General features: G+C 41.1%; 4 protein-coding genes across 6 annotated transcripts in view; 3 read left to right on the top strand and 1 right to left on the bottom strand.

Moving 5' to 3' along the window:
• The window catches only part of lsg1 (large 60S subunit nuclear export GTPase 1), a 6,948-nt gene extending 5,865 nt beyond the window's left edge, over positions 1–1,083 (top strand). Inside the window, exon 14 of the mRNA XM_086263312.1 lies at positions 493–1,083. Coding sequence (XP_086119438.1) covers positions 493–672 — 180 coding nt within the window. The 3' untranslated portion in view covers positions 673–1,083. The remainder of the gene's footprint in view (positions 1–492) is intronic.
• Positions 1,084–2,645: 1,562 nt separating this feature from the next.
• tmem44 (transmembrane protein 44) lies at positions 2,646–9,778 on the top strand. Of its 2 annotated transcripts, none has more exons than XM_086264646.1 (10): positions 2,646–2,959; positions 3,039–3,165; positions 3,252–3,342; positions 3,598–3,779; positions 3,907–3,993; positions 4,073–4,243; positions 4,951–5,112; positions 5,415–5,483; positions 5,609–5,734; positions 9,537–9,778. In XM_086264646.1, exons 1-10 carry the CDS (start codon positions 2,775–2,777, stop codon positions 9,729–9,731), a joined length of 1,395 nt encoding a protein of 464 aa, XP_086120772.1. In that variant the 5' UTR covers positions 2,646–2,774; the 3' UTR covers positions 9,732–9,778. The 2 variants fall into 2 exon arrangements, with proteins under 2 accessions (XP_086120772.1, XP_086120771.1); XM_086264645.1 differs by having other exon boundaries at positions 5,606–5,734.
• Positions 9,779–19,051: 9,273 nt separating this feature from the next.
• atp13a3 (ATPase 13A3) lies at positions 19,052–68,418 on the top strand. 2 transcript variants are annotated; one of them, XM_086263309.1, is made up of 34 exons: positions 19,052–19,256; positions 25,537–25,617; positions 41,801–41,887; positions 42,250–42,423; positions 46,398–46,640; positions 46,832–46,902; positions 47,148–47,231; positions 47,431–47,500; positions 47,949–48,083; positions 48,834–48,906; positions 49,718–49,849; positions 49,975–50,157; positions 52,097–52,254; positions 52,584–52,772; positions 52,926–52,987; positions 54,222–54,372; positions 54,826–54,945; positions 55,157–55,174; positions 55,399–55,552; positions 55,922–56,042; positions 56,226–56,350; positions 56,803–56,963; positions 57,398–57,526; positions 57,615–57,694; positions 57,930–57,972; positions 58,064–58,173; positions 58,757–58,853; positions 58,940–59,012; positions 59,105–59,282; positions 60,055–60,233; positions 60,366–60,454; positions 60,691–60,771; positions 61,508–61,600; positions 62,605–68,418. In XM_086263309.1, exons 3-34 carry the CDS (start codon positions 41,837–41,839, stop codon positions 62,800–62,802), a joined length of 3,825 nt encoding a protein of 1,274 aa, XP_086119435.1. In that variant the 5' UTR covers positions 19,052–19,256; positions 25,537–25,617; positions 41,801–41,836; the 3' UTR covers positions 62,803–68,418. The 2 variants fall into 2 exon arrangements, with proteins under 2 accessions (XP_086119435.1, XP_086119436.1); XM_086263310.1 differs by lacking the exon at positions 61,508–61,600.
• Positions 33,407–38,566, bottom strand: LOC147313629 (uncharacterized). Its single transcript, XM_086263311.1, has 2 exons — positions 38,447–38,566; positions 33,407–38,332 (listed from the first exon to the last, which is right to left on the bottom strand). Exon 2 carries the CDS (start codon positions 38,002–38,004, stop codon positions 37,216–37,218), a length of 789 nt encoding a protein of 262 aa, XP_086119437.1. The 5' UTR covers positions 38,005–38,332; positions 38,447–38,566; the 3' UTR covers positions 33,407–37,215.
• Positions 68,419–71,306: the final 2,888 nt, after the last annotated feature.

Raw genomic sequence — 71,306 nt, 5'->3', positions numbered from 1 at the left:
GGGTTCAGTACCACATACGAAAGTGACCCAGATCGGATTTGAAAATATCGGATTTGAGCCTTTCACACTGTCACACCATGATCAGATATGGGTTGCATAGGGTCAAAAAAATCGGATTTGATGCGCTTTCGCCTGTAGTGTGAACGTAGCCTTAGTGGTATTATAACAATGTGGAAGCCACTGGGAATGACAGCAGCTCAGTGGTAATCTCACAAATCCACTTCTGGAAGAATGGTCAAAAATTCCCATAAACACACCTAAACCTTTTTGGAAAATCTTCCCACAAGAGTTGAAGCCGTTATAGCTGCAAGGGTTGGATGGACATCATATCAAACTCTATGGATTAAAAATGGGATGTCAGTCAAGTTCACATGAGTGTGAAGGCAGACGAGTGAACACTTTTGGTAATATAAAGTGTGTCTGTAGCAGAGGAGCAGTTTATTATGAAGTTAAATGATTTTTTCTTTTTGTTGATGATGAACCTCTGTTTAGGAGAACGTGCGGGCACTCTCCAAAGGAATTCAGTCTGTGATGGGCTACAAACCAGGCAGTGGACCTGTGGGTCCAGGCAAAGCTGAATCAGAGATGGCAGTGGGCAAACCCTGGAAAAAACACGGCAACAGGAACAAGAAGGAGAAAGTGCGGCGGATTACTAAGCATCTGGATGCCTGATTATGATCAGAAAATCTAAGTTAATTTGAGCAACTTAGATCTGTGAACTGTACTTTAGGAAAAACCCTGAAGCACGGTTCATGTGTGATTCCAAGGGAATCAATTCTGAGTGCTTTGTAAAGATGAAGGCCCCCTTTAATCCTGTGAGTGTGGAAAAGTCAGGCCGTCATGACATTAACTAATGAGGTGCATAATCTGTCGGCTCTGGTTTTAACAAAATGGTGCAGTGCACTCCGTCAGGCTGATCACCAGTTAAAGAGCAACCAATCGATTCAACATCCAAAATTGTATTGAAGGAGGACACATAAAGTCTCTATGAATCAGTTAAAATACTGTATGTTGACTTTTATACATTTAAAGCAATGCTCTTTGTAACTTAACCGGGTTACGTAGAATAAACACGTGCTTTCATGTTGGTGTGACACTTTTTTGTCATATTTCCATAACAATATATTACTTAATGCTTCAGTGTAAATACAATATTTTGTATTTGTAATAGAAGACTATGAAATAGCAAGTTTTGTAATCTGAATAAGTTAAACTACCCGAACTCCTTCATGGGATGCATTTTAATTTCTCCTTGCACTTTGGGCTGATTGGGACCTGATGAATGTAAAAACAAAGAATGATGTGATTTTTATTTTTTTGTGTCAGATTTTTGTTTCTGAGAAAAATGAGATCCACTCATGAGGACATTGGCTTTAAATTTCAATGAAACAGAGGCAGTATATCATCCTCGTAAGTGGATATCAGGCCCTTGTAGAGCAAAATTTGGTATTTTGGTCTAGACAACCCAAAATGTAAAATGGACTGGTTCTTATATAGCGCTTTTCTCCTGGAGTACTCAAAGCACTCTATACAACACGCCACATTAACCCCATACACACCCATTCACACGAGCACTATTATCTATACAGGGAGTGCTTTGTAACTATCATTCATACACATTCATACTCCGATGGATGCATCGTAGAGCAAGTAGGGGTTAGTATCTTGCCCAAGGATATTTGGCATGCAAACTGGGGGAGCCAGCTGCCTGAGCTATAGCCACCCCTATAATATATATAATGTGATGTCCACATATGTGGACGCCAGGTCCTAGGAGGTTAAAGAAGTACATGAGGGTTGTAGGTGTCTAAGAATCTGAGAGCATTTCTAATTCTTACTGAGTATTTATCAACCAGATAATAAATTTGGAGTTGATTTTCTTACCATCACAGAATAGCTACAAGCTACAAAATGTTGTAAACCTGGGAACAAGTGGGAACTCCCATGAGTGTCAAATTAATAATATACAATAAATAATCGCAAACACCCCTGACCTGTGGCAGTGATTTCTGATGTTTCTGTTTTTTTATGTCTAATGTCTTTGCTTATATTGGTAGATAGACTGAAACCAGCCTGATTTATGAAGGGTTTATGTCTAAAGCAAAGACATTAGCTGTTTTTCGAGTATTTTTATGACTCTGTTATTGTAGCTAATCTGTGTTCTAAATTATAATCGATCCAATCCTTTTTGACCACTTTAAATGTATTGAAAGAACAGCTGTATGTGATATTTGGTGAGATTTCTGCTGAGACTTGGATAAATAAAGGATATATATAAAAGTCAATTTGCCAAAAACTGACTGCAGCTTCTACATTTGTGACAGGAACGTGCTTTGTGGCTCAAAATCACTTGTTATCATTCATGAGAGATATGCTTGACAGATCATAGCCCAACAACTCATTGACAACAATTTGTAGTCGTTTTTTGGCAAGCGGTCACTGTGATCAAGCGTAAGATTCCTGAAACGGACTAAGGTACACGCAATGCTCCTGATCGTAGCTACAAATGAACGCGCCTCTTTAAATAAATGGATGATGATTTATTTTTTGGCATCTCTAAACACAGAAAGAGCGTAAAATCCACATTTTCACTTGTGCCTTTGAACGTATTTCCATATATGACAGGTGGCACAGGTAAGCCCCTCCCTGCCGCGTGCGGGCCGTTTGGAGAGCTGCCGCTGTGCTTTTGATGAGCAAGAAGTCAAATGTGCACTAGGAGCATGGCTCAGTTTCTGATCGGTTCTGCGGATTGTCGCTGAGCATTTGCGCTTAAAATGAAGAAAAGTGCGCACATCGCGGATGGTCAAGTCGGGGAACGATCAGACTATTTCCTGACTAGTTTGGTTGATTTTTGCGTGGATTCAGTTAACACCTGTTTGTCCCGTGACGCAGACACACTTTGCGTCCCTGTTGGTCTCACCTTTCTTTCTGCGCTGCTTTTGCTGCTATCATGTCTCCTGTAAGTAGATTATCATTAATCACCCACCGGCCCCATTCATTTAATACATATCTAACATTGACCTGTGGTAACTGTGAAGGTTCGTGTATCAGAGGTGCAAAATTCGGGGAGAAAATCCGGGAGAAACCGCGGTTTTCTTCTACTGCTTCATCGGTAACCTGTGCAGTACAACTGGAGCCATCCTGTCCAGGCAGCTGCATATACAGGTAACACAGTTCTACGTGTAACCAAGTATTTTCACTCTATTTATGCATTAAAATACCGTAACTCCTTATCGCTGCCCTCTCTGCAGATTTTAATGGGTGCTTTTGCTGCCGCTGTGGATTTTGTGAACTGTATTTTGTGGTGCTTTCCAGTGTTCCTGTGTTGGAATTCGAAAGCAGGTATGATTAAGAAAATTCCTTATCTTAATAATGCAAACCTTATCATTCCCAAACAATTTAGCAATTGTGCATTATTCAAAGTGCAGCAGCAAGGTAGCACAGGTGTTTAAATATTGTCATCCAGCCGACCAAACCCTTTTGGCAAAACAGTAGGTACAATTATCAGAGAGGCGCTACAGATAACCATACAAATGAACAGGGGACCTATTGAAATGCTTTCTAACTGTAACCGTCCTCTCTGGTGTTCTCTCTCAGAAAAAAGGCTGAGGATGATGAAGAGGAGGAGGAGACAGCATCTCCTAGCAGTGTGTGTCTTGATGGTAGTTGCAGGAGGTTTTCTGAAGTCCAGGGTCTCCCATACTTCAGCACTGCAGCCCGTCAAAGGGAGGACGCTGCTGCATGTTGTCCTTCAAGTCTCCAGCTGGAGTTCTTCAATGGTGTGGTTACACAAACAGACACATGTGTATGAGTGCTGTCACCTGGGTTGTTTTGTTGTTTTTGAATTGCCATTTTGCAGCTACTCTAAATGTCCTTCTGCTGCATCGTAAAACCGTCTGTCTGTAGGACAACACTGAAATCGTGGGTTACCTACTGGGGCTGCTGTCTTTTGTCATAGCCTGTACCTCCAGGATCCCCAAACTCTGCAGAGTAGTAAGTGACAAACCATTCACTTAAAATCATGTTACTGTTCTAATAAAGTTCCTAGTGTTATTTGTATTCTTCCTTTTAGTGCAATGGACATAAAGTGACCCACACTGCCATTTTCTCTGGACTGTTGTGCTCACTGGCTGGTGCCCTCTACACTGCAGCCATACTCCTCTGTGACACTCAGTTTAGATTTCTTATGAGAGCGATGCCATGGCTTCTGTCATCAGCAGGCTGTGTGACTCTAGACCTTCTTGTATCCTTACACAGTAAGTGTGACCACGCATCACTCAAACTGTGTAGAGATTCACAACTCACTTTGCTAGTATGGGGTCGGGCCTCATTTTGCCTTCAGAGCTTTGTGTCATAGATTCGACAAGGTGCTGGAAACATTCCTCAGACGTTTGAGTCCATATTGATGTGATTGCATCACACAGTTACTGCAGAGTTGTCAGCCCTACATCCATGATGTGAAGCTTTTGTTCCACCACATTCCAAAGCTACTGTGCATTCAGAGATCCTCTTCTGCTTGCCTAGACTGTGACAACTGACTGTTATTTGAGTCACTGTTTATTTCTCTGACCATTCTCTGTAAACCAGAATGTTTGGGAAACTCCTGGTAGATCAGCAGTTTCTGAAATACTCAGACCACCCCATCTGGCACCAACCATGCCACATTCAAAGTGACTTAAATCGCCTTCCTTTCCCATCCTGATGCTCAGTCTGAACTTCAGCAGGTCATTTTGACCATGTGTAAATGCATGAAGTTGCTGCTGTGATTGGTTGATTAGATACTTCCAATAACAAGTGGCTGAACATGTGTACCTAACAAAATTGATGGTGAGTGTGGATTCTCACTAAAACCGGGGCTACTGTCCATTACATCTAGATCTAGGTGATTTGCTTGAGTCTGTGCCAGTCATGCTGTGGTGTGGTTTGTTGACCTTTAACCTGTCATGTCAGATTGTAATTACTCATTGGTGCAAGAGAGGCTCCAGCAAGAAGGCTATGAGACTTTTTGCAGATACAGAGCGCCTTTTAGGTGGTTCACGGCGCCCTGCAAAGAATAACACTGCCATGAAGAGACAGACAAAAGAGCAAATTCCTTCATCAGCACAAACAAAAGTAAGCTTGTTTTGTTTAATCATACCACTTTTTTGTTATTGTGTGTGCAAGGCTGCTTCTCGGATTTCTCAGAGTGAATTTAATAGCTTGTTTTCAATCAGACTTCCATAATAAACATGCTTTTTACTGTAATACTGATAATATTGGATTTTTACTTACTGCTTTCTTGTGTGGATTAAGTTATTTGGAAGTAGCACTATGCAGGCATCGTTCTGCAACAAACACTATTAGCATTGTTCTTCTAATAGTGTTTGTTTACTAAAGCCTTGGTGTGACTATAATAGTATTCTTTTTCTTCAAAGATAAAAAATCTCCAGAAGATGAGAGAGGTGGGCCAATACATGGATGTCAACTGTCAACCTGCGAGAAAAGTAAGCAAAGAATCTGTTGTGACACTACATTTTTACAACAGCAGTTTGATAGGAACTCTTCACTGCACACCGTTATTCTTCAAATACTAGATGTGCTTTCATTTTTGAAAATGCCCCTCGAGAAGGTGACGTCACCCAGGGGAGACGTGGGAAGCGAGCCTCCCAGCAGGAGGGTTGGGGCGATCAGAGCCGACGGCTTCTGCTCCACAGACACATCCTGTGACTCCTCGCCGGTCAGCTCGGATCTGGAGGTGACTTGGACTACTTGGATACAATCACTTAAATTAAGAAATGAATCAAATTTATCACTAAATAAACATTTCTCCCCCTCTCTCTAAAGCTATGATATATTTTCAAAAAGCTGGTAATCTTAATACATCAAATGTCAGTTCTCACCGTGTAAAGCAGGGGTGGGCAACTCCGGGCCTTGAGGGCTGGTGTCCCTGCAGGTTTTAGATGTGTCCTTGAACCAACACTGCTGATTTAAATGGCTAAATTAGCTCCTGCAGTTCTTCAGAGGCCTGGTAATGAACTAATCATGTGATTCAGGTGTGTTGACCCAAGGTGAGATCTAAAACCTGCAGGACACCAGCCCTCGGGGCCTGGAATTGCCCACCCCTGGTGTAAAGGATAGCTATAATATGTAGTTATTCCAAAGTGCCACTAGGTGGTGACAGCATGTTTGTATGCTGGATAGTGTGCATGGCTGTTATAAAAACATGAATGAACATAACCCTTTGTGTAACGCCACCTTACATGAAATGCTGTGATGACCTGATTCTGTTAGTATGAGTCTTTTTATGAGTTTAAGCTATTGAGTCATTTGCACAACAGCAGTGGTGAAGTTCCTAAAGAGGTAATGACTTCATGACTCATTATCATAAGACAGGGGGTCTGGAGTCAGCTTGTGGAAATGGTGAATAAGAATGGCACTGACAAAACTGCCTATGTTTTAGTGCCACTTTAGGATTGAGATCCTTTATTATAAAGGAATGGTATTGACTGTCTGCGTATGAAAATATGAAAATGCAGTAAGAAGAATTCATAAGTAGACGTAATAGTGCAACTATGCTTAGTGCTTTGCACATGTGACTTTGGGGGAAGTAAGTCAGAAGACAGCCCTCAGACGTTCTTATAAGGAGACAATAGTCAGCATGTTCTTATTGGACAGACAAGTTGAAGTCTATGGAGAGATGTGCATGTGGTTTTCTGAGTGCAAGCTCAGTGTTTTGTATTTTAGTTTTCTGCAGTGTATAGCTGAGCCAGTATCAAATCTTCACTAGTCTTATTTTAGAGAACAGTTCATATTTATATAGTTTTCTCTTTTTTGAAAAACACAGTCTGAGTTTGCAAGAGGATTCAAATTCCAAGTGTTTTTTTTTCTTTGTCAGGCCTTTATGCTCATAAAAACTCCCTTACTAGAAAGCCAGGCTATGGAGGATGTCATTTAATCAGAAACAAAGGCAAATGGTGCAAGCACAAACAATCGCAGGTTGATACTGTTCACCAAACAGGAAAAAACAAAAGACATGAATGCCCTTTTAGCACAGTTGGTTTGTTCGAGAAGTAAAGGCGAGTTGGAAAAGTGTAAGTTTATGCTGAATGTGACAAAGTATAACTTTGTTTGGCTGTGAACACTCAGCTTAATCTTCACAAAGACAACAGGAGGCAATTTAAAGTTTAGCCGGGCCGTTTCTGTCTGATGCACTTGGAATTTACTGATGCTCTTTACTCGATCTTACAAAGAATGATTCTTTCCAAGATGACTTTGTGTCTAATGTTTAATCCTGATTACAAAGAGCTCCAGAGGAGTTCAGTGAATCTTTTACTTTTTATTTGGTTACCTAACTTCCTAACAGCCTTAAAGCAAACTGGGAACTAAAACAAAGATTACAGAGCATTTTTTGAAGTATTTAAATGAGTGGCTTTTCCTACTTTACATGTGATCCTGATAATTGGACAGTCGCCTCAGCCGGCAGCTTGAAACCTCCATTGTGCTGTGTTTCACGCACATTACTGCTGAGTTCTGGTTCTTGGCTGAGCTGAGGCTTAGGGCTACAGTGATGGGTGGAATTGTTTGAGATTTGCCATGTGGTCCAATTGTTCTGCTGTAAAGGATCTTTGATTAAAGACCAACAGTGGGCTGGGTCTGTCTGCCTAGGAAGTGGTGCAAAATGGTTGCCTTGTCTATAGGGGGCCAGTACCCTCTGCTATTTTGGGAGATGTTTATAGTCTGTTGTTTGACTCTCGCTGGCCAGGAATGTCACTGTGTGAACAATACAAGACCTGTGTTGTAGGTGTCGAGTTGACGCTCTCATGGGGCATGATCCAACACGACCACCATTGATGAGCCCCCCTAGAAAACTAAGGAACACTTAGTGTAGAGCAGGGCGATATGGCCAAAAATATTTATCACGATATATATTTGAAAATTTGCGATAACGATATAACCGACGATATAATTGATGCGAGACAAAATACAACTCCACAACATTACTAGTGCAAAAAGACAACCTTCCATTTATTTTCACTTAAACAAGAAGCTGGTTTTTATGTACATTAAAGCTTTATAAAAATGTAACAGTGCAAATGCAAATTCCTTGCTGAAAGTTTAACCAAAAGGCATTTCCAGTAGAAATGGGCTGACATATCCTGAGCATAACCATGTATAATATCCACTGAAGTTAAAAAGAGGTGCTTTGCAACATTAAACTGCAGTGTGCAGTACGTATTTTTCGGACCATAAGGTGCACGGGATTATAAGGCACATTAAGCGAAACAAAGCAGTCAGATAAATCAAACTTTATTAAACTCATTCTTCTTGCTTCCTCCACTTCTGTACCATTGATTCATTAATGTTGAATTCTCTGGCAGCTGCTCTATTCCCATGTTGTTGCAGTATATTAATGACTAACCTCGTATTGTGGATGGATTATCTCAGTTGTTCTCCTGACTGAAGTTTGGTCCGTTTACAGCATCCTGCCATGCGATTGCATTTGTCTCTAACCATGAAGAACCTTCACATTAACTTTTATAAGTGGAAAAGTGTTAGTGTTCGTCCTCCAGCTTCACTGTTTATGTTATGCTAACATAGCTGTGTCGCTAGCGATCACGTAGCACATCATTATATACCAGCTAGCCCAACTTCAGTAACCCTACAAACGTCACTGCTGTTTAGTTTCCTGTCTTCATTTATGCTGGAAGTGACAGCAGAGCTGTACGTTTGATTTTTTTTTCAGAAATCTCTCAGTCAGAACATGCTATATAATGCTTAGGTAACTAGCGAAACTAGCGAGCTAACTTCCGCTAGCTTCCTGCTAACTTCTAACTCCGTTAAATGTAATAACTTTTGTTTTCATGGATGCCTGGAAGTTAAACTTTATAGTTACACCTGGTAAAGCAGCAATGCTGATCGTTTTATTAAAGATGAAAGAATTTAGACAGTTTTTAACTCTAAGTGATGCTGCAGTGTTCGTTTGACTTGAAGATTACGGAGCTTAGGACCCAGATTACTCCCAGATTTAAGAGCATCTTAGTCCGACAAATACGACAATAACGATGGCCGCTTGCATGTTCTGCAAAAAAAAAAGTGCTTTGTTGTGTATTTGACGGACAAACACCAAACCAGTTCCACATCACTGAAGTTGCACCATTTTTACAAACCAATTCTGGTTCATCTGTTTCACTCAACGACCGGCCATGTGCGTATGAAAACAAAGGCACTGCGCATGCGCGTTTTACTCCCATTCTATCGCGATATTTCATTTTCCTATTGTTGCCTAACATTATACCGGTATTATCGTGAACGGTATAATATGGCCCAGCCCTAACTTAGTGTATGGTACACTTCTGAGCTGCCTCCCAATTCATCAATACATACTTTGTTTGTATTTTAAATCAACATTAGGGTGCATTAATATATCATATGTGCCATGTGATTATCGCCAAATGCTTTTATAGCATAGCAGACACATTAGTCTCAGAATATTAGCTGTTTATATGACTTTGATATAATTCTTTGTACGATTACTTTGACATGTTCTTATTTTCTAGTGGGATTTTGAAGCAGCAAATACACACTGGAGCAAAGCAAGAGCAAAACAACAGGAGGGTGACGAGTTTCCCCTGCAAGAGTGGCCGACAAACCCCGAACCGTTTAACATCTGCGCCCGTTCCCCGTCTGGACTCGCACAGAAAGCTCTATCTGGTACGGAAGAGTGTGGCTCTGTTGTAAGCTTAGCTAAGTGAAGTTCACACATGCTGAGTGCAGTAATTTGTGAATAAAAAATAAATAAAAGTGCAAAAATAAATCTGTCATCTGTCTTGTTTTACAACAAAAATTACTGATTGTTTTTGGTTTAGTTATTTCGAGTACCTTTTTTTGTTTCTAATACTGTAGGGAAGCACAAACGTCAAGCTCCTGAAGACGTTCGGCCTTTTAGAAAGGTTTACAGAAAAGACCTTCCCTAATAAAACACTATTACTCCCCTGCTGCCATTCAAGGTTACTGGGTCATATCCTGTATTTTGCTTGTCGACCTGGGTTATCGGGGCTGGACTGGGAAAAGAGCCGGCAGAGCAGATAAGAACCAGACTAGACGCCCGGAGCTTGTCTGTCCTCTCCATCATTCAGCAGACCTCCGTCCATCTGCCTGCTGTGAAGCTTTATGAAATAAAAGTTACTAGAGGCATTTTTAACTAAAGGGACTTCCTAAGGCCTGATTATGGAACAATTACATTTTTACTCCTCCCTGTTACATTTCCTCAAGTGACAGGTCTCAGACTAATGACTGGGAAACAACTAATGAGATGTAACAAAGCAATTGCTGATATCAGCAGTGGATATTAATGTCCTCAACAACTGGCTCTGTCTGTGGAAATGGCTGGGAAATGTTTATTGAATTTTATTTGATCTGACAGTGTTGATGTTCAGGCCATGTGATTTATCTACTTTGTTGTTTGTTTTTTAATAATAATGAAGGTAATAATATTGTAATAATAATAATATTGTAAACGACCCTATTGCTCAGCTATACTGATGCTAGTATTCATGATTACACAAGTGCTAAATATGCTAATGCTAAATATACACTCACTGGCTGACTTATTAGGTACACTTTGCTTGTGCTTTTGCTTTAATTCTTTGTGGCATAGATTCAACAAGGTGCTGAAAACATTGATCAGACATTTTGATCCATGTGATGACATCATACAGTTGCTGCACATTTGTCAGCTGTACATCAATGATGAGTCTCCCACTCCACCACATCCCAAAAGTGGATTAACTGTGGAGGCCACTTGAGGACAGCATATTTTATGTCACGTTTTAAGAAACCAGCTTGGCAGGATCTGAGCTTTTTGGCATGGTGCCTTATCCAGCTGGAAGCATCCACTAGAAGATTGGTACAGTTGATCACAAAGGGATGAGTATGGTAAGCAACAGTATTCAGGTAGGCTGTGATGTTTAAACAATGCTCAGTTGGTATTAATTGTCCCAAAATGTGCCACACCATTACTCCCAGCCCACCAGCCTGAACCACTGATGTAAGGTACATTTTTCCACTCTTCTATTGCCCATGACAATTCTAGACTCAGTTTCCTCATGCTAGCTGACAGGAGGAGAACCTGGTGTGGTCCTCTGCTGCTGTAGCTCATCTACTTAAAGGTTCAGCGATACCTTGGTTTTAACAAGTGGTTACTTGAGGTAAAGTTGCCTTACTTTCAGCTTGAAACACCCTGGCCACTCTCCTCTTGCTTCTGGCATAAACAAGTCATTTTCATCTGCAGAGCTGGCTATTTTCATGTCAGTCCCTTCTGAGGCCAAAAGAAAACAACCCGTGTGTCCCATATAAAAAGGTGGAATTTTGTTTGCAAAAGTGATGAAGAGCCTGGATTAGCACATCTGAAGCTGCAGTGGGGAGAGGATCTTTCTGTTTTTCTTGGCCCTTTGTCAGCGACCACTCCACTGCAGAGCATGCAAGGCACTGAGTGATTCGATCCTGCAGAACATTTTGTTCTTTGAGAGGTAAAATAATTTCTTTCTCATCACATAAAAAGAAAAAAGAAAACAAAAATATTCAGGAATTAGAAAAAAACATCAAATCACTAGAAGAAGCCTACGCGTCCCACCAAGATCAGGAAACATTGAACAAAATACGCAAAACTAAACTAGAATTAAATGAGATAATTGATAAAAAAACAAAATTCTTAGTACAAAGACTACGCCTACAAAATTATGAACATGGTAATAAATCCGGTCAATTTCTAGCAAACCAGCTAAAAATAAATAAAGAAAAAAGAACTATATGTGCTGTTCAAGATTCATCTGGGAACACAATATATGAACTGATACAAATAAACAACATTTTCAGGGATTTCTATAAAATGTTGTATTCACCACAAATAAACCCATCTAAAAAAGAAATTGATCAGTTTTTGGACAACATAACTCTTCCAAAATTATTGGACACTCAAGCAATGGCACTGGATTCACCACTGACACCAGGTGAACTCCAGGAAGCCCTGATAAGTATGCCCAATAATAAGGCTCCAGGTCCAGACGGCTTTCCTGCAGAATTCTACAAAGAATTCTGGTCGATTCTAGCACCAGTTTTCTACAGAACGTTGTTGGAAATTAAAGAAAAGGGCAGACTTCCATCAAATATGAATTCTGCAAACATTAATCTCCTGCTAAAACCAGGCAAAGACCCTGTATATCCCTCAAGCTATCGTCCAATATCCCTTATAAATGTAGACCTTAAAATAATCTGCAAAGCTCTCTCAAAGAGACTGGAGAAAATAACCCCCCTCTTAATTCATCCTGACCAAACTGGTTTCATAAAAGGTAGGCACTCATCAACAAATACACGTAGATTACTTAATTTGATAGACTACTCATACAGTAAAAACCTAGAAACTACAATATTCTCTTTAGACGCAGAAAAAGCATTTGACAGAGTTAACTGGAAATTTCTATTTGCAACTTTACACAAATTTGGTTTTGGATCCTCTTTCATAAACTGGTTAAAATATTATATAATTCCCCAACAGCTTGTGTTAGAACAAATGACCAGACATCCTCCAGCTTCTGTCTCTTGAGGGGCACCAGGCAGGGATGCCCACTCTCCCCTTCACTGTTTGCAATTTTTATTGAACCACTAGCAGCAGCAATTAGACAGAATTCAGTAATTAAGGGCATAAAATGCAAGAACGTGGAACATAAAATCAGCCTTTATGCGGATGATGTGTTACTCTTTCTCCAAAATTCACAAACCAATATCTCTGGGGTGATTGAATTGATAAACTCTTTTGCAAGAATATCAGATTACTCAATTAACTGGTCAAAATCTACAGTCCTACCGATTAATTGCTCCTTCCATAATTCCTCTTCTACACCACTGCAATCGGGAAATATAAAATATTTAGGTATTAATGTTTCTCCCAAGCTTGCAGATCTAACTAAATTAAACCATATCCCACTTTTAAAGAAGGTAGAAGATGATCTGGCTAGATGGAAATGTCTACCCATATCACTCATAGGAAGGGTTGCCGCTATAAAAATGATGGTCTTACCAAAAATAAATTATTTATTCTCAATGATCCCAACTAAACCGCCACAAGATTGGTTCAGATCTCTAGATTCATGTATGTCCAAATTCCTTTGGAAAAATAAACCCCCACGTATAAGCTTAAAAACACTACAAAAGACCAAGGATAAAGGAGGACTAGAACTACCTAACTTTCAGCACTACTTCTTAGCCAACAGGCTTCAGTTTATCTCAGGATGGCTAAAACATACCCTCTTAGATGAACCTTGGCTAGATGTAGAACAAGCACTCTGCAATAATCTAGAGATCTCAGACCTACCATTTATCAGCTCAAACATCCAATGACATGAATGCTTTAAAAGCATCAACATCAGCTCTTCTCTGACAGCATGGTGGGAGTTTCTAAAATTGACGGCGTCTTCATTAATCCCATGCAAACGTACACCTATCTGGAACAACCCTGACATATTACAAAACAATAATATGATAAACTTTTCAGATTGGAGTGGTAAAGGAATCAAATATTTAGAACATATACTAGAAGGAACAGAATTTATTTCATTTGACGGACTAGCTACACAATATGGGATCAACAAGAAAAGATTTTTAGAATATCAACAAATTAAATCCATAGTAAAAAAGAAATTTAAACCGGGTCAAGTTGAACTACAAACACCACCAAGTGTGGTTCAATTTCTTACTCTTAAAACCCCCAAATTACTATCCAAAATATACAGAATGCTTTCTAAAACAGACGAATCAATATCACTTCCTATTGCAAAATGGGAAGCGGATTTATCAGTTAACTTAGACCTAAACTTCTGGTCTCAGATTTGCTTAAAAACCTTTCATCTAATTAGAAATCCCAGTCTTCAATTAATTCAATACAAAATATTACATAGAGTGCACTATACAGGTCATCGGATGTTCAAGATGGGCTTTACGTCTACCAACAACTGCTCACACTGCCAAACCAATTCACCGGACAATTATATCCACGCTCTTTGGTTCTGTCCACCAGTTCAGAAGTTTTGGCGCGAGATATGTGAAGACTTATCGAAGTGTCTGAAATGTAACATTCCAACTTCCCCCTTAGTGTGTTTGTTGGGCAGCTTAGATAATGTCACTTCAGAAAAGAATATCGCCCATATGGTTTTCACTGCCCTATGCATAGCCAAGAAAACAGTCCTCATGAACTGGAAAAATAAAAATAATCTTAATTCTAACCAGTATAGAAATTATCTATTAGATTACATCAGTCTTGATACAGCCTCTGCCACCACATCAGATCAATTGCTCTGGGCTCCTTTGATCAGCTCCATCACCTAGTGGGGGTGGGGGGTCATAGTTTGGTCCCGCCTTCACTGTTGTGATTGGTGTGGGGGTAGGGACAGGCTTAGGGCGTCGGGGGGTTCCCCGGAGGCATCTTCCTTGGGGGGCTCAACCCGGGGTAGCGGTCATGTCCGGTTAGTGGCTCTGTTGGCTCTCAGGTGACTGTTTCCTCGTGGCCGCGTGCAGCGGGGCTAGGGGAGGGTCTGTGCTGACGGACGTGGGTTACTGACCTGGTAGCCTGGCTGCCCCTGGGTGGGTCCGGGATGGGCGTGAGGTTCTGGGGGCGCTCCGTCTCTGGGCTGGGACCCGGACCGGGCCTCGGGGGCTTGGGTCCTGGTTGGTGTGTTGCCGGGGTTGTGGGCGGGTGGGTGCATGGGGGCCCAGCCCTGGAGCAGGGTGCCGCCGGTGCATCGAGCCACCTGGGGGGCTCTTCAACTGGTGGGGGAGATTGTCACAGCTTTCCTCTCCTCAGGAGCTCCCTCTGCAGGAGGGGGAGATACAGGAGAGGTGGAGGAAGATCTCAGTCTGGGTGTTTATTGTCTTATGTAGTCTGGAAGATGAGTGGATGGTGGGGTGGGTGCAGTTTTCACTGTGGTGGGGTTGGGTGGACTGTCCCGGGCTCTGTGGGGCCAGGAGGCGCTGCTGCACTGGGCCCCGGTCTGGATGGGCCTGGGCCCCCTTTCCCTGGCGGGTCGCGGAGTATGGGGGTGCCTACTGGGGTCAGCAGGGGAGCTGACCCCCTCCCCATCTCCAGCTGCCTCCCTCTTCCCGCTCCACCACAACCACCCACACATGCAGGACCTTGGAGTAGGAGTATGTCACCAGGGTGCAGAGGAGGCTACCCCCCCCCCCCCCCCCCCCCGCCCTCTGTCCCCTTCTGGCTGCCTCTGCCTCAATTTTATCCCACAACTTAGACATTCACATTACTCACACTCTCATTACACATACATATAGGATCTTGGGGGTGGGCACGATACACGGAATCCAAAGTACCATCAGGGTGTACACCTCACCCCTGGCGTCGTTGCCCACCTCTCAATTTTGAATACACGTAGACATTGAGGGCTAGCAGGAGGGACTATGCGCTTACCTGCTGCTCTCTGGCAGGTAGCTCCATGCCCCCCTGGGTTTTAAATGCACCTTAGAACACACATGCATCAACACTACATATGAGCGGGTGGAGGGAGGTTTGGAGTCTTCTCTCACCCCCATTCTCTGCGACCTGCTGGAGCGGGGGGGCTAGGAGGAGGAGTTGGCCGTCCGACTGCGGTCTGGAGTGTGGGGCCTTCCTGCTGCTGCGGAGTCGGGGCGGTCTGCCTCCCCCCACCGCAGGGAAAAGGGTAACACCACCTGGGTCTGGGTGCAGTTCCCCCCTCCAGGGGCAAGGGTACCTAGACCCGGTTTGTAGAGTACGCTTGGGGAGTGTGATCGTGTGTACAGCGTCTCTTTATGTCTGTCTCCACGTTGGTTGAGTGTGGAGTAAGTGCATATGAGAGCATGAGGGTGGGAATGGATGTTTGTATCTGTGTGTGCCTGTATGTCTGTGTCTATATGTCAGGTTGGGTGTCAGGCGCCACCTCTCTGGGGACATCTCAGGCCCTCCAAGGTTTGGAGGCCTATCTCCCCCTACCACCACTTCCCCTGCCAGTGGCGGACTCCCTCAGACATCGGTGCGTTGGTGGTTCTTTGTGTCCGGGGATGGGCGTCCAGGTAAACACCGGCTCACTCCTTGGCGGCCGCTTATCGGGGCCTGGAGCCTGGGGCTCGCTCGGGCCACTTCGGAGGTGGGGTGCCCCCGGCCTCTCGGCCTGGGGCTCGGTCACTCAGGCACGGCTGGCTGCCGGCGGAGCTCACGGGCGCGTCACTGCAACCCCCCCTGGCTTCTGCTCCGCGGCTGCTGAGTGAGCCCTCATCTGGGACTCTCCTCAGCTCTTTCTGGGACAGTGGCGCGGCTGCCCCTCTGTTGGTCTTCCTTGGTCTCTTGTGTTCTGGGGGCCTCTGGATGTCTGGAGTTTTGATCTCCTCCATACCTGCTTCATGCCCTGGAGGACGGGGCTGTGGCCCCCCCACACCCTCTAGCAGATCATTACATGAAGGAACCTTTTAAAAAAACAAAAAACAAGCGCGTCCATGCTCACAGGTGTACACAAGGGTGATCACACCCACAAACTACACCCTTTTTGGCTCCTACCTCAAAGCACACTGTGTTCTGTTGATCTTATGTGCTGCACAATAATGTTTAATATTTGGTATTTACTGTCATATTCCCATATATCATTGTGATGTTGTTTATTCTATTACTCTTGTTCTCTTCTGCTTGTTTTCTTTTTTCTTTCTCAGCAGGTGATCCAGGTGATTGATATATGCATTTTTTTTTCTCTCTGCCCGTTCTGTTGGTTTTTGTCTTTTGCCCTTCTCCCCGTCCCTCTTCTCAGCTGTTTCTTTCCCTCTTTCTTTCTCCCCTTCTTTCTCCCAGTCAAGTCTGTCCCGTATTCAGTAAGTGAAGATAAAATAAACAATAAAAGGTCAATCAAATGGACCATTACGGCAAGGCTGGGATGGTCAATTTGGTAAAGTAAATCCGTTAGGCATCTTTGTTTGCCTTTAGACAACAATTCTGATGGCAAAAGAGCCAAACGGGACAGGCAAAAAAAAAAAAAAAAAGAACATTTTTTTTACCTTGAAATTTGGCTAGCAAAGGGGGGAGGTGAATTGCACAGGAGTGACACAATAGTTGAAGTGCACAAGTGAGGAATAAATCAGAAACTAAATCTTCACTCATGAATACATGGTTGTTACTGAATAAAGGATTATATAATCGTGGGTTGCTGAATTTCTTTGTCAAAGGAGCAACTGATTTGGTATGTGTTTTACAAATGGGGTATATGAACTTAAGTTGTGTGTTCACTGCTTTTGGCAGGAGAAAGAATTATCTAGTTTTTATGAAGCTTGGCTGAATTAGGGATTAAATATGTCAAGTTTGGATATCTTAATTTCTTTTGATCAGTTCTTTGTAAGCCCCCAAGATTTATGAAGTTGCAAAAAGCAGAAAGCATTCAACATGTGCTCAATAAACACAGTGAAATAACTATATTTGTGGCTCTCACCTGGTTTAGTGTGCGCTACTATTCATGACAATATCATGGTGAAGTTTAGTGCTAGACTAAAGTGTTAATGCTATCTTATTTTAATAAACAACACTGCCACACTGTCATATGCGAAAAACTAGGGTGGCACTAGGGGTGGCACATGCCACCCCACGCCACCCCACACTGTCATATGCAAAACTAGGGTGGCACATGTCACCCCACGCCACCCCACACTGTCATATGCAAAACTAGGGTGGCACTTGCCACCCCATGCCACCCCTTTAGATCCGCCCCTGATCCACAGAGCCTTTATACTCTCTTCTTACTCAAAACTGACCAAAGCAAAAATACTTTAAACAATGAAAGCTGGAATAAGCAAACCTGCTCTGAAAACTATGTAGAACGTAAAACAAACAAGCAAAAAAATACAACGAAAAAGGACGATGAACAGCTGACAGAGCAGATATTTGATACCCCGAATCTCGGGAAACTCTAAAACTCTTACTCTATTTAGCAATAAAGCGTTTGATGGTGTTGGGATTCAGAGATTCTTTTATTGCTACCATATAATTTGCCTTATGAAGAATGTATTAATAAAATGTTTCACAGTATCATTTATCAGTAATATCTCTTACCGGGTTTATATTGCATTGAATATGTCTGTCATCACATTGACCTTTCTATTTTTACAGGTTGAGTTCATTTTATACACAATGCATAAATGTGCTTGGTTAAGAGTTGATGTTCCATTCTAGAAGGTTTTAAGCTTCACTGGTGAGAGTGTCCAGATGATACATGTTGAGAGAAGATGAGAACATAGCAGGTTAATTGCATGCATGCTTACAATACACATATTAATCTAGTAGCAGGTTTGAGTGAAGGCCTAAGCGTCTTCTACTTCAGTTTGAGACTGGCTGCAAAAGTACTCTACTTAGGGATTAATGACGAGGGTCCATTATTAGCTCTCAGAAATGCTAAGACCTGAAGTTATTACCTTGAAAGGCAAGTAATGTAGAAAGGAGAAGTTATATGTCGGTGTAAGGTTATATGTACGTGATGAACCCTTGTCTGCACGAATTGAACTTTTGCCCGTCTGTCACCATGTATTTTTGAACTGTATTGACGTAGGTGTGATATTTTGTCCTATAAAACCAGAACCCAATGTATTCTTGTCAGAGCAACCCATTCCGTATGCTGACGGTTGGTTGTTCTCCTGTGATAATAAAACTCATCGTTTGATTGCACTTTTCCGGAGCCTCCGTCGTTTGTTGTCTGGTCTAAAGTTGATCGATCTCGCAACAATGGCTTTCGTCATCGCTTCTTCTTGAGAAACTCTAAAACATTTTCGTAAATAACCAATAAAAAAATCTGTACTTCCTCCTTACACTGATATTGTGCGTACACTGTGCTGTGTTAGAGGCATCACTGACTCCTTGCTAGCCCAGCATTATTTTATTTATTTATTTATTGCGTTCAAGGCTATAGCATGAGGCAGCGTTCCCTTTGCAGCTGTTATAATATTTTCTCTAAGGGAAAAGTGCTCGTCGCTTACTTACGTGACGTCACGCGAAAAGATGGACGTCACTTCCTGCAGTCAGACAGCCAGTTCAGGCCAGTTCATCGTTGCTGTAGTACTCGGTCTATCCCATTGAGCTGTCAACACACTGCAAGCCTCCTCTGCCGCGACAACATTTTTCTAATCAACTTAGCCCGTTTTCTCCGTCAGCGACGTTTTTCATCAGATAACAGCTACTTTCTTCTCAATATGACTCGAAGGTGATCTTCAGCGTGTCCAGGTGGTTCTGGGTGAGTGTCTTATAATGAAATATCTGTGCGGTTTTGCCTTCATCGCTGTCACCACCATCATCATCATCACCCATGTGTCTTTCGTTATCAAGCGCGGCTAAATGCTAAAAGCGGTATGGTTCTAGCTGATGCGTGTGGAGACGTCAGCCTCATCCTTCTAGCAGCACGGGTGGAGAATCACCACGGTTGCCTCTGAGATACAGTTTTCCTTTTGGCAGCGATTAAATTGGGAAAACAGCTCAACAGTGGAGGATACCTGGACGTTGTTTTTAAGCTAGTCAGGCTAACAATGCAACTTGGCTAATGTTAGCCAGCTAGCAAACATTCAATCATGTCTTCTTATCTGCCCAGACCCACCTAAGTGGATACCTGGGATTGTAGCCAGGATTGTTCCCCCGGAGTAATTTTTCCATTTTTAATACAGATCAGTTTTGCGGGACAGCATCCGGTCATATCCTTTATGATACTGACAGTACGTAGTGACAGAAAATCAAGAATTTTCACCCTTCAAGTTGTAAACATGTGCATGCCAGTTGCGCAGTTGTGATGAGCCTTTTGATCTGCAGAAGGCTTTTTTTCTTATCCAGTTATCATTTCGTTGGCATAAAAAGTAAATCTGAAGACGCTTTAAACTGTTGGGCGTACAGTTTAATCTAACACACCTGCTACATTTCATCCTCGAGTAATTTGTAGGATTGGAAAAGTTAATACACCTGCAATAACTACAGCGTATGAAAACATGCTAATAAAATAACTTTGACTAATGTTTGATAGCATTTAATCACAGGTCTTGTGAAAGGCTTCTCGTGGTAGCTGCATTGAGTTATATATATATATATATATATATATATATATATTTATAAATATTTGTAAATATTTGATGTCTTTTCACTTTAACAGAGCCAGTGTTATCTTCAGTATCACTACAGTTAGTGACAATATGAACGTTGAGTTGAGTGGAGTAATATCCATTCCTCTAGATCTTCTTTCACGTGAGACCTTGAGCAATATGGGATTCAGATGTAAGATGAATTGCATTTATTCATAAAATTTGACACTATTGGTCTGTAAATAAGATAGGTCTGTTCAGCACTTAAAACTATTTTTTGTTTTAAACTGGATAAAGAAGAATTGAAGAACTAAGAAGCTAACTTGCCCTTTTACCCTTGGACTTGGCTCTTCTCTGTGAGGGAGCTTGAGGTCTTGTCGAGCTGAGCACTTGAAAGCGGTTTAAATTAAGAAGTTTGGTGCCAGTATTCCACTGTCCTTTGAGCCAGTGCCTGTAGGGCTTTTACAGGTGAGCTTGAACACATCAACCTGTGATGGAAGGCCTGCCAGTGTTAATTCAGAGCAGAGATGTCAAATATCCTGACATGGTAAAAGTCCTCTCAGCAGCCCAGCGCTGTTTGATGTGGGAGCCTCGGAGCAGTGTGATAGAGAAACGCAGCTTTCTACTGCTGGTATCACAGTTTGCCTTCAGTAAGACCAGAACACTCAAGTTCTCAGCAAAAGTGAGAATGCTTTCAATGAAAATAGGAACAACTGCAAAATTTAACAGACCAGTGCAAACCTGAGATTGCAGTGTCATGTTGATTAAGACTTTTTAAGGCTTTAGGTAGCAAAGTGAGGTCATAAAAACACCGAAAACATCTTGACAAACATGCGCTGTACGACCTTAGAGCATTGTTTATCAGGTGTTATTAGGCTTATATGGCAGAGCTTATTTGCAGATCGTGACTGTTGCTTGCTCTTATCAGCACCCGTCGGGCTCTTTCAGCATAATCAATTGTTACAAGTGATATGAGTGGAATCTAGATACAGTCTAGTAGAGTAGGTCTTCTACTAAGTTATAAGTTGCTCTTTGATGCATCTATTGGAGTATGAATGTGTGTGAATGTTAGATAAAAAGCACTTGTTGACTGAGTTGAGTAAACCATAGATAAAAGTGCTTGTATGAATCGGTGTGAATGGGTAATGAGGGAAGTTATATAAAGCACTTTGATTACTCAGAGTAGAATAGCTCTATAAAAGAACCAGTCTGTTTATTCAAGAGGCATCTTCTAATGATAATTAGATCATTGGTTATATTAAAAGAATATATAAACTTTTTTTTTAACTTTCCTTATACCGGGTTAAAATACGTAATGCATGTTAACAGCACAGTTGTACCACTAATCCACCTTGCAGTAGCGGAGCCACGCACTTATATTGACACAGGGGAAGTTTTGGGTTTCCTAAACTGATGTTTCATAATAAGAAACAACTGCTGAAGTCGAGCTTTACTACCATTACATGGATGAAATGCTGAATGACACTTGGCTCCTTTGCTGCTGACACACTGTAGCTTTAAAAATGACCTGTAATTCTACCTTTTACTCTGTTAGCTTGTAGCATGTAATCAGAGTACCTACCGAATATACCAGACGTTGGCAGTCCAGCCCTGTGACTTGGCAGACTGTGGCTACTGTTTGGGTTATTTTCCTCACTCGTTTCTCATATGAGGATAGGAAAGTGTAAAAAAGCTGTCTTGGTGTTACGACCGTGTTGAAAAAGTTAATACCTAATTGAAATTGTGTACTAGTACACACCTCTGTAAAGTGAAAAGCACAGTTTCAAACAATTTTCCTGTTAATCCAAGATCATGCGGTCAGACTTGAACTTTAGCATACTTTTGATCTTGAGGATTAAAGTTTTTCCCAGGCTTTTCCCTCTAGTATTTTCTTTCCATAGGAAAGGAAACCAAGCTCTCTGTCTTCTTTTCTTTTTTGTCTTTCACCGTCTGGAGTCATCCCTTGAAGTCCGTTTTCACCTGACACAGATGACGATGGCACATCATTTCAGCAGCTCTCTTCACAGTTTTGTGTTTTTGTTATATTTGTTTCTGCAGTAAGGTGCAAGAGTATATGATGTAAGGTGATCTCACCTTTAACTACCTTTAAACTAAGCCAGTTTTCCTAGTTTGTCTTGAGACCAGTTTTTCAAGCTCCTCGGCTGGACGTTTCTTCGAATAACATGGAGAAGTTGTAACAGTTCCTCTGTGAGTTTTAGGTTCTGTGACTTAGGTAATTCCTGACAGAATTCATGATGTTGAGATAAACAGATACCATCTTTTGCAGGACTTTTTTTCATGTATTTTTTAAAACAACTTAAGCTGTGTGTTTCTGGTTGATGTCTTGCAGCTGAATAAATTTGACATGGCTTTCTGGTGTGATTGCTGCGATTATAACCATAACTAATGTTTGGATTTCTTCAGATTCCTTACACAGCTATCATTATTAATTCTGTTGTTCATACATGGGGAGACTCCTGATCTTTCTTTAATCGCATTAAAATTGAATATGAGCACGGCAGGTATGAGATAGAAGAGTTACTGTTAACATTTTGCAACTAGTGATCAGAGTTGGTGTTACTGTGTCGTGGTTATACTGATGCCTTTATACGTGCCGATGAACACACTGAAATCATTTCAAGATTTGTATTGAATAAATGAAGCATTTAACCACTCAAATCCTTCTTATTTTCGATAAGTTTTAGCTTCAGCACTTCAGACAAATTGGATTCCCGTTCTTAATTGCATGTCGGCCCACGTTTGAGAGTCCGAGTTTCTTTTTAAAGGTCGGGTTTAAAGATTTGAAGATTGGAATGCTCAACACAGCCTCAGCCTTGCAGTTCTTTCTTATTTTCTGTTTGTGTAGGTTTAGGGTTCATGTGGTTTGTGGTTGTGCGTTATAATCGTTATGCCATTGTGATGCTCCCCCAGATTGACAAAATATATCGGATGACAACTTTGTCTATCGTTTTATGTTATACTCTATTGTTTATTTCATGCTGCAGGAAATGCACTGTTTACTGCAATAGTTTTTTTGTTGCTTTAGGTGACAGTTTGCAACAGTCACCGTGGCATCCCAGAGAGACCAGCCAAAACAAGTTGAGGCGCTTGTTCCTAAATTTGGGGCTACCTCTGTAACAAAGTCTGACACCGACTTTGTCAGATGTAAAAAAATAAATAAATAGTACTTCCCATGTGACGATTACATAAATTATTCACTGAATTTACAGAAAAAGTGTTTAGATTGTTTGTTTGTTTTTATCCCAATAACAATATATATCACAAACTGATTAACTATAACCAACAAGTCAACACTTTACATCATTGTTTTTTTTTTTTCATATCTGTGTATGTACCTAAACCCAAAGGATGCAGTAGATGCTCTATGTGCATGAATGGAACATACATTTTAGGTAAAACAAGCAAGTTAAAATTGTATTCAGTTATTTATAAACTTATGTTATGTGGTGGAGAACTTTGAAGGCTGTCTCAGGAACTCTTTTTAGTCTACACAGGCGAGGAAGGGCAGGTAGTTAAAAGATTTTATTTATTTATTTTTTTAAAGTGAACCCAGAAGCTATAATGATAAACAACATGACTGGCTCATGATGGGAAACATAGTTTGGCTTTAATACCCAATGAGTAGGAGGGGAAGTGATAAAGAAAGCGCATTGAGTTCAGAGTATGATGGCAACAAAACACTTTTTCCTCCAAATGCTTCCATGAATTATAGACTTATGTCATTAGGTCATGGCTCATTGTTCACTTTTTCCTTTTTGTCTTGTGTGTTGTAGAACAGGACAGAAAGGGAAAGGAGTATATGTCTACTCTCATTATTTATTTGTCTCTTTGCTAAGATAAAAATCTACAAAGTGCCCGAGCATTATGTGCAAGCAGTATTTTTAATTAAATCCCACATGCTAAGTGAATCTTTGACCGCTAATCATTTGTTATTGTTAAAAAAAGAAAAGAATGGAGAACAAGAACGGTTCTCTGGACGCTTCTTGTATGCCGTGTAAATTTTATGTAAGTGGATATACTTGCATCAAAGAATTTTGATGACATATTTTAGTGTTTTCTAACAATTTTTGTAGTTGGTACAGTAACTAAAAAATATTTCACAGAATAAAAATCCAGAAACATTGGTAGCCCACTTTGGTAGAATTTGTTTCCATACTGGCCATATGTAATGTTCCACTTGCTGACTTTAATGATTGTTTGTATATTAAAGCCATAAACTCCGCAATCAAATACATGCTGACAATATTGTGGTTATATAAGGCACTGGGCTGTGTAAAAGCTGTACAGGATCATAGATGCTTTAGGACTCAAATAGGTGTTCATGATTGAGCCTCTGAGGTTTTATAAATTTATATTAAGTGGATTTTTTTTTTCATCTTACAGAGTTTTTGCAGGAACTCGGATGATTGCAATGTTTTCTCTTGTTTGGGGAAAAAAGATCAACAGCTGCTTAATGTTTTATTTTTTCCCCAAGCAAACATTGCTTATTAATGGCAGATTGATTAGTCTAAGGCCACATTGTTGTCTCTTATTTGATTAGATAAGAGACAACAATGTGGCCTTAGGCTGGGCTCAGGCGATCTATAAATATCTGTGAAGTCATGTTGGCTCCTGGAGGCCTCACACAAGGTCCTCAGTGTTCCAGTGTGAATACTAGTTCCTCCTGTCACTCTTGTATTCAAAGCAGGAGGCATACCTTATCTGCTGAGCAATTGGCTGGTGTAATTCTAAACTTTGGAGTGAAGTGGAAACAATTTCTTATCATCTTGGCACCTGAAGTACTGAGATTCTGAAGTCCCTGGGAAGATGTAAAACTGGAACCTGTTTCATCCTCAACATTTAGTTTGGAGGCCACAACATGCTTGTATATTCTCAGTAATGAATAAATAACAAAACCAAATGAACAGTTTGTCACACAGTAAATCTTTTAATAATTTCAGGTGTAAAATAGGTCAAAAGCTTTTATTAAGATAGGTACAACATCGTAATGAATAACTTAAGTTTTGAAACCCAACAGATCCATCTTATATGAACAGACTTCTTATTCCACAGTGGTGCCAGTTTAGGTTTTGGACTAAACTCACATTTAACCCATTTTTATTTATTTATTTATTTATTTAATTCTTTAGATACTTAACTTTAAAAAAAAAAAAGAAGAAGAATTGAAGTGTTGTTGGAAAAGGTGGCAATAGGACCAAATCAAATGATCAACTACAATCAAATTCTGAAGCAATCTTTCTGTATCTTGATGAAGTGACAATTAAGGAGAAACTCTGAACAGTTTTGGCTATTTGGTAATATTGGTTTGTAAATGTGTATCCTCAGTTAACCTTCAACCTACCTAAGACTCAGAATATTTGGAAATCAATTGTAATGTAGATTGTGTGATGTAATTTTTAATGTTTTTTTCTCTTGGATTTTTCCATCCAGGGTTCCAGGTTAGTGTGGTTAGAGAGCAAGCTAACTGTGGGGAAGAGGACCGCCTGGGGCATTTTGTCCCTGGCTCTCAAGGTAGGTGCACAGAAACCTTCAAAAAACATAATTTTGTTAAAAGACTTGTGATATACTCACTCAGTTATGTTGCTGAAATCTGCCGAGGCATGCTTTAATATTAGTCAGTTGAACATTCACGTTAAGCAGTAATTTAGTTATGTTCAACTGTTTGTGGTTTTCAATATCTAATTTATCCACATATCTGAAAAAAATCTTCATTTTAATTACCAGACAAGCAAAGTGTTAATAATTTCCCCTAGGGATCAATAAAGTATTCTGATTCTGATTAATCCCCAAGGGGTCAATTGCACAGCAAATATGATGGCCAGCTTCTGTTTTACTTCATGAATTAAGTAAAAGGAAGGCAACAACGAATACTATATTTTTCTTCTCTCTGTTATGATGCAAAATGTTCTATTGTTACGGCATTTTAGCAAACTTTTAACCATACCCAATTTTCTTATTATGTTGCAATATTTCCATACACCTTATTTATTTACTTTGTAACCATTCCTAACCTGGCAGATAGGAAAAAAAATTTGACTCGACTTTTTCTTAGCTTCAGTTAAGTTGTCACATAGTGGTACTTGAATCATAAATGGGGTCATAAGTCTGGTAAGGTTTCAACTGCTGTTGTCTGTTTGGAACCTGTAATTAGAGGTCACCACCCTCTGTTATCTGGATAGACTACGTAACAGTCTTGGTTTCAGTAACCACATAAACTTGATACTCTGTAATCCTTTTTAGCTGCAATTTATATTTGGATGTTGTGTCATGTAGGGCTGCTCGATTATGGCAAAAATGATAATCACGATTATTTTCACTGAAATTGAGATATCGATTATTTGACGATATTTATTTAACCCTTTAAGACCTACCATAGAACCAAGTCCGCCAGAGCTTATATTATTTTTTTTACATGTTGTAGTGCCATTTTTGGGAGCATTTCAATTTGCTATACATCAATACAACTGTTATAGCCCATATTTTAATAATATGTATGCATTAAGTCCATAGTAATTACATTAATTGCAAAAAAGTGCAATAAACTACAAAAAAATTGAAAATCGTTTTTTTTTTTTTTGTTTGTTTTTTTTTTTTTACATATATTTCTACTTGGGGAAATTTAAGAGGCTTATCCCTCAAAACTTTAAATACAAAAAAGTTGCAAAAAATAGTTTCCCACCACAGGAAATTTATTTTGAGTGTCTTCATAGTTTTATTTTGGAGATACAGCAATTTTTATATACTGCAGGAAAAACAAAAAACAATCCTATGATGCAAATTTGCAAAGAAAACAGCATGTGCATCAAAATAAACTATTTCCAGCAGTGCAATTCGAGTTCCAAGCATCCCAGAAACTATTCAGAAAAGTATAGAGTCAAACATGACTTATAAAATCACCAGTATAGGCTTTTAAGGCCTACAAGTAAAAAACTACATTTTCCACGAAAATGACGTCACTTCCGGTTTCGGACAGGAAATGGCGGACATGCGATAGTTCGCGTTGACGTCTTTTTCAATGTGGGAAGTGTTACGAACAGCTGATAGGAACGGCAAAGCGTGTTTCTGGAATATTATGTTTTTGTTCCTGCAAGCGCTTTATATGCAATTTTTGCAAAGCTTTATGTGGAAGGAAACCGTGACCGAGGACAAGCTGATGGCATAAGATGTAATTACAACTCCTCCGGTTTCATATGCAAAACAAATTATTGCGCTAGCTTACACGGTTCCGGTTCTACAGGGATTTAAAGGGTTAACAATAACAATGTATTGAATAAAGACTTTAAAAAATAATATAAAATAGTGTGCAAATACTGGTAATAGTGCAAATGTTTGCAATATAAAAAATAAATGAAAAATGTAAACATCTACTTTTAGTGAACTTTGCAGTGTTGCTCTGTGGTGCAGCTATGCTATGACACCGTAGCAAAGTTTACACACTATGTCTACTTGATCCACGTCTGACTCCGCGAACCCATAATGTTTCCACACCACTGAAGTTTTTTTTTTTTTTTTTTTACCTCTCTTTTCAACCAACGGCAGTCACTCTCCTCTCCAAATAACTTCTGCATAGCTTTCCGAGCTTCCCTCGGGTCCTCTTAATTGTTGTGACGCGTGTTCGAAATGCAGAGAGGTGCGCTCGATTTGCCACACGGAGCAGCGCGAGAGTAAAGCACGAGGGAGGGGCTAATAATCGGCTCAGTCATTTTTAATGATCGTTGAAAGCCCAGATCGTAATCGTGATTAAAATTCGATTAATTGAGCAGCCCTAGTGTCATGTTATGTCATTGAGGTCATTTTTAACATAGTACTCTATTTTAAAATGTGTCATTTATTTGTCATTCTTCTGTTTGGGGTACAAAACAGTACCTGATTATATTTAGTCATTGATCTAAGGCTTTTGATACTCTTTATCGTGACTGTCTTATGAGGCATCTTTTTTTGGTTTTGGTGGCAAATTGTCTCAGCTGTGTTATACAAGCTGTGGGGTCTGATGGCTTACAGTCCAGCCTCATTAGTGTCAACAGAGGTGTGCCACAGGGTTCTATTGTAGTACCACTTTAATACAAAATAGTTAATGACTCAGGTGTAACCTTTAACGGTCCAAAGCATATAACACCACTCTCTGTTACCAGAGTTTTATGTACAAAAATCTTTGATTAACCTTAAATTGTTGTCAAGCTAAATGCATTAAATAGTTTTAATACATTCCATTTCCATAAATAGTTTTATGGAAAGATTGCCAAGCATGCTTTCTGCCTATAAATCCTCCTTGATGCTAACTATTGTCGCATTAATTTCTTTTTTCCATTTATTTCAAACTTTGTCTTGGCAAATTTTCTGGGTGTCTCATGAGTATTTTTTTTCCCCACTGTATACATCTTCACCTACACCAGATCCCAAGACTGTTTGGTCCTTGAAGAGAAGGATGTTAATACTGAAATGGGAAAAATGGCTTGTAATTATTAAGCTGTATGTGGGAGAATCTGTACAAGCTTTTAAAATAAGATGAAATGATTCCCGTTAATAAATTTAAATCCATTTGGTCCATGGTAATCACTGGAACTAATTACCTGAGCTTTTTCAAGTCAAGTCGGCTTTATTGTCACTTCAACCATATACAGTTAGTACACAGTGAAGCGAAACAACGTTCCTCCAGGACCAAGGTGGTACATGCAACATAAATTTACAACATAAATTAACAGAAAACACTAAACTAGCTAACTAAGAGGCCTAGTTAGCTGGCTAGCAGAGACAAGACAGACTGACCTAACATAAATGACAACATAAATTAACAAAATCTAACTATCTAAAGAAGACTTTTTTTTTTTTGTTAACAGACAGCAGACAACAAAGTGCACGTGCAAATGTGCGAACAAGAGCAACAAAGTGACAGTGTGAGAAAAAAACACAACGTAACATAATAATAAGGTTTTGTGATGATGAGTTGAGGTAGTGGAGGAACAGTAAACATTCCTTAGTGTAGCAGCAAAAATTAGGAAGTAAAGAAGTTAGTGCAAAAAGTCCAGTAATAATATCGTGCAAAAGAGCATTTACAGGTTGGTGTGTACGATAGATTGGTGGTGTAGGTCAGTGTGTTTGCGCTTGTGTTGATTAGTCAGTCCAGTCTCAATGTTTTGAGTAGTTGAGTTAAGCTGAGTGATTTGTGTGTGTGTGTGTGTGTGTGTGTGTGTGTGTGTGTGTGTGTTTATCAGTCCAGTCCCTTTAGCTTAAATGTTTCTGTAATGCAATCGGGTTGTGCTTGTGCCTTCCCAATGCATTTCTGGACAGTCATGTGGGTGCTTGTGTCCATGATGTACTTGGGTTGGCATTTCCAGTTATAGCAGAAATTTAGGAGGGAATGTTCTTGTTGTTATGCAGCCACCGCTGAGCGCTGGCTAGGGGGGCTGCTATTGAAAAATACAAGGAAGGGCTTGGTCCTAAGCAAAATATCCCGCAGTATGCCAGAGAAAAAGTCCACCCGGGTGCAGCAGGCAAGATAAGATCTGAGTGTGCGAGGCAGTGATATAGGATAATTGGGTTATACAGGGCGTTGGATGCAGTAGAAGGGTGGCCCTATTGGCACTCTGTCCTGACATATCATACCAGAACTCTCCAGTGATAATTGCTGTCAGAGAGGGTATCCTAACCATTTGCCTGACTTAATACCTCGTTGGATTTGCTTATCTTTGTGTGTACTGATGTATTTTGCTATTTAATATTCAGGCTTGTAACCTGAGTCTAACTTCAGTTAACTTTGACTCCTGTCTATACTGACCTGTATAAGGCTAGCACAGTGGAAGGTAAAGGTCAAGCAGTCCTTGGTTTTTCTTGACTTGTTTTTCTTGACTTTCAGAGCTACACCTTCAGTTACTCCACACCCCACCAGTGGTGCCTGATGTAATCAGAGAAGCTGGATTCTCTGATTTCTCCGATTTCTTTTTTACTTTCTCTTGTCTTTTGTGGAATGTAGAAATGGTCAAATGCGGCACTGTTTTAATGTCTGGGCCTTACTTCTTGAAACATTAATTTGCATCTTTGTGTGCCATGTTTCCCCAAGTAGCCCCATTTAGCCCCTCTGGAGTGAACCTGATCAACTGTCTGTAATATTACTTTTTTTTTTTTTTTTTGGCCTGTCCCGTTTGGCTCTTTTGCCATCAGAATTGTTGTCTAAAGGCAAAGAAAGATGCCCAACGGATTTACTTTACCAAACTGACCATCCCAGCCTTGCCGTAATGGTCCATTTGATTCACCTTTTATTGTTTATTTTATTTTCACTTACTGAACATGGGACAGACTTGACTGGGGGAAAGAAGGGGAGAAAGAAAGAGGGAAAGAGAAACAGCTGAGAAGAGGGACGGGGGAGAAGGGCAAAAACCAAAAACCAACAGAATGAGCAGAAAAAGAAAAAAAAGAAGAAAAAAAGAAAAAAAATGCATATATCAATCACCTGGGTCACCTGCTGAGAAAGAAAAAAGAAAACAAGCAGAAGAGAACAAGAGTAATAGAATAAACAACATCACAATGATATATGGGAATATGACAGTAAATACTAAATATTAAACATTATTGTGCAGCACATAAGATCAACAGAACACAGTGTGCTTTGAGGTAGGAGCCAAAAAGGGTGTAGTTTGTGGGTGTGATCACCCGTGTGTACACCTGTGAGCATGGACGCGCTTGTTTTTTTAAAAGGTTCCTTCATGTAATGATCTGCTAGAGGGTGTGGGGGGGCCACAGCCCCGTCCTCCAGGGCATGAAGCAGGTATGGAGGAGATCAAAACTCCAGACATCCAGAGGCCCCCAGAACACAAGAGACCAAGGAAGACCAACAGAGGGGCAGCCGCGCCACTGTCCCAGAAAGAGCTGAGGAGAGTCCCAGATGAGGGCTCACTCAGCAGCCGCGGAGCAGAAGCCAGGGGGAGTTGCAGTGACGCGCCCGTGAGCTCCGCCGGCCGTGCCTGAGTGACCGAGCCCCAGGCCGAGAGGCCGGGGGCACCCCACCTCCGAAGTGGCCCGAGCAAGCCCCAGGCTCCAGGCCCCGATAAGCGGCCGCCAAGGAGTGAGCCGGTGTGTACCTGGACGCCCATCCCCGGACACAAAGAACCACCAACGCACCGACGTCTGAGGGAGTCCGCCACTGGCAGGGGAAGTGGTGGTAGGGGGAGATAGGCCTCCAAACCTTGGAGGGCCTAAGATGTCCCCAGAGAGGTGGCGCCTGACACCCAACCTGACATATAGACACAGAAATACAGGCACACACATATACAAACATCCATTCCCACCCTCATGCTCTCATATACACTTACTCCACACTCAACCAACGTGGAGACAGACATAAAGAGACGCTGTACACACGATCACACTCCCCAAGCGTACTCTAAGCCCCGGGTCTAGGTACCCTTGCCCCTGGAGGGGGGGGAACTGCACCCAGACCCAGGTGGTGTTACCCTTTTCCCTGCAGTGGGGGGAGGCAGACCGCCCCGACTCCGCAGCAGCAGGGAGGCCCCACACTCCAGACCGCAGTCGGACGGCCAACTCCTCCTCCTAGCCGCCCCGCTCCAGCAGGTCGCAGAGAACGGGGGTGAGAGAAGACTCCAAACCTCCCTCCACCCGCTCATATGTAGTGTTGATGCATGTGTGTTCTAAGGTGCATTTAAAACCCAGGAGGGCTTGGAGCTACCTGCCAGAGAGCAGCAGGTAAGCGCATGGTCCCTCCTGCTGGCCCTCAATGTCTACGTGTATTTAACATTGAGAGGTGGGCAACGACGCCAGGGGTGGGGTGTACACCCTGATGGTACTTTGGATTCCGTGTATCGTGCCCACCCCCAAGATCCTATATGTATGTGTAATGAGAGTGTGAGTAATGTGAATGTCTAAGTTGTGGGATAAAATTGAGGCAGGGGCAGCCAGAAGGGGACGGGGGGGGTGGCCTCCTCTGCACCCTGGTGACATACCCCTACTCCAAGGTCCTGCATGTGTGGGTGGTTGTGATGGAGCGGGAAGAGGGAGGCAGCTGGAGATGGGGAGGGAAGGAAGGGAGGGGCAAGTGACCCCTCCCTGGGGCCGGCTCCCCCGCTGACCCCAGTAGGCACCCCCATACTCCGCGACCCACCAGGGAAAGGGGCCCAGGCCCATCCAGACCGGGGCCCAGCGCAGCAGCGCCTCCCGGCCCCACAGAGCCCAGGACAGTCCACCCAACCCCACCACAGAGAAAACTGCACCCACCCCACCATCCACTCTTCTTCCAGACTACATAAGACAATAAACACCCAGGCTGAGATCTTCCTCCACCTCTCCTGTATCTCCCCCTCCTGTAGAGAAAGCTCCCGAGGAGAGGAAAGCTCCTGCAAGATGTGACAATCTTCCCCACCAGTTGGAGAGCCCCCCAGGTGGCTCGATGCACCGGCGGCACCCTGCTCCAGGGCTGGGCCCCCATGCACCCACCCGCCCACAACCCCGGCAACACACCAACCAGGACCCAAGCCCCCGAGGCCCGGCCCGGGCCCCAGCCCAGAGACGGAGCGCCCCCAGAACCTCACGCCCATCCCGGACCCACCCAGGGGCAGCCAGGCTACCAGGTCAGTAACCCACGTCCGTCAGCACAGACCCTCCCCTAGTCCCGCTGCACGCAGCCGCGAGGAAACAGTCACCTGAGAGCCAACAGAGCCCCTAGCCGGACATGACCGCTACCCCGGGTTGAGCCCCCCAAGGAAAATGCCTCCGGGGAACCCCCCGACGCCCTAAGCCTGTCCCTACCCCCACACCAATCACAACAGTGAAGGCGGGACCAAACTATGACCCCCCACCCCCACTAGGTGATGGAGCTGATCAAAGGAGCCCAGAGCAATTGATCTGATGTGGTGGCAGAGGCTGTATCAAGACTGATGTAATCTAATAGATAATTTCTATATTGGTTAGAATTAAGATTATTTTTATTTTTCCAGTTCATGAGGACTGTTTTCTTGGCTATGCATAGGGCAGTGAAAACCATATGGGCGATATTCTTTTCTGAAGTGACATTATCTAAGCTGCCCAACAAACACACTAAGGGGGAAGTTGGAATGTTACATTTCAGACACTTTGATAAGTCTTCACATATCTCGCGCCAAAACTTCTGAACTGGTGGACAGAACCAAAGAGCGTGGATATAATTGTCCGGTGAATTGGTTTGGCAGTGTGAGCAGTTGTTGGTAGACGTAAAGCCCATCTTGAACATCCGATGACCTGTATAGTGCACTCTATGTAATATTTTGTATTGAATTAATTGAAGACTGGGATTTCTAATTAGATGAAAGGTTTTTAAGCAAATCTGAGACCAGAAGTTTAGGTCTAAGTTAACTGATAAATCCGCTTCCCATTTTGCAATAGGAAGTGATATTGATTCATCTGTTTTAGAAAGCATTCTGTATATTTTGGATAGTAATTTGGGGGTTTTAAGAGTAAGAAATTGAACCACACTTGGTGGTGTTTGTAGTTCAACTTGACCCGGTTTAAATTTCTTTTTTACTATGGATTTAATTTGTTGATATTCTAAAAATCTTTTCTTGTTGATCCCATATTGTGTAGCTAGTCCGTCAAATGAAATAAATTCTGTTCCTTCTAGTATATGTTCTAAATATTTGATTCCTTTACCACTCCATATGAAAAGTTTATCATATTATTGTTTTGTAATATGTCAGGGTTGTTCCAAATAGGTGTACGTTTGCATGGGATTAATGAAGACGCCGTCAATTTTAGAAACTCCCACCATGCTGTCAGAGAAGAGCTGATGTTGATGCTTTTAAAGCATTCATGTCGTTGGATGTTTGAGCTGATAAATGGTAGGTCTGAGATCTCTAGATTATTGCAAAGTGCTTGTTCTACATCTAGCCAAGGTTCATCTAAGAGGGTATGTTTTAGCCATCCTGAGATAAACTGAAGCCTGTTGGCTAAGAAGTAGTGCTGAAAGTTAGGCAGTTCTAGTCCTCCTTTATCCTTGGTCTTTTGTAGTGTTTTTAAGCTTATACGTGGGGGTTTATTTTTCCAAAGGAATTTGGACATACATGAATCTAGAGATCTGAACCAATCTTGTGGCGGTTTAGTTGGGATCATTGAGAATAAATAATTTATTTTTGGTAAGACCATCATTTTTATAGCGGCAACCCTTCCCATGAGTGATATGGGTAGACATTTCCATCTAGCCAGATCATCTTCTACCTTCTTTAAAAGTGGGATATGGTTTAATTTAGTTAGATCTGCAAGCTTGGGAGAAACATTAATACCTAAATATTTTATATTTCCCGATTGCAGTGGTGTAGAAGAGGAATTATGGAGGGAGCAATTAATCGGTAGAACTGTAGATTTTGACCAGTTAATTGAGTAATCTGATATTCTTGCAAAAGAGTTTATCAATTCAATCACCCCAGAGATATTGGTTTGTGAATTTTGGAGAAAGAGTAACACATCATCCGCATAAAGGCTGATTTTATGTTCCACGTTCTTGCATTTTATGCCCTTAATTACTGAATTCTGTCTAATTGCTGCTGCTAGTGGTTCAATAAAAATTGCAAACAGTGAAGGGGAGAGTGGGCATCCCTGCCTGGTGCCCCTCAAGAGACAGAAGCTGGAGGATGTCTGGTCATTTGTTCTAACCCAAGCTGTTGGGGAATTATATAATATTTTTAACCAGTTTATGAAAGAGGATCCAAAACCAAATTTGTGTAAAGTTGCAAATAGAAATTTCCAGTTAACTCTGTCGAATGCTTTTTCTGCGTCTAAAGAGAATATTGTAGTTTCTAGGTTTTTACTGTATGAGTAGTCTATCAAATTAAGTAATCTACGTGTATTTGTTGATGAGTGCCTACCTTTTATGAAACCAGTTTGGTCAGGATGAATTAAGAGGGGGGTTATTTTCTCCAGTCTCTTTGAGAGAGCTTTGCAGATTATTTTAAGGTCTACGTTTATAAGGGATATTGGACGATAGCTTGAGGGATATACAGGGTCTTTGCCTGGTTTTAGCAGGAGATTAATGTTTGCAGAATTCATATTTGATGGAAGTCTGCCCTTTTCTTTAATTTCCAACAACGTTCTGTAGAAAACTGGTGCTAGAATCGACCAGAATTCTTTGTAGAATTCTGCAGGAAAGCCGTCTGGACCTGGAGCCTTATTATTGGGCATACTTATCAGAGCTTCCTGGAGTTCACCTGGTGTCAATGGTGAATCCAGTGCCATTGCTTGAGTGTCCAATAATTTTGGAAGAGTTATGTTGTCCAAAAACTGATCAATTTCTTTTTTAGATGGGTTTATTTGTGGTGAATACAACGTTTTATAGAAATCCCTGAAAATGTTGTTTATTTGTATCGGATCATATATTGTGTTCCCAGATGAATCTTGAACAGCACATATAGTTGTTTTTTCTTTATTTGTTTTTAGCTGGTTTGCTAGAAATTGACCAGATTTATTACCATGTTCATAATTTTGTAGGCGTAGTCTTTGTACTAAGAATTTTGTTTTTTTATCAATTATCTCATTTAATTCTAGTTTTGTTTTGCGTATTTTGTTCAATGTTTCCTGATCTTGGTGGGACGCGTAGGCTTCTTCTAGTGATTTGATGTTTTTTTCTAATTCCTGAATATTTTTGTTTTCTTTTTTCTTTTTATGTGATGAGAAAGAAATTATTTTACCTCTCATCACAGCTTTCCCTGCTTCCCATAGAACAGAAGCTGATGTTTCGGGAGTGTCATTATAGTCCAAATATGAAGTCCACTCTTTTTTTAAAATATTTAATAAAGTCTTCATCTTTAAGTAGTGATATATTAAATCTCCAGTTTTTTCTTGGCGTAGTATTATTCTTGTGCATTAGTGTTAAAGATACAGGACCATGATCGCTGACAGCTATAGGATGAATCTCAGTGTCTGAAATGTCGTTCAGCAGTGAGCTGCTGACCAAAAAATAATCCAGACGAGAGTAGGAGTGATGGACATGTGAGAAAAAAGTATATTCCTTACTGGTGGGGTGAAGGGAGCGCCATGCATCGCAAAGACCAAAGTCGCTCATATACTGTTTGATTATATTTGTGGACTGCCAATTACGCTGAGTTCCCGCTGTATTGAGCCTATCCATGTCTTCATTTAGTCCAAGGTTGAGGTCGCCTCCAAGAACAAGTGTGCCATCTAAGTGTTCAGAGAGTGCACTGAAAAAACCGTGAAAGAATGAGGGATCATCAACATTTGGACCATATACACTTGCAATACATAGCTTTTTATCAAGTATAGATAGTTTAATGATTAAGAATCTGCCCTCTGGATCTATAACTGTATCGAGTACTGTGAAATTAATATTTTTATGTATTAAAATTGCTACTCCCCTTTGTCTAGAATTATAACAAGCTGAGAACACATTAGGAAACTCAGGTGTTTTAAGTTCATTCGAACCTCTAAGAGGTCTGTGGGTCTCTTGTAAAAGGACAACATCTGCCTGTAGTTTTTTGAGTTGGTTAAATATTTTTAACCTCTTTACTCTGGAGCCAGCTCCATTTATATTCCATGTAATGAACCTCAGTGTACCCATAGATGTTTGTGTATAACTAGGGATGTATGCTGTGTGCGTCGCTTAGCCAGGTGGAGAGAATACGTCACTTGTTCATAAATAAAGAGAAGGAGAGAGAGAAAAAATGTGTGGCGAGATGCTCCCTGAGTCGGACTTTGTGTATGCATAGTTACTAATATGAGTAGGCTTGGCTTAAGTGTGTGTATCCTAAACGACTGTGTGCGCTGCCTGACTGATGTAAATGTGCTGCCGTTGAGCGCATGGTGCGTATGTGTCGAAATAAAGGATGTTTGTGGATGAGTATCGAAGCAGGTGATCGAGGCAGTGAAAGGAATAAAGAAAGAAACCAAGGACAGGGGTGAGCAGCATAAAACCAAGAGGGGGAAAAGAGAGGGAAAAAAAACGAGAAGAAAAAAAACAAAACAAAACGTAAACATTCCAATTAAATCACTGACGGAGAGTGACGGTGTTAATTCTGCTATGAAATCACACTTTAAGATGCGATTTGTTAAACAGATGTTAATGCAAGTTAGTGTGAGTGGATAGGGAAATGGTGCAGCTGATTCTTATCTGGTGTGAGGTTAATACAGCCACGGAGTGATGTTGGGGTCGCGGTGGAGCTGTCCGTCCACGTACAGCCGGTCCACAGCGATGACAGCGCGGGAGCCCTTCTGGATGAAGCCGCGTCGGATTGGGAAGAGGACCCTGCGTCGTTCCAAGATCTCTTTGGGGAACTGGTCGTTCACGCTGAAGTCCGTTCCTTTTAATTCCCTGCCGCGGCTTTTCACATGTTGCTTTTGTTTGAAGTGGCCGAATTTGGCCACGATAGGACGTGGTCTCCCGGCCGTAGCCCGAATGGGGCCGAGGTGATGTACCCGATCGAAGACGATGTTCTTCACAGTGTCCTCCGGCAGCTTCAGGTGGGTTTTGATGAAGCTTTTTACCGTGGTCTCCGCGTCCTCTCCAGCGGCTTCTGGAATACCAGAAAATACCAGATTATCACGCATGCTACGAGCTTGTAGATCGATAACTGTTTCTTTTATTTTTTTATTTTCTCTATTGAGCTGGGTAACATTATCTGTGAGACATTTCACCGACTCCCTTAGCGTGGCATTTTCAGCAGCAAGCGTTTCCACCTGCTGCTGGCTGTACTCCAGGGATTCTCGCAAGCATTTAAATTCTCGGTGAAGAATCTCCACCAAGGACACCCTTGCGTCGAAACTGGACAATCGCTTGTCGATTGACTCCAATATGTCGGCAATATCTTTGCCGGCTGGCGATGTTGAGCCGGGGGAATCTGCCGGGCGTTGTCTTTTCGACGACGGCGTCTCAGGTTTGGCCGGGGAAGCTGCACATGGGGTCTTCTTCATCACGAGATCCTGAAAGCACTGATCGATGTAATCTTGGAGAGTCTCTAAACTCTCCTCGTTGTTCTCCAGGGTGTTGGAGATTATTTAGACAAATAGTGTTAGTTATAAGACAATTGATAAGTGTATTTGGTAATGCTGAAGCTTAAATGAATTTGTTCAAATCTAAACTACCATTTGCTTTAATTTTCCGCCAAAATCTCCGGCGTCTGACGTCAGTTACAACATGAGTCGCTTACCTTGTCCGTCACTTCCGTCACTTACCTCCTCACTCCTTTCCCTGTCTGGGAAATCTTCAAGTAGTCGGAAATCTTCAAGTAGTCTTGAATATCTTTGAGAGGCCAAAAAAAAATGTAATATATCTGTAATATTACTTAGTGACGGTTTGCTGGGGTTTTAAGTAAAAAGTGAAACTGTCTATAGCCCAACTTGTGTTTACAAGCACCTTAGGAATCATTTGACAAAGATTGTTCAGTGGATAATACAGCAAAATTCACATGCACGTCCAAACACACTGGCAATTTTCCTTCTGTACGGGATGTGTAGTCCTCTTGGGAATTGAGAGAGGAATGGAGCAACAAGTTTGATATGGAGTAATGCATGAGTTTGATGAGTCATTCAGACTGTGTGGGTGTATTGACTTAAGAGATAGTCTCAGGTGTACTAAGGTTGAGCAGCTTTTTGGGGAGTGCTGTTCATTGCTGCTGGGCCATGTTTTGTGTGCTACAGTCTACATCTGAATTTGTAATTTGCTAAAATCTCTTTAACCCAATGTAAATGCTGCACGACTGTATGTGGACAGAGATAGGAAAAACAAAACGGTTCACTAATGTATCCATAGACATGTTCTTAACTTTATGTCCATAATGTTTTAATTTATATTTTATTCCAATTTTATCCTTACCAAGTGAAATTAGTTAATGGGAACTATTCTAAACTGACTGGCACATGCCTGCAGTTTACAATTGGCATACGGCGATGCTTTCATTTACATTTGTCTAAAGTGTATTCTGCCACAAAGTGATTCATAATAAGAGAGAGCCACAGAAATAAAGACAGTATTGTTTGAAGTGGCAGCCAGAAAAGAATAGAATAGAATAGAATTCAACTTTATTGTCATTGCACATGTCACAGGTACAGGGCAATGTAGTTTGCATCCATCCAGAAGTGCTTTAGCCATGATATAGATATATTACAATATATATTAGCAATAATATAGATATGTAAGTATATTACAGAAATGGGTCTATTATGGTATGTAATATGTACACGGTATGAAGTATGTTATGAATATGCTATAACTATAAGTATGTACAGGCTGTAGTGAGTACAAGCTATGAACAGGATATATATATGAAAAAAACTATACAGAATATGAAATAATGAACTTATACACTTACACAGAAATGGGAACTATGCAAGTTGTAAACAGTTATAGAATTAAAAATTATCGTATGATTATTTACACAGAACTATACAGTAGTGCAGTTAAGAGGCTATATAAAGTGCTAGTGGTTGTGAGTGGTGGTTCAGTCCATGTTATTATTGTGTGTTTGAGGGTACAGTTGTCCATTGTGTGTGTGTGTGTGTGTGTGTGTGTGTGTGTGTGTGTAGGTGGTTGTGTGTGTGTGTGTGTGTGTGTGTGTGTGTGTGTGTGTATGTCCAGTCCGTGAGTTTAATGTGGGTCAGATGTCAGGAGGCAGAGTTCAGGAGTCTGACAGCTGTGGGGAAGAAGCTGTTCCAGTACCTGGTGGTCTTAGTCCGGAGGCTCCTGTGGCGCCTCCCAGAGGGCAGGAGGGTGAAGAGTCCATGTGATGGGTGACTGGGGTCTTTGATGATTTTCCCAGCCCTTTTCAGACACCGCTTCCTGTAGATGTCTTTTATGGCAGGAAGTGGTGCTCTGGCAATGCGCTGGGTAGTTTTCACGACCCTCTGCAACGCCTTCCGGTCCGAGGCAGAGCAGTTCCCGTACCAGACTGTTATACAGTTGGTCAGGATGCTCTCGATGGTGCAGCGATAGAAGTTCACCAGGATGTCTGAGGACAGGTGGTTCTTCCTCAGAGTCCTCAAGAAGAAGAGGCGCTGGTGAGCCTTCTTGACCAGCTTGGAGCAGTTGGTCGTCCAGATGAGATCCTCGGAGATGTGGACTCCCAGGAACTTGAAGCTGCTCACACGGTCCACAGCCGTCCCCTTAATGTAGATGGGTGGATGTGGGTCAGCATTCCTCCTGTAGTCCACGATGAGCTCCTTGGTCTTCTCGGTGTTAAGCAGCAGGTTGTTTGTGTCGCACCACTCAGCCAGACGATCCACCTCCTCCCTGTAGGCGGCCTCATCGTTGTCACTGATGAGGCCAATCACCGTGGTGTCATCTGCAAACTTAATGATGGTGTTGGAACCATCAGCAGGTCTGCAGTCGTGGGTGAAGAGGGAGGTGGGGGGGTGAGGATTTGTCACTTCAAACTTTATTGGGGGAAAAAAATCCACAAGTGAGATTTCTTTCAATAAATCTAAAAATTAAATATATAGCATGCTCGCAGGGTTAGCGAGTATAACATGTGTATGATCTGCTAGCTAAAAATATATATTCTATAGATTATATGTGTGACTATATGTGTTATAGATTAAAACCCTCCTGTAGTTGCCGTTACTTCCACTGGTCCAAACCTCTTTGGCTTAAAGTGCATACTTTGAGTGCTGGTAAATGTTTTTTTGATCTTGTGAATGATGCAGAAAATCAGCTTCCTTCCTAAGCAATATCCGACCTGCCACGTGGAGCTTAAATACAAAATCCCTGGTCACTTCAGTCAAGAAGATTGCGTTAAGAATATTGATTAAAAAGACAGAAACTTGCTTTCCAAAGTTGTAATTTGCTTTTGACATTTGTCTTTGACATTTGACATTGTTAAGCACTTTACAGGGCTTTGATTAATCAATCTTTAATTTAAACAAATAATGTGGTGTTATCTTGTGACTTGTTCCGACACTGTGCTGTTGAGCTCTCGGTTTCAAAGCCTGCTGTGAAGCTTAAGCTGGGCAGAGACTGTGCGATTTTTTTTTCCCCCAGTCGCGCGATTCAGCTCCTGCTCAAACTGTACGATTGACTCGCAAGGGTTAGAAGTTCATAGGTCACGATGCAGGGTCTCACACTATACGGCCCGATGCTCTGATGCGACCCGAGTGCTCACACTGTGCGTCCATAAAATGAAGGTTATAACAGAAATTCTGTCGCTCGCTCTCCCTCTCTGTCTTTCACACACAGACACGCACACCACCGCCATCAACTTTGCTAAATTGCTAAAAACATTGATCAGGCAGCTGTGATTGAGCAGCAGTGTAGATCCAACTATTTTCACGGTTGTTGTGGTCGTGATAATTTTGTGAGGCCACATCGAAAAGGCTCGGATCAGCTTACCATAGTTCTACAAGTTGTGCCTCCGTCGCTTGTGTCCAGATCACACGCTGTACTGCCGTGCTGCGCCGTCTTTTTCGCTGACATTTGTGTTTGCGCGTGCGCAGTGTGAGAAACTGCGGTGACACCCTCACGACGGTCGCGAGGATTTCAAACGACCAAGCGATTGATGATCGGGAGCTGGTCGTGAGGTGTTAATCGCGTCTCGTTACCCCACGTATACTACACGATGCACGACGCACGATGAAGGCCAAAATCGGGCCGATCGCCAAAACGGTCGCACGACTCAAAAATCGGCTCAAAATGGGCCAAAAAATCGCACAGTGTAAGCCCAGCATTAAATGTTTCCCGCACTGTTCACCGTTGACATTTTGTCTGATCTGTTTGCAGTGACTAAGGAAGGGGCTTGGCAAACTGTTCTGCAGCATGGAGAAGGAAGACCTCAAGATTGTCAACAAGGGGGAAGAGGAGGAGATGGTATTTTTCATTTCACATATACGCATATTGAAAAAATACCAGAATTGATGTGATCCTGAAGGATCCAGAATCTAATGTGCCCATCAGTGACTTCTTGATGGCTTGCAATTTCTTCTCACTGCTTACTGAGTGTTTCCCTAATGGTACCATAACCACCCTGGCTGTGAAACTGGAGTCTGTTCCCAGCCTGAACCCCAGTGAGCTCACGCTGCTCGACCCCACCTGCGGTCCAGTCTACAGTGATGACCGCTACGCTTACTTTGTCTTCACTGCTAACTCCTGTGGGACTACCAGAAAGTTACATACTGTGTTACCTAACGTGCCATACTGTGCTCCTGTTTTCTCTTTTTTTTTTTGTTAAGGAGCTGCAGGGCTACCGTCTGTGTCGTTGGCGGCTGGCCCTGGTGGGCCTCGGGGTGCTGTGTACAGGGGGCTTCCTTCTCCTGGTGCTCTACTGGATGCCAGAATGGTGCGTCAAGTCCACCTGCACTCGTACCACAGCCCGTGAGGCCAAAGTGGTGTTGCTGCGCTCCACGGTAGGTAGCAAGTAAAGCAGCAGTGAGTCATTATTATTCAAAAAAGAGAAAAATTATTTACTTAGAAAATAAGTTTTTCTATTTTTTTCTCTCTTTCTTCGTATTAAATGGGTTTTTAATATTTGGTTGGAAAAAATCTAGAAAGGAAGTGGTGGATTTTAGAGATTAAACATTTTATCAACAAACTAATCAAAACATATTAAAACAATTTTGGCTTCTTTTTTATTTATTATTTGGTGTTGCCAATTCATGAAAAAAATGGTAAAGACGTAATTAGAAGTAACTATTTTGAAGACTAGTAAATAATAATAATAATAATTAACATTTAATTTTAATATGTGCAAACACAGTTGTGGGCTTTTTCTTTGTTGTTTTTTTTGTTGATTTCTGTCTGTCTACATTATTATTAGGGCCCGAGCACTAAAAGTGCGAAGGCCCTTTTGTATCTGCCCCGTTTCTTCTTCTTCTTCTTCTTATTATTATTCAGGCAAAACAAGGGCCTTTTTGAGGGCCTAAACATGCTCAAAAACTCATGAAATTTTGCACACATGCCAGGTCTGGTGAAAAATTTTGTATTTTAATGGTTTTACATATGAGCACTGGGAAATGGCTCTACAGCGCCACCTATGCCTTGTTAAATGCAGCCCTACGACCACATCATTTCAGCTACATGTATGAAATTTGACACACCTGTGTTACCATGCCAAGACGAACAAAAAAAGTCTGTGGGCACATTGACGCAAACCCAACAGGAAGTCCGGCATTTGGACGTGAAGGTGACATTTTGGCTCTAATTTTGCCATTTCCACCATTAACAATGAAGTGGCTTTTGAGGGGCTTGGAAAGTTTAAAAAGTCTTGAAATTTGGCCCACACCTCCAATGTGATGAATGCTTTGTTATGTGATCACTTTCCTTGAATAGCGCAAAATGGCTCCACAGCACCCCCTACAAAATTTCAAATCATCAGCCCCTGCTCTGTGTTTTATCTATGAGTCTGAAACCTGATAAGCTTGTAGAAGATATCAAGATGTAAAAAAAAGTCTCTTGGAGCAATATCCCAAATCCAACAGAAAGTCAACCATTTTAAGAACTCTCTGCCTGGGAGGGATGTGAGGTGGGCAAATGAACTGAATCATTTCTTCAACAGATTTGATTCAGCCATGAGGCAGTCTGCAACATCGGCTGCAGACTCACCCACCCCCACTGCTGCTGTTCCACCTCAGACACTTCACACCTCCTCTATTCACCCTGCTCACTCCCCCCCACCCCCAACAACAGCATCCAATACACACTCAACACAAGGCTCCAGCCTGTCTCTCTCAACCACCCAGGTTAGGAGGGAACTGAGGAGGATTAATGGCAAGAAGGCAGCGGGTCCAGATGGCATCAGCTCGAGGGTCGTCAGGTCCTGCGCGGACCAACTGTGTGGGGTGATGGAGCACCTCTTCAACCTGAGCCTGAGGTTGGGAAGAGTCCCACAGCTCTGGAAAACCTCCTGTGTTGTACCAGTGCCAAAGACTTCACGCCCCAAGGACCTCAACAGCTACAGGCCGGTGGCTCTGACATCCCACCTGATGAAGACCCTGGAGCGGTTGGTCCTGGCTCAGCTTCGGCGCCTAATAAGCTCATCACTGGACCCACTTCAGTTTGCCTACCAGCCTGGCATTGGAGCGGATGATGCCGTCATTCACCTCCTACATCGTTCCCTCGCTCACCTGGAGACCGCTGGAAGCACTGTGAGAATCATGTTCTTTGATTTCTCCAGTGCCTTCAACACCATTCTTCCCTCGGTTCTAAAGGACAAGCTGGTGAACTCTGGAGTGGACCATCACCTCACTACCTGGATCCTGGACTACCTCACCGACCGACCACAGTATGTGAGGACTCAGGGCTGTGTGTCGGACAGGGTCGTCTGCAGTACGGGGGCCCCACAGGGAACGGTTCTGGCTCCGTTCCTCTTCACCATCTACACTGCAGACTTCTCCCACAATTCCACCCAGTGCTTCCTGCAGAAGTTCTCTGATGACTCTGCAATAGTCGGCCTCATCACTGATGGGGACGACAAGGAGTACAGAGGTCTGACCCAAGACTTTGTGGACTGGTGCCAGCTGAACTACCTCCAGATCAACGCCAGTAAAACCAAGGAACTGGTGGTAGACTTCCGCAGGCACAAGCATTCTCCACTGCAACCACTGAACATCCAAGGTATGGACATTGAGGCTGTGGACAGCTACAGGTACCTTGGTGTTCATCTGAACAATAGACTGGACTGGACTCATAACTCAGACGCCCTCTACAGGAAAGGGCAGAGCAGGCTGTACCTGCTGCGGAGACTCAGGTCGTTTGGAGTGGATGGCCCACTCCTGAAGACCTTCTATGACTCTGTGGTGGCTTCTGCTATCTTTTATGGTGTGGTCTGCTGGGGCGGCAGCATCTCTGCTGGGGACAGGAAGAGACTGAACAGGGTGATCCGAAGGGCCAGCTCTGTTCTAGGATGCCCTCTGGACCCAGTGGAGGTGGTGAGTGACAGGAGAACGGCGGCTAAGCTGTCATCCCTGATGGACAACATCTCCCACCCCATGCAGCAGACTGTGACAGCACTGAGCAGCTCCTTCAGTGGGAGACTGCGGCACCCACGGTGTGGGACGGAGAGATTTCGCAGGTCTTTCCTCCCCACTGCTGTCAGACTCCATAATAAAGACTTTAACTGATCAAGCACACACATCCATACATATGCAATAATACTATGCAATAATACTAAGTGCAATAATCCTTTCTGTCATCGTTGTATTTTTACTCAGTTGTATATAGTATTTGTATTTGTATTCTATTTTTATCTTATTGTATATTTATTTTATTTTATTCTATTCTGTACAGCTGTGTACTGTATTTATTCTTATTGTATTCTAATTTTTGCCTCATAACTTTTGCACTGTCCACTTCCTGCTGTGACAAAACAAATTTCCCACGTGTGGGACTAATAAAGGTTATCTTATCTTATCTTATCTTATCTTATCTTATCTTATCTTATCTTAATTTTCGCGACATTTTCCCCTCTTTTCAGGCTCCGTACTTTGACGAACTCCTCCAAAGATTTTCATCAGATTGACGTGATCTGCAGTGCGTGGAATCTGAAGACCTTCGTGATGTTAAATTGCGAAGCTTTTTACGTTGAGGGAAACGGGGTGGTCATGGCGGCACGTAGAGTTTCAAACACTCGCCAAAAAGCAGTAATCTGCTGTCACTCAAAAACACAATGTCCAATCTCACACAAAGGTCGCAGGCATGATGAGACTCGAGCTCAGAAATAGTTGTTGTTATGCCATTTGTCAGTAATGTTTAGAGCGCCACCTAGTGGGACGACTATAATCATGATCGAATGAGATGAAATGTTAGCTGGGCAGGGATAGCTCAGTAGGTAGAGTGGTGGCCCCATGATCGGAAGGTCGGTGGTTCGACTCCACTGAACGCTACCCTGAGGTACCCCTGAGCAAGGTACCGTCCCTACACACTGCTTCCCGGGCGCTGCATTGGTGGCTGCCCACTGCTTCACTGGGTGAATGGGTTAAATGCAGAGGAACTATTTCCCTACGGGGACTAACATGCACACTTTACTTTACTGGTGGTTAAATGCATGAATTCCATCAATTTGACATCAGATCGGACGTGCTGGTTGTAGGTGTTGGGCGTGGCTCGACGTGCCGGGGTGCGAGGGCCCTCATAACGCTGCTTGCAGCTTTAATTATTATTATTATTATTTTAGTAAAAAATTTCACATCTGTATTTTTCCGTTATATTAATGGAAATATAGTTATGAGCTCTCACCCCACTTCCCAGTGACTAAAAATGGAGACTGACATATAGAATAATGTTGTTCCTCCTCATAAACGTTGCACTTAATAGGGGGAAATTTGTTGTTACTTAATGAAGCTTCTCAGAAATTCACTAGATTAACTTTGTTTGGGTGGTTTAGGATGAGTTCCGGCGCTGGTTCCTGGCCAGGGTGCGAGTGATGCTTGCCCCAGGGAGAAACCCCTTCCACAGCCTGGAGACCCAGACCACCTCCCCCTCCTCCCCTTCCTCTCCTTCCTCCCTCTCCTACCCCTTCTCCTCCTCTGCTTCCCCACCTCAGGCCAACGGACACACCATTCATCCCTCCGATGGCAGCCCTGCTCAGGAGCTCATCAGAAAATTTGCAGACTACCAGCCCACGCAGGTAGGCACAACACTTGTCTCAACATAAATCTGTAGTATAAACTGGAAATGCACTAAGCACATAAATGAATGTGACTGTCGTTTTTCAAAGTTCATAGAAGGGTTGTTTTATGGACAACAATACAAATATGATTACTTTTGCCAAATAAATCTGTCTCTTATTTTGGTCCCTTTGCTCTTTTTTCCCCTCAGATTCGCTACTTTACCTTTCATAGCACAAAGTATTATTGGAACGACGAGAAGCAGAACTTTGAGGTTTTAACGTAAGCATTCTTTTATAACTATATAACTTTCAATTTTCACTGCAGAATCCTCTTAAGTAAACTCTTCAAAGGTTGCACACAGCAGTAATGACAAGTAAATATATGACTCTTGCTCTGTATGTTGACTAACAAAAAAAACTTGAGGGGGAGAAGATTTTCATTTTATAGCAACTTGCATGCTTGTTTTGCTTTTGCTGTTGCGGTTATGTGGAATTAAAGTATCTCCTCCAATGTTCCTATTACAGTGGCCTGGAGGATCTGCAGGTCAGCTGCTCCACCCTCCACTCGGAGCACAGCACAGGCCTGACTATGAACCAGCAGGAGTACAGGTAACATTCAATCAAAAGACAAAGTCACTCAAGTTTGTACGGCACTGTAGGTGCAAGGAGTTGTTGTTGTTCAGTTGTTGGGGTTAAAAACTATAAGCCCTGATATTGTAACTGGAGTTAATGAACAGTGGAGGAGGAATATCCACAGTCTCTGGTATTTACACACAAACTAAATACAATTTTTCTTCCTGTCTTTTAGGAGACTGTTCTTCGGAGTGAATGAAATTGCAGTGAAAGTGCCTTCTGTTTTCAAGCTGCTTATCAAAGAGGTAAAAGCAAAGTTTGAGTTTCTGTATGCAGCATGAATGTGTGTGAGACATCTTTTCATCTTGTGGGTTTATTGACACCTTGCACCAAATATTAGTGAATTAGTTTATTGTGTGGCACACGTATAATAATTTGAGAACAGAAATCCTTTTCTTCTGTCAGAACAGAGTCGTGCTTATGTACTGCTGTCTTGCTACTTTTTCATGTTAATGCGATTAGCTGAAGTAGGTTGTTAATCATTTCAGCGCATTATGAATGAAACTGTGTTTAAAATTTTTCTTTTCTTTTTTTTTATATTTAAGGAAATTGTACTGGTTCAACATTTTCAAATATTTCTGTTTTCTTGTGATTTCTGGATCTTTCTCCGTTTTTCTCTCTTTGTTTTGTTTTGTTTTATTTTATTTGACCTCTTTGCTTGCCATACCGATTCCTCTCTAAATCCTTCTGCAGGTCCTCAACCCTTTCTACATCTTCCAACTCTTCAGTGTGATCCTGTGGAGTGCCGATGAGTATTACTACTATGCTGCGGCCATTGTTTTAATGTCGGTCATATCCATAGCTACCTCTTTGTACACCATCAAAAAGGTAAGCTCTACAACATCATGAGATTGAATTGAACTCGTATTTCTGTCAGGAGCAATTTAAAGTCAGTGGGTTGAAAATTAGTTCACTTTGTTTTTCTGTAATACTTAGATTTTGTTTAATGAAACTAAATTTTAGCACAGAGCTCTATTAATACAGAATTAATCAGCAAATGTGTGAAAGAAGAAACAGGTTGATTCTTTTTTTCTAATATAAACACTTGTTTTGAAAATCTTCAGCATCCTTGGAATAACTTAAACTATTCAAGTATTTATGTCATATCAGCCACTGATAACGTATCCTTAGATTTACTTATTGTATCATTATGTCAAAACACAATGATGACGGCTTACTTAGCTTTTGCTTTTTTCCCACCTCATTAGCAATGGGGCCTAAGCCCAGTTTGTCCAGCTGTGTTTTTGCCTGATGGCGTTCCCACGATTGTTTTTGTTTTCAGTCTCAGATAAACGTCTTCAAAGGCTGACTCATTTATATGGAACATTACATTAAGTACCACAGAATCAGACGACTGCCTGTTGAAGACCTTTTTCCCCCTCTTATTTCCTTCTACCATTATGATTTATACCAGTGACTAAACTGAGTATCTAATCTAGCGTTTTCAGTCCAACGCATGCACGTGGTTTACTGGCTCATGGTTGACTAACTCAAATGAAAACATCCTTGCAATTCACAGATGTTCATGGGAATTAAAAAGGTTTTTTAATCATTGTTATTTTTCTTCTCTTTCTCCAGCAATACGTCATGCTTCATGACATGGTGGCAGCTCACAGTATTGTTCGTGTGTCCGTATGCCGAGCCAATAATGGTTTGTAAAACTTTTTCTTTGATTTTATCTTTTGTTTGAGATTCAAAAATTATTTTCATAGGAAAAATGCATCAGGTATTCTATATTCAGCTAGTTTCAAAAAGGGATTTCCAATCCAAATCTGACAACGGGGATTTTTCTGCATTTATGCCGAGCCAGACCCTGCACTGGCTGCCCTCTAAATGTCCTCTGCTGTGAAACACTGCAACGTTAGAGTCTATATGACAATAAGGATGGACAGTTTGGTCTGTTATTCTGCACAAAAGGTTCTGTTTGTGTTTGCAGAAGTGATGACAATACCATCACCATCTCAAAATGCATGTCATTAGTTGTCCAAAGGAGGGTGGTTGAACTTGGGTTTAGAGTTGTCAGACATAGCTGTGGGGGCACATAAGCTGTAAGGTACTGCTTATGATGCCTCAGCTTTTTCCACTGCTGCGTAGAGAGGCATTATTAATGAGAGAAGTGCTGAACAAGACTATGAGGCTCTTAAACACAAAATATCTCTGTGGCGGGGCTGCTGCCAGTGCTGCTGCAGGGGAGGCGGACACACCTGCACGGCATCTGCAACTCTGTGCTGACTGACTGTTGTTGTTGTGTGTGTCTGTAAAGGACGACAACAATATGTTGAAAAGAATGAGCGAGTGGTCGGGTCTGCCTTGAGTTTATTACAATCTCCTCATCCCTGTTGCCTATCATGTCCACTGTCTACACTTGGAATACATTTCTCACCTCTCCTGTTTTAGGTATGATGTCTGTATCTGATTGCACACATTCACTCACTTTGTTTCTACCACATATTTCCTGGCAGATATCGAGGAAATTTTGTCTACTGATCTGGTGCCCGGTGACGTGATAGTCATCCCCAGCAATGGGACCATCATGCCATGTGACGCCGTGTTGGTCAGTGGCACCTGTATCGTCAATGAAAGCATGCTTACAGGTTGGTAGAGAAGCACATGTAAAGACTTCTTTCTTCAAATTTTATGTCTTTGCAAGTTCCAAACAGTCTGGTTTTCCTCTTATGTATTTCTGGACGCAGTGCTAATGTCTTTTAATCCTCATTAGGTGAGAGCGTTCCAGTGACAAAGACCAACCTCCCAAACCCAGTGCCAGGGGACAGGGGGGAGGAGGCTGGTAGTGCCTACAACACAGAGGAGCATAAGAGACACACACTCTTCTGTGGCACCAATGTAATCCAGACCCGCTTCTACACAGGCGAACTGGTCAAGGCTGTAGTGGTGCGCACAGGTTAGTTTGGGGGTCTGGATTCAAGTGCTTTAATGATTAATGTGATTGTAATAATCCAGATCTTTTAAAATGAAATGGGGTACTGTTACAGTATAACAGTGAGATTTAGCCTATATGGAGCGATCGTGGCTCAAGAGTTGGCAGTTCGTCTTGTAATCGGAAGGTTGCTGGTTCGAGCTCCGACAGTCTCGGTCGTTGTGTCCTTGGGCAAGACTCTTCACCCGTTGCCTACTGGTGGTGGTCAGAGACCCCGGTGGCGCCAGTGTCCGGCAGCCTCGCCTCTGTCAGTGCGCCCCAGGGTGGCTGTGGCTACAATGTAGCTTGCCATCACCAGTATGTGAGTGTGTGTGTGAGAATGGGTGGATGACTGAATGTAGTGTAAAGCGCTTTGGGGTCCATAGGGACTAAGTAAAGCACTATACAAATACAGGACATTTACCATTTACCATATGTTTAAGTTAGTGACATAGTCTCTAATGAAATCCTTTACTTTACTGCAAAGTGGGAGCTTGATAAAGTTGGCTGGAATAAAATGGTTTGTCAATTTAGAACAACAAGCTTGCTGTTTGATCTATAAAAGTCCGTTTGGTCAGAACATTTTGCCTCAGTTCAAATGACAGAATGAAAGAAAGTAAGGACCTGTCTCAATATGCGTACTTGCGTTCTCGTGTACTCGTGATACGTCATCAGTCGGAGAGCAAGTACTGTTCCAATTCAAAGTACGCATCAAGCCGAGAAAGCGAAAAATTCCCGGATGTGTTCTCGCTCCGCCCGTTTTATCGCGCATGCATTGGGGCGACCGTGGCTCAGGGGGTTGGGAAGCGTATCTGTAACCGGAAGGTCGCCGGTTCGATCCCCGGGCTCTCTGTCCTGGTCGTTGTGTCCTTGGGCAAGACACTTTACCCTACTTGCCTACTGGTGTTGGCCAGAGGGGCCGATGGCGCGATATGGCAGCCTCGCTTCTGTCAGTCTGCCCCAGGGCAGCTGTGGCTACAACCGTAGCTTGCCTCCACCAGTGTGTGAATGTGAGAGTGAATGAATAGTGGCATTGTAAAGCGCTTTGGGTGCCTTGAAAAGCGCTATATAAATCCAATCCATTATTATTATTATTATTATTATTGTGTGGACTTGGTACAGCTAAATAACCCAGAATGCATTTCGTCCAAAACGCAGCAATGGCGGACGAGCGCGGCTAAAAACTTTTAAATATTACTCTTTCTGGGTCACAAAATAAACTTTTAAGTTATTTTCAAGCGAGAATGTAGCTGTGTAAACTTCAAATATCTGCTCGATTTATCAAGATATTATATATTTCCAAACGTGCTCTGACGTTTTCGGAGACGTCTGTGACCCGCCAGCTCCATAGCAGACCGCGAGGTCGAGGATCACTAGAGCCGGCGAGAACAGCGGACTCCCGGCACATCGTTTTCAATCCCCCCCCGCGGTCTTTTCGCTACTCAGGTTAAACAAACCCCAGCAGCTGTCTATTGTATTGAGTGTCCACTAAAATAAAAATAAAAACATTCTAACATCTCACCTGCTTGTTTTTATTAAGTCACACATGTACACTATTTTTATTAATAGAGATTTCGCTACTGAGGTTAAACATGATATACAAGTCACTTCGTTCACTTCTAAATGTTAATGTTTGGTTTATTTCAGTGTTTTATTTGTTCCTGAGTAAACCGGTTTGGCTGTGATTAAAGTTAAGCTTCATAACATATTACTCACAGCTAAATTAAGAGGGGACGGCAGTAAAAACTCCGGACCTGTGACATCATCAAGTACGCTGGTGTTCCAGTTGTACAAATCGCGAGTCCGTGCTCGCATTCTCGGCAAGTCCGGACTCGCCGAGAACGCGAGCACGGACTCGCGTACTTGAGAATTGAGAAAGGGCCTAAGACTTAAAAATGACCAAAGATTAATTTTCTTCACTCAGGTTTCAGCACAGCTAAAGGCCAGCTGGTGCGCTCCATCCTTTATCCCAAACCCACCGACTTCAAGCTGTACCGCGATGCCTACCTCTTCCTGTTGTGTCTGGTGGCTGTGGCTGGAATCGGCTTTGTTTACTCCATTGTACTCAGTATCATGAACGAGGTAATGCAGAAAGTTAAAGGAGAACGATCGGTCTCCTCTTTCAGTTTTTCTTTTTCTCCAAAAAATCTTGTAAGATGATTACGTTTTCAGATGGTTTCCCTTTTTAATGCAATACAATTTAATCGGGTTGGTTGAAATGCCTGAGGCAGCTGTTCTAAGAGTGAGTCATCCTCTGTGGCCAGTAGAAACAAATATTTTGTTCTCCAGAAAACTGACAGTCTTCTCATACATTTGTGTATCTCTTAGCACTGAAGAACATGGGCTCTTTGTGAGTTGTCGAGAATCAGGGTTGTCAAACATGCAAACATCTGCAGTTTTTTGTTTGTTAGGTGCCAGCTAAGACCATCATCATTGAGTCCCTGGACATTGTCACCATAACAGTACCACCAGCGCTGCCAGCCGCTATGACAGCCGGCATTGTGTATGCACAGCGACGCCTAAAACATATTGGCATTTTCTGCATCAGCCCACAGAGAATTAATATCTGCGGCCAGATCAATCTGGTGTGCTTTGACAAAGTGAGTCTCTAATTTATTCAGATTATCAGTTGTAAAAGACGGTGCTTAAGTCACTCTGTAGAATTTTAGTGCCATGTCATATGTAGAAGCAACTGGTAGCAAAGATCACCCCGTGTTGATTCAGTTGAATTTCATTATCTTTTATCTTTAAAGACTGGAACTCTGACAGAAGATGGGTTAGACCTGTGGGGAGTCCAGAGGGTTGAGAATGGCAGGTAAGATGCTCTGTGCCCTAAATTAGTAAACGTGAGCCTATTTTACTGCATGTTGTAGCCTAAAGAAACTAAAAATCTGAAGGTGTCATTTATTTCAGCCACTGATAAACTGTTAAAAAGAGCTTAGAATATACTGGAGTGTATCTGTGTAACATTTCATATCCCTCTAAATCAGGGATGTCAGACTCATTTTACATTGTGGGCCACATGCTGCCCACTTTGATCTTAAATGGGTCAGAACAGTAAAACTCTGATAAATGTGTAAAATTCAGTAACTACAAAATATAAAGTTTTCATTTCATTTTTCAAAGATTTCCAGTGGGCTGGAGTGGAGTCTTTGCTGGGCTGATTCTGGCTCCCAGACCTTATGTTTGACACAGTTGCTGTAAATGCACAAATTACACTGAGGATCTGGGGTGTTAACATTAAATTACATAGACATTTACTAGTCTTTTAATCAACTCGGATGTGTTGTTCCTGTCATGGTTGTTTCAAACAGCTCAGAAGAAATTTGGATACGAGCAGAAACCAAGAAATCTGCTTGTCTCTGAGATTCCCAGTGATGCCTAAAACTGATCATGCATTGTAATAAGCAGTGGCTGGATGATATGTCTTTTTTCTAGTACTAAGGTTATCGTTAGAAAACTGAATTGTAATAGCTCTGAATTTTAAAGGCCTAATCATTTATTTACCAGATAGATTAAAAGTTTTTATCTTGCAAATGCTCATTTCTCAATCAATTTCTTGCACGATCTGATATCCTCGTGTTGGTGTTGTTCCCACATCATCATAATAAATGTTGTTCCAGGTTCAACATTGCAAGTGACCAATCACATTGTTGTGACGTCATACTGTTGCGACTTCGGAAAAAAAACAGCCGTGAAAAGAAAAGTACTTAACTTGCGAGAAACCCCCTCTGTCCTCCGATCCAGCGATTTGAATTCTTTGCATTTCAGGATACTGTTCTTTAATGAACGGTAAGCATTATACATATTGTTCTTGCAACATTGGAATTTCATAATTGAACGAATCGCTTGGCTTGCAGAAGTGTTATGTCACAAGAAGGTGATTGGTCACTTGCAATGTTGAACCTGGAACAACATTTATTATGATGATGTGGGAACAACACCAACACGACGATATCAGATCATCCCAATTTCTTATGACTCCCACAATGTAGTTAAAGGAGTATAATTTAATCTCTCTTCACCGCCCACTTCTTCTGCCTCTCCAGCTTCCACCTGTCAGAAGAAAATGCCTACAAGGAAAATCTTGTCAAGTCCCAGTTTGTGGCTTGCATGGCCACATGCCACTCACTTACCAAAATAGAAGGCCAGCTGTCTGGGGACCCGCTGGACCTCAAAATGTTTGAGGCTACAGGCTGGGTGAGTTCATCTGTATCTATCCACGAGCTAAATGTCTGTAAGGGCAGGCTAGAGTTATGAGACTCATGAATCCATTTTGTGATGCAGTGTCCCCTTTATTCTCCCTTCTGTCAGTATTTAGGCTGGATACAATTTTGCTAAACTGGGCATTAACGCATTATTGCTTTATAACCTGCCACAAAAACATCTGCATGATTCCAATCATGTTGATGGCTCGAGATTAGAAAGGTCCTCTTCTTTTGTACTAATCTAGTGTACGAGTTTTAGATTATATACAAAAGCTGCGCTGTTCTGATTTTTAGTATGTCTTTGGCATGTCTGGATAAGATTATTCAAAGTAAATGTTACCTCTGCCTAAAAGACATGTAAGCATTATTTCAATGTCTTAATGTTGCACATCTAAAAAGCTTCTTGGTATGAAATGTAAACATTTACTTATATTTACCTGCCCAGATCCTGGAAGAGGCTACCGAGGAGGAAACGTCTCTTCATAATCGTATCATGCCCACTGTCGTTCGACCGCCTAAGCAGCTGTTGCCCCCGGAGCCTGCTGTAACACCAGAGCAGGACATGGTATGTACAGCAACCCGGTTGTTAGCAGGACACCACAGGCCTTCAGAGTCTAGAAAAAGTATAAAATTATATGAATATATCTGTCCAGCATCTAAACGTGCATTTTTTTGTGTGTGTGTCCATGTTATTATAACATTAAAAAGAACAGTGTATTTTTACTCTTAATGACTGGTTTATTTGTTGTTGTGTGTTTTTGTTTTTGTTTTTATAGGAACTCTATGAGCTCTCGGTAAGTAGTAGTTGTATTTCTTTTCATGCCTGTCAAAGTTAACTGTTCATTTCATTTTATTTTTAAAAAGAGTAATTTGGTAATGTGAGTATTTGTGTTTTATTCATTTCTATAGTGCCTTTGTGTATAACTGGTATACTTTTAACTCGATTTTAGCATTTCATCTTTCTCTTTCTAATAAACAAATAATTTTATTTTGTTTGTCTTTACGTGTGCATATGCAGGCAGCCTATGAGATTGGTATTGTGCGCCAGTTCCCTTTTTCTTCAGCGCTCCAGAGAATGAGTGTAGTAGCTCGTCTCCTCGGGGAGAAACGTATGGATGCCTACATGAAAGGTGCACCAGAGGTTGTGACTAGTCTCTGCAGAAGAGAGACGGGTGAGGTGTCCAAAATGTAGAGATGTGCATGTTGTCTTACAATTTGTTTTATTTTTTCTTTTATACATTTTTCTACAAGTGTATCTTTGACCTGGTATATCCATGATTTTGTCCCAAAAGTAGATTCTGTTCATCTGGAAACTGTTTTCTGATGAGCAGAATCAACTTTTTGGGACTTTCTTCCCTGGATGATTGAGCATACTTCAAGATAATGATTTTGTTGCTCCAAAATTAGTATTTAGTGTTGTTGTTAGTGTTGGTGCTTGCACTGTGAATCTATAATTCTTGGGTTTCTGTCTTCTTTTCTTGCTGTTTGTTACTGATGAATCACTGATTGGCTCTCTTGTTATTGTATTCATTTCTTTGCAGTGCCAGAAAACTTTGCAGCGGTTTTGGAAGGCTACACGAAGCAGGGTTTCAGAGTCATTGCTCTCGCTCATCGGCGGCTCGAATCAAAACTTACTTGGCACAAGGTCCAGAACATCAACAGGTAGTGTACTTTGCATTGATGTAATACGTGCATTCTGTGATCTGAATAAGAAAATAAAGGGAAGTGGCTCTGTGTGGAACAAAAAAATATTTTAATGAGAGATAATTTACTGGGAAGAAATGTATGTTTAATATGGGGATTTTGTTAGACACAAACACATTCATATGTCTTTCGTTGAATTAGGGATCACATAGAAGCAAACATGGAGTTCCTGGGTCTCATCATCATGCAGAACAAGCTGAAGCCAGAAACTCCAGGGGTGCTGCAGGACCTTCATCAAGCCAACATTCGCACAGTCATGGTTACTGGTGAGAACATGCTGGTATTTTCCATCATTGCATAACAAATGAGAGGTCACAGGTATGCCAGCAATAGTTTACTCTGCGTGTATACTTTAACCAGGTGTTCCTGTCTAGACTCACTGTACTTGGCTGTGAATCAAATTCAACTTTGAGCCTTAAAAAGAATTGATTGTTTCACAATTGATCCATGGTTTGCACGTACTCTGGCTCACTTTTAACCTGTTTTTTGCAAGCTCATCCATCTCCATTAGCCCCCAAACTCTACTGTGGTGTCACTTAGGGTGAAGTGACACTGAGCTTGTATTTCATCATTCATAATTCATCATCTATCATCAGTCACAGCCAAGCAAACCCTTGGGTAACTTATTTATAACCCAAGGCTGAAGATGAAAACATGACAAGCAAATGACTGAATTGTGGGATGTTATAGCAAAATTAATATCGTAATCACTTTGCAGGTGACAACATGCTGACGGCCATCTCTGTGGCCCGCGACTGCGGAATGATCCCTCCCCAGGACACAGTCATAATTGCCGATGCCCTCCCTCCACACGATGGACAAGCCGCCAAGATCACCTGGAGATACGCTGACAAACCTCGCAGTGCATCCCGACTTCAGGTGAATCGATGGGTCTAATTCTAACACTGGTACAACACACAGGCAGCTGAACATACTTCAGCTAAACATAGCTCGTAATGTCACATATAAATTGAGCAGTATCTTGTCTACTAAAGGAAATGTAAAGGTTTTCAGCAGATCAAATACAAAACAAAGGTGTGTGATCAGATCATCCAAAACCCATTACCTGTTATTTGATTAACATCGATTACAAGTTATAGAAGTTATTTATTGATTAGATAAAATGCAGCAGATTTTAACATTCAATAGTGAATTTCTGTGTGGGTTCAGAACCTTTGTTAAATAATATAAAGATGTCTTTGTTGATTGTTAAAACAGTTCAAAGACTTGGTTTTTAGTAATTATTGAATGTTCCTGTTTTTGTTTTTTTAAATCTCGATGCATTTCTTAAAATTTCTCATACTTTGGAACAGGAAGTGAACATAAGCCTGGAGGATGTCTGTCACATAGATGATCCCAAAAGCCAAGAGCTCTACCACTTTGCTATGAACGGAAAATCATTTGCTGTAATCGATGAACATTTCCCAGATATGCTTCAAAAGGTAAGAAACTGCTCAAACGAAAATGGAACAGAAGTTGCATCAAATACGTCTTTGTTTCTGACTCCTGATTGTGTGCTCTGCTTTATAGCTCGTGTTGCGCGGCACAGTGTTTGCCAGAATGGCACCTGACCAGAAAACCCAGCTGATTGAGACGCTGCAGGGTGTCGAGTGAGTATTTAGTCAAATATGGGATGTAGCTTTGAACTTGTCAAAAATGAGATTTCAACATTCTGTTATTTAACATTCCCATCGTGTGCTGCTGGACAGTTTGTCATTAATGAGCAGCAGAATCAGCTTTTAAGTCAAAACTGAAAGTTTGTGGCATCGTAGCTTTGATCTTGCAACGACTTTAAAAAGCATTACACTGAGTAAAGATTTACTGTTTGTTCTCATGTGCTCGCAGCTACTTTGTTGGAATGTGTGGCGATGGCGCGAATGACTGTGGGGTATGTACACCTTCATCATTTGGACAACAGCTCTCTGTAATGGACACAATCTGACAGCAGTATGTATATAATGCTAACTTATCTCACCCAGGCTTTGAAGAGGGCTCATAGTGGGATCTCTCTGTCGGAGCTCGAAGCCTCAGTAGCATCTCCCTTCACCTCAAGGACCCCCAACATCTCCTGTGTCCCTAACCTCATCAGGTCTGTATTTTTATTTACATGCTGATCCATAAATGAATAAAACGGTATTAAGAATAAGTATCTTATAGGCTGAATTTGCAGTCTGGCAAATATACACAGTGTTGCGACTTTCATCCGTAGATAAAGCCACGGCCGGCTGAGTTGGTTGTGTCCCTGTGACGCGCCTCCAATAATCCATAATGAGTCGAACTTGTACTTTGCGCATTTATTTTAAGAACAAAACAAAAACAAACATTTGCGCTTTCAATCAATTTACAACTAGCGCATGGATTAACTGGTGTGCCAAAAAATGACGTTCAACAGAAAAGTTTGCCGACAAACCACTCACCCAACACACCTGCTGCGTACACCGACATCAGGTAAATAGACTGTGACCACACCCACATACCATCACCTGAGACGCAGGTAAAGCTATACACCTGTGCCACCAGAACAAAAAAGGAAAAACATAAACATTGACTTTGGCTCTTACACACAGTGTCACACTATTATTCAAATGTTTTGAGGAGTTGAATTTGTTGTTCCGGGAGCAATTTTTCCCCCCAGTTATGTTGTTAAGACACAGTTTGCTTTGTTTTTGCAGGGAGGGCCGTGCTGCTCTTATCACCTCCTTCTGTGTGTTTAAGTTTATGGCCCTCTACAGCATCATCCAGTACATCAGCGTCACTCTCCTCTACTCTGTACGTAAAACTGCCTGCTTAGTTAGATGAGAAATCCAGTGAATTCAGATTTTTGTCATCTGTACCGTGTTGTTTTTGGTTTTTAGATTTTAAGTAACCTTGGCGATTTCCAGTTCCTCTTCATCGACATTGCTATCATCCTCCTCATTGTCTTTACCAGTAAGTACAACTAAAGTATCAAGGATAAGCGATATGTGTGTTTATTTGTTCTGAATGTAATAATCCTCACTATTCACTCTGCCCCTTATCAGTGAGTCTGAACCCAGCGTGGAAAGAGCTGGTGTCCCGTCGTCCTCCATCAGGTCTGATCTCAGGGCCTCTGCTGTTCTCTGTGCTGACCCAGATCCTCATCTGCTTGGGCTTCCAGATCTGGACATTCCTTTGGGTCAAACAGCAGCCCTGGTACAAAGTTTGGACGCCACTTACCGAGTGAGCACTGACTATTACTTCTAATGTGTAGCAGACAAATACCCAAATCAAATAATAACTTGGTTTCATTATAAGTTTTAAACGTTGTCATGTTATCGTGTTCCACATTTTGTTACATGATGGATTAAATTCTGCACACAATAGAATTTAATCCACCACAATGAAATTCTTGCAAATGTATTAAAAATCGAAACAAATATATAACCTGTGCATAAGTATTCACAGCCTTTCCCGTGACACTCAGAATTGATCTTATTGTTTCCACTGATCATGTGAGATGATCTTCAACTTGATTGAAGGCCACTTGTGGCGAATTCAGTTGATTGGGGATGATTTGGAAAGGCACACATGTCAATTAATAAGATCCCATGTGTCAAAGCGCAAAGCAAGCCAGGATGTCCGAGGAATTATCTGTAGACCTCTGAGATGGGATTGTATCAAGGCACAGATCTGGTGAAGGGTACAGGAACATTTCTCCAGCACTGAAACCCAGTGAGCACAGCGGCCTCCATCATCCATAAACTGAAGAACTTTGAACCACCAGGGCCTTAGTCAGGGAGGTGACCAGATTTGCACGAATTTCAAGTAACGTTTTTTACTTTGTAACTGTGGGATTTGTGTGTATAATTTTTGTGTTGAAAAATGAATTTAATCCATTTTGGAAAAGGCTATAAGATTCTGAACATGTGAAGCGCTGTGATTACTTTCTAGATGCAGTATAAAAGGACCACAGAGTGAAAATGTTCTTAATGACTTCTCTGTCTTCACACAGTGTCTGCAACCTCACATCACACATTGAAATGGACTTTGAAAATGAGACAGAAGAGGACGAGCACAACATCCAAAACTATGAGAACACCAGCCTCTTCTACGTCTCTTCCTTCCAGTATCTCATTGTTGCTATTGTTTTCTCCAAAGGCAAACCTTTCAGGCAGCCGAGCTATAAGAATTGTAAGAAACTTTTCCCTAACGTGTGTGTGTGTGTGTGTGTGTGTGTGTGTGTGTGTGTGTGTGTGTGTACACACATATATATATGCCCTAAAAAGTAAACTCTACAATTTTATTTGCGTGTTTTCTTCACAGGGCCTTTTGTGCTGTCTGCTGGGAGTTTATATTTTTTCCTGCTGTTCATCTTGTTCTACCGAGTAGACGTCATTAATGGGTTTATGGAGGTGGGAAGACATTAAATGCACACTTTATATTCTTTAATGTAGGATACAGCTTTATTTATCACCTCAGGCTCCATCTTTTCTTGGTATTTATTCATGTAAATGGAGATTCTGATTTTGTTTTTGACTTACTGTAGTATTGCGCGTGCATAAAGCTTTAAGGCAGGGCTGTCTTGGTAAGACTAACTTTATAACTTTTTCTTGTCGCTTCATTGACGAGTGTTTCTTTGTCTGTGTAGATTGTTTGCATCCCGTTTGAATGGAGGCTAAAACTTTTCCTCATCATCTTAGTCAATGCTGCTGTGTCTGTTTTGGTGGAGGTAAGATCCACACGTTCACACTTGGGTAACAGCTGATGTTTTCCCCATGTTCAGATTTTGTTTTCTCATGCAGTGTGCTCATCTTTATCTCGTTTAACTGGACAGCAAGATCAGTTTTGTGTTGTAAAGCAGAAACGGAAAGAAGCAAAGTGTGAGGTTTTTAATAGTTAACCGTTTAAAGAATGTGACTTTATTTTGTTACAATATGTGCATTTGTGGGTATTTTACTCCACATGTTTGTCTAATTAAGGATGCTTTTCAGAATTTATTTCTGTAAACCTTCACGACACTGGATTATTAATGCCTGCCTGCTGACTCGCTGGAGCAGTATCACTGTTTCTGCTCTCCTTTTAGATGGCTGCCCTTGCATTCACGTACTGCTTAGTATGCCCCCGTAGATGGAGCCTTTTCCTAAACTAACAGTGCAGTTTCCCTTCATCTTTGAAGTGAATTGGAGGGACAAAAACACAGCAAGCAGATTCAGTTTCATCAAGAGCTTGCAGTATTTTTTTTAGACGACAATAACCATGCACGGCCTTCTTACTAATAAGCTTAATTTTAACCTCACATGCAATGATTAACACTCAGTTTCATGGAAGGAAAGAAAACTGCTATACTTGGTACTTTAAAGCAGTGTGGCACTAAAAATCAGTTGCGCACCTCTATAACAGGAGCTTTGTGAAATCAAACCAGACTCTCTGTAATTCTTTCCCCTGCCCACTGCACCATCCCATAGACCATCATCCTTGACATCGTCTTACGGAAGCTTGTGTTCAGCCGAGACAAACAGGGCAACTTTGGCGTCACTCCTGCCGCCCCGGCACCACAGGTTGGAAATATCTGACACCTTTTTCTCTAGCCCTTTCTTTTTACTCTTGTGTGGTGTTCTCTCTCTCTCTGTTCCCACTTTTTTCTACTAATGTAACTGCTAACCACGTGCATGTGCAAAACCTCAGTCTTCTGATCTGTACGCTCCTCCCTTTGTCCCTCTAACGGGCACTCTGGTCAGGGCTTAAAAACGTGGTAACTCAGTTTTATTCAGGCTGAGCCACATGACATCAAATGTTGAAACTATTGCTGGATGTCATAGATTGTTGCTATTGAAGCAGCGCTGGCCTTTGGTGAAGTAAACCCATAATCTCATCATATCTAATGTGTGTAGTTTTAATGTTTTTCTGTACTGTAGGTCATTTAAATAAGTGATATGCTTCCATGCAATAGACATGCAGAATGCTGAGCAAAACATTCATCTACTCTTATTAATAATAACAACAATAATAATAATACATATTTCCCATTGCCTAGCAAGTATGACACACACCCCTCCCCCCCACCGCTCCACCCCCTGTGGTAGTCTGCAGGCCCTCTGCTTGCTGCCCTTCTTAGCATCACTCAACATTGTCACTGGATCTCATCAAGTGTAGTATGTTTGTATTTGAATAGTGAGACCTTAAATGTCTTTGTCAGTGTGTGGTTTCTAAGTTACCCTTTTGTCTATGTTTGTAATGTAAAGATCCTTTGTCTGTTTGTTCTTTGAATCCATGAGCTTGTTTTTAAGGAGAAGGCTCAGTCTTTAAGCTGTCTGTAGACCAGAATCATGCTGAATTTTGTTTTAATCTGCATGCACGCACAGTTGCTATAATTTATCAGTGTCAAGAAATATGCATATTACAACTTTGACACTATATGAGCATATTTATATTTTGCATGTAGCAGTTTTGTTTGATTTGGCTGTTCAAGTATTCATTAAAAAACACACACAAACTTTGTCTGTCAGGGAACCTTTCTGCAGTTTTACTTATTTGATTATTTTTCATGTTGTGGTATTCACAGGGAGCCAATGATCTGTATGGACACAAGTGTCTGTCCTGCCAGTGTTGCCCCCGCAAGATGAGACCCAAAGCTCGCTACATGCACCTTGCCCAGGAGCTCAGTGTGGACCCTGACTGGCCTCCGAAGCCCACCACTACCACTGAAGCCAAGCCACGCCCAGAAAATGGCTCTGCCTATCAAATCATAATCAACTCCTAGCACCCCACAGCCTGTACTAGCTTATTCAGCTTCTACCTTTCATACAGGAAACATGCATATGAGGTGTGTTCAGTAAATTTCAATGGAACTGTCATGGGATAACTGCTTGCCTTCACTGTTCGTGCTCCAATGCTGTATAGTTTCAGATACTGTATTATTGCGCAAAAAAAATCTATGACACACATCTACCAAATGAATTTACATTGAACTTCGCTCAGTACTCTTGCTCTCTTTGGTTCACCCCCACACACGCTCTCAGGTCGCTTTTTATTTATCGTTAAAGGTGCAATATGTTGAACACCTTACTCTCGAAAAGGTCAGTGTTGTTTTGCAGGGTCATGCAGCAGCTCCTCTGGAAGTAGTGCTGCTTTTACTTTGCTTTTCATTTGCAAAGAAGGATAAGTGCAGCAAACAGCACAAGGCTTAAACTGACCATAGCAGGTTGGGCTCCACTGTTTTACTCCTTATAAAAGAAAAAGCAATCTCTGGGAAGAGCTCTTCCTTCCTTCATGTTAGACTGACGCAGGCTTTATGCAACAGTGACTCAGTGTCTCACCTTGAGATACAGTGCGGTATTACACTTCAGTACGGGCTGGCGCTACCTCGTTATCATCCTTACTTCAGTAGCTGTCATACAATCTTCTGATAATTTGTAAATTTTTAAGCAGTTTTAAGCTACCAGTCTTGTATGTTTCACCTTTAAATGTCACAAATTGAAATCCTCCTTTATTACAGTGTCTTTACTGAAACTAAGCAGCATTCAACTCAGTCTAGAAGAACCATTGAAAAGCCATCAAAATGGTGCATTGGCCCCTTCAAATCAACGTTCAACACAGGTTCAGCATAACCTCGCTTTGTGTGTGTGCAAGGGGGTGGAAAAGAGAGGCCGGGGCCCACTACACTCCAGAGCTAGCCTCTCACATACGTGTTCTGTCAGAAATCTCAGTTAAGGTGTTTAATCCTAATTAAGTTATTCCTTTTATATGATTGTCATAAATAACAAGGTCTGCAGATTACAATATTGACCACAATACTAGAGTTTTGATTAAGAGTGGAATGGGATGTGTAGGTGTTTCAGAGAATGGAGAAGTACGGCGTTGGATAGGATGTGTTTCTCAACAGACATTTGCACATATCTTAGCTGATGTGAATATTGCAAGCTCTAATTGCTACTGTGTAGTGCTCTTTTGCAGCTAATGTAGATACATAGAATTTCAGTCAGCTGTGGGGAGGTTTGCAATTGTATACTGGCTGCATTTAGTGCTTTGTGCAGTTACACACCCATAAGGGGAAGTACCTTTATATTCCTGCTTTGAAGTAAAGACACACTCATATCTAATTGGCTATCGGAGATCATGTTAAACATCTGAAGAATAAAGAATTATTTTTTAAATCTACCATCAGATAAATTTGTTCCATGATTTGTTGACCTGCTATAATTAGATGTGACCTGTTTCAAAATCAGTCTGTTCTCGGGAACTTCTCATTTCCATGGTTAGGAAGGTTAGGGAGAGTGTTTTTTTACAAATTGATTGAAATTAAGTGTAATTTATGCCAAGTTTCAGTCAACTTTCAGTCAGGCCATTATGGCTTGGTAAATAATAGGTGGGGAACCTTGATGCTGCAGAAGGATATGATTATGTTTAAAAAAACAAACAAAAAACAGTGAATATTTGATGTACTTCCATTATGGGTTTTTTTGTTTGTTTTGTCCAAACATGCTACCTCTAAAACAAATGACTGAATTCTCATCTATCTTAACAGTACTGGCATTAATGTTAATATATCATACTAATAGAATTTACATAGAATATTGCATCTTTATAATAATTGTCAGGATCATATGCTGTTAACGCTGACTGGGAACAGCAATGCCTCCGTTTGGCACCTCCCTATCCATCTATACCAGCGGTCCCCAACCTTTTTTGCACCACGGACCGGTTTATGCCCGACAATATTTTCACGGACCGGCCGTTAAGGTGTCGCGGATAAATACAACAAATTTAAACTAGTACCGGTACTGAAAAAAAAGAAGATTTATTCATAACACACGTGAAAAGACCCAGGAAAACAGAGTTAATGATAAAAACGATAACAAAATAACGCTGAAAACCGATAAAACCCCTGAAAACCATAAATTTCACACCTGAGCCTCAACTCTCGCGGCCCGGGTTGGGGACCGCTGATCTATACTGCTTTGGCCTTCTAGTGCTGAAAATCTAGCAAAGTCGCCTCTACTTACTGTGCTTCTCTCTACTCTTTCAAATTGTTTTCTAGTGTGTAATAAGCTTTATAGAATTATGGGCTGCTAGTGGAACTTTAAATCATAAATATTTTGTTTGCATCTACTGTATGAGCCATGTCCTGTCTGCAGAAAACATGGAAAAACATGCATGAAACCAGCTCTCTATGGCCACGCTCTGAAGATAGTTGATGGTTGCAATGCTAGAAATAGCACTTCAGTTACAAAGCTTAACTATAGAATTAAGAAAGATTAACATTACATTTATGTATTACAAAAAAGGAAAGAATCTACATCAGAAACGGCATGAATCTGTCTGATTATTGTGGACAGCTAACCACATGCATGATACCATATGAATCTAAGCATCTGCATATTCAAAGCCTTTTTAGATTGGCTCCAAAAAGGCAGAAGTACATGCTTACATTTTCAGTTTTAAAAGGAGATTTCTTCCTATGGAAGACTGATTACAATACTGTACTACATTATAGCAGCTGTGCAACTGATCCACTCGCTGTTTTAAAGCAATCATGAAATGACAAAACCTGTACAAGATGGATGTTTACGCAGCCAAATTTCTATATTACACGTAGCCTGATCGCAAAGAGTCAAGAGCTGTATTTATGCTCACTCCTCTTTATTTGGCATTTACAGTAATACTCCATGAAATGTCTTTCAGACTCACCCCACTAGATTTTGAAGGAGCTGTAAATGATTGAAGGCTCTCCCTAATAAAATCTAATGGGGAAAGTTCAGTCTTTTAAAATGGGTTTCAGTCATTACTGACCAAACAGATGGATGAGAAAGATGAGCATTCTCATATGAAAGAGTATGAAGATTTTTTTTACATTGTGCATTTATAGCCATGGACGTGGAGAAATGGGCAAACTTCTTTACAGGCATATTAAAAACCAGTATAGGAAGACTGTAGTATCACTTTAAACCAACTTGCACAAATCAGGTTAACTGTATCAGTGTAAGTGTAAAGCACAGCAGGTTGCCTTTCATGAATTGTAGTGGTTCGGTTTCTTCAGAGTGCTCATTAGAGATTATATGACGCCGTACAGAAAGAAAAACGATTAAAAAGAAACTTGATTCCTCCAGGGGAAAATGGAGCAAATGAATTCTCAGACATCCTAACAGCGCTGTTATTGTCTGACTCTTCTTCAAGTATTTATCTGGTTCACTGATTGTTTTTCTATACAGTGGAAATTGTCATATTAGTAATAATAATGTAAGGTTGCTCCAGTGCTAAAAGCCATTTCAGCAGTGTCTATTCAGATGCATTCATGTGAAAGTTGGGCTCCATGTTGCATAAACCTTTCCTTGGATGCATTGTTCATTATTACTTTGTGCGTAAAGAAGGCTCTATAGATGGGATGCAGATGTGATGATTTGTATTCATGCGAATTCAAAGCATGGCTCACATTGGCATTTTTGTGCTCATTAGCAGAATGGTTAAAGTGTGTCGTCATGTTGACTGAAAGCGATTTGGCATGTGTGCTCTGACACTGGTCACATCCGTCACACGACTTTCTCGCTTTTCTATATTAATTATATATATTTTTTTCTAGGTGACCTGTGAGGTTAAGAATGAATGTAATGCAAAAAAACCTACAAAATTTAATCCAATGCAATATTACAATTATTGATATTTCCAAAGACTTTTCATCACACTTTTTTCTTTCCAAAAAAAGACTGAGTGAAAGAGAGAGGTTTCATCTGTCCTGTGTCAGTTTCAACAAAGCAAAAGACGGTTTTTAGTGGTGATAATGTTAATAATGTTAGAGGTTGGATCATATATGAGATGTACATTTCTAGTGTGTGCAGAAGAGTCGAAAGTTATAAAAACAATTATGGTTTTTGAATTATCAAAGGGCTGGTGTGTCTTTTTCTACTTTTTTTGGTACTGTTACAATCATTTGTCTATTTTTGGATTATGGATTAATCTGTACTTTCACTTTTGTTATGGAGTTGCATTATCTTTGTTTTGGGGGCATAAATCCTGGGCATTTATTTCATAGTTTGAATCGAGTTTTGCAAAGTATGATTAGGGCACTTGGATTAATATCATTTGGGCAAAAACGTGTTATAAACTTCATCAAAACCTTTAGAGTTTGGATAAAGTGAAATGTTCACCATCGTAATTTCAAAGATTTCTCTTTAAAAAAAAAAAAAAAGAAGAAGAAAAAAAAGATCGGTTTCTGTTTTGTTTTTCACTTTTTCTTTGGTTTCTCTTGTGTGTAAACTATGAATTAAATTCTGTCACAAAAAGGGAATTCAGCTGCAGTAGGTTAGGCATCTCTGCTTAGCTCATTCAGAATATGAGCATCATCTGACAATCTTTGTCCTGATCGTCATGTGTATGTATTTTACTTTTTTCTTTTTTCTTTTTGTCTAGAGTTTTTTAAACACTTCCATGTAAAGTGTAAATGTAATTTAGCAGAATGTGCATTGTTGTTCAACATCAGAGGCCTGTTGTCATACATACATAGCTGCTTAGGAGCAAAATGTTTCAGTCTCAGCTGCATCATCACTGTGCACTTCAACACAAACAGTTCCACCTATAGATGTGCAAAGTGTGAGTACTACTATTGCTTTTCCCTGTACTCGGGTTTTGCCTTTTACTGTAACAACTGTATAGAAGCAGTGGATCTTATGCTGAAACCTCTATGCTCTTAAACAGGTACAGGACACCAACTGTTCAGTTAGCATTGGCCTCTTATTTAAACCATGTATTTAAAACACACCACCGAATGGCATTTAGATTAAATCTAAATTTAATCTGAATTAAATCTGAGTGAATGAACACTCGTGGATGTCGTTTCCTCAGGGAACTGGGTCTATTTGATCATGTATTTGTTACGAATTAAGAAATAAAAGTTGAAACCCAAACTGAATGGGGGGAAAAAACCCAGTTGATTTAATAACTTTATCACAGCCAATCTGGGTTTTTTGTTTTTGTTTTTTCTTTCAGGGCAATTTATTTGCTGTGCTTATTATTTGCAGGTCCCTTACCTCAGCAAGAGGGTATATGTATTTACTTTTTAGCAGAGATGTAAATTGTTTTTAAAGAATTTTGTACTTTATAATTTATTTCTTATTTATGTTAAGTTCTTTTTCCCTGAGGATTGTATTTCAAATTTATCTTGATTTCTTTCTTTTCAATAAATGTTTTTTAAAGCAACCTTGATGATAATAGTAATTTTCGTGAATAGGATAATGTGAGGGTTGAAATGCTACAGAAAATGAAGTGGAAGAAGATTTAACAAGAATCAACCTGAGCAGAAAATACATTAGCTTGCCTATTTACAGAATTGAACCCCCAAACTGGGATATGGGTTATTTGCATGTAAAATTAAAACATTTTAAAATATATTACTTTTGTTAGTGTTGTGTGAAAGTCTTGAGTCACCTCTCATAACCTATATTATGTTTCCAAGGAGCCAGACTTTCTTTATAATGGGCTATGACTGATTAAAGCATAAAAAGACACTTAACTCAAAGGGTAAAGCAATGCTGTCTGCTTGTAACAGACAACTTGGTAAAGAACCAAATTAAAATGGTCGTTTTAGGCAAGGTGCAAGCAGCCCATCGCATTTTTCTACCTTCTTTTTAGTTGAATCTACGTAAAATGCCGGAGATAATAATTTGCGAGGCATGAAACCGTACTTTTGCATTAACAGGCAATTTCTCCAGAAAATATCTCAGCGTAAAGTGCAGTGTTGGAAAGAGTTTCAGGTCTGTTACTTCTTTTTTCCTCGACTTGTCCTATCTACATCACATAGACCGTATGCATTTTTTTTAAAAATAGGGAAAAATCCAACAAAAACCTGAGATCCGTGTGAGCCACTGTTCATTGAAGCTTCATCTGAAATGGGCAAAGGCTGGTTATCAAGAAGCCATCCTTAAGGAAGGGAAATGGAGACGAAAGCCTGAGGTATTTGAAAAGTTACGCTTTCTGTGCATCTTGTGAATGTAATGACTAAAGAAGGAAGTCATCTAGGATGGTCAAACTTATACTATAGGTGCATGCTCTAGTAGCCTCCGGGGCACCTGTTGTTGTCAATTGACATTACATAAATAACATTGAATTATATTGAACTATAGAGACATTTAAAAATCCCTAAAAACCCCGACACAGATGACGAGGGTGTCATTTGAAAAGAGATATTATTATTATTATTTTTTTTTTTTTTAACTTTATTTAACAAACAATGAGTATACAACATACGAACAGATGAAGTATACAAAACAACAGAACATTAACACAAAAAGCCAAGGGTAAAAGAAAAAGGTAACAATTATAAGGATACACGCAAAAATTCACATACATATATTGTTTTGAGAGCCTTTTTGTTGGTGCAGTCTGATATTGATTGTATGTACATTTCCACATCCTTAAAATAATGACAGAAATATGGTGTTTTGTTAGTAAACATTTATCATACTTCTTGGGGAACTTAAAGAAACAGAATAAAACATTTTCCCATCGTAAAGAAAACTCCCTTAAAATATGGACAATAACAAAGCTGCTAAATTCTTCCAGAATCTCTGTGTAAAAGAACAGTACCAAAAAAGATGTCTCACAGTTTCTGGATGATCCCCACAGAAAGTACAATTAGTATTAATTTCCCTTTTAAATTTTACCATGTAGTGACTGGCTGGATAACATTTATGTAGAATTTTAAATGAGACTTCTTTCACCTTATTTACAATCAAATATTTATGGGGGACCATCCAGACTGTCTTCCACTTGATATCTGGAACATATCGGTTCCAATAAGATATTATATATGGGAGAGAGACGATATCTTCTTGGAATAAACGACGTATTTTCTTATTACTGTTACCAAGTTCCTGTGAAAAGCAGATTTTTCCTATTGGTGACTCAGCTGGATCAGGGAGAGTGACTGAGGTAGAGATTGAGCTGTCAGTGTTTTTATATAACATTAAAGTCCCTGAGGGTATGGCACCAAGCACCATTGAGAATTCCTGAACACTGATTGGAAAATTATATAGTGCAATAAAGTCGTTGTAAGTAAGTAGTTGTCCCTCTTTATTAACCAGCTGAGCCACCAATAGGATCCCATTTTGGACCCAAGTTTCCAGGAAAAGTGATTTATTTTTATATAAAATATCTCTGTTGTTCCAGATAAGGTATTTGTGAGGTGAGAAGTTGTGTTTATAAATGAGGGTCCACGCTAAGAAGAAGAAGAAGAGACTGAACAGGGTGATCCGAAGGGCCAGCTCTGTTCTAGGATGCCCTCTGGACCCAGTGGAGGTGGTGAGTGACAGGAGAACGGCGGCTAAGCTGTCATCCCTGATGGACAACATCTCCCACCCCATGCAGCAGACTGTGACAGCACTGAGCAGCTCCTTCAGTGGGAGACTGCGGCACCCACGGTGTGGGACGGAGAGATTTCGCAGGTCTTTCCTCCCCACTGCTGTCAGACTCCATAATAAAGACTTTAACTGATCAAGCACACACATCCATACATATGCAATAATACTAAGTGCAATAATCCTTTCTGTCATCGTTGTATTTTTACTCAGTTGTATATAGCATTCGTATTCTATTTTTATCTTATTGTATATTTTTATTCTATTTTATTCTACTGTATATAGTATTTTATTTTATTCTATTCTGTACAGTTGTGTACTGTATTTATTCTTATTGTATTCTAATTTTTGCGTCATAACTTCTGCACTGTCCACTTCCTGCTGTGACAAAACAAATTTCCCACGTGTGGGACTAATAAAGGTTATCTTATCTTATCTTATCTTAAGAGGACCTGCTTATGGAAGGATGAAAGCTTTACAGGGAGTTTCTCAACATTGTAATTACAATTTAAAGTAAAATTAAAGCCACCAAAATGAGAGAAAATATAATATGGTATAAAGTTCCAGATAGAGGTAGGGTTTTTAAGAAAATGTTTAGCCCAATTAATTTTGAAAGTGTTATTTAAAGTAGAAAAGTCTAAGACGTTAAGCCCACCTGATTCATATTTATTCATCACAACAGTTTTTCTAATATAATGCGTACGGTTTTTCCATATAAAATTAAAGAGCATACGGTCAATATCTTTACTAATTTTCTTATCCAGATGTAAGGAGAGAGCAGCATATGTTAATCGGGATATCCCTTCAGCTTTAGTAATTAACACTCTACCTTTCAAAGACAAGTCCCTTTGCAGCCACTGGTTGAACTTTTTTAGGGTTTTCTGTACAATTGGAGTGAAGTTTGAAGAGCATCTTGATT

Source organism: Aulonocara sp. 'chitande type north' Nkhata Bay, linkage group LG15, assembly GCF_057382095.1.
Source record: "Aulonocara sp. 'chitande type north' Nkhata Bay isolate Kocher_YH1m ecotype deep benthic linkage group LG15, A_spYH_male_GT1.1, whole genome shotgun sequence".
NCBI classification, from domain to species: domain Eukaryota; kingdom Metazoa; phylum Chordata; class Actinopteri; order Cichliformes; family Cichlidae; genus Aulonocara; species Aulonocara sp. 'chitande type north' Nkhata Bay.
Note: the sequence above shows the minus strand (reverse complement) of the source record. Positions and strands in the feature narration are given on the sequence as shown.

Excerpts from the sequence above, each read along its gene's own strand:
- LOC147313629 (XM_086263311.1), bottom strand. The coding sequence starts at position 38,004 with ATGAAGAAGACCCCATGTGCAGCTTCCCCGGCCAAACCTGAGACGCCG.
- tmem44 (XM_086264645.1), top strand. The coding sequence starts at position 2,775 with ATGAAGAAAAGTGCGCACATCGCGGATGGTCAAGTCGGGGAACGATCA. Across the intron at positions 3,166-3,251 it reads CCAGGCAGCTGCATATACAG|ATTTTAATGGGTGCTTTTGC; the intron begins GTAACACAGTTC and ends CCCTCTCTGCAG. Across the intron at positions 3,780-3,906 it reads CCAGCTGGAGTTCTTCAATG|GACAACACTGAAATCGTGGG; the intron begins GTGTGGTTACAC and ends GTCTGTCTGTAG.
- atp13a3 (XM_086263309.1), top strand. The coding sequence starts at position 41,837 with ATGGAGAAGGAAGACCTCAAGATTGTCAACAAGGGGGAAGAGGAGGAG. Across the intron at positions 46,641-46,831 it reads CAGACTACCAGCCCACGCAG|ATTCGCTACTTTACCTTTCA; the intron begins GTAGGCACAACA and ends TTTTCCCCTCAG. Across the intron at positions 60,234-60,365 it reads GCAGCCGAGCTATAAGAATT|GGCCTTTTGTGCTGTCTGCT; the intron begins GTAAGAAACTTT and ends TTTTCTTCACAG.